Source organism: Neltuma alba, unplaced genomic scaffold, assembly GCF_004799145.2.
Source record: "Neltuma alba isolate B1F8T4 unplaced genomic scaffold, ASM479914v2 tig00003988_pilon, whole genome shotgun sequence".
Classification (NCBI taxonomy): Eukaryota; Viridiplantae; Streptophyta; class Magnoliopsida; order Fabales; family Fabaceae; genus Neltuma; species Neltuma alba.
The window spans coordinates 24,755-84,272 of NW_021633509.1; the positions used below are offsets into that span (position 1 = coordinate 24,755).

General features: G+C 35.5%; 2 protein-coding genes and 1 long non-coding RNA gene across 7 annotated transcripts; 1 reads left to right on the plus strand and 2 right to left on the minus strand.

The window, feature by feature from the left end:
• Window positions 1–825: 825 nt before the first annotated feature.
• On the plus strand, window positions 826–3,713 carry LOC114743265 (uncharacterized). 2 transcript variants are annotated; one of them, XR_003739991.1, is made up of 3 exons: window positions 826–919; window positions 2,992–3,072; window positions 3,429–3,713. It is a non-coding gene; the product is annotated as an uncharacterized LOC114743265 (long non-coding RNA). The 2 variants fall into 2 exon arrangements; XR_003739992.1 differs by lacking the exon at window positions 2,992–3,072.
• A 7,400-nt stretch (window positions 3,714–11,113) lies between these two features.
• Window positions 11,114–36,338, minus strand: LOC114743258 (uncharacterized). Of its 4 annotated transcripts, none has more exons than XM_028931460.1 (22): window positions 35,908–36,338; window positions 35,179–35,386; window positions 34,068–34,309; window positions 33,446–33,526; window positions 33,215–33,292; window positions 33,081–33,140; window positions 32,900–33,004; window positions 29,544–29,654; window positions 27,684–27,754; window positions 27,323–27,364; window positions 26,663–26,768; window positions 26,469–26,539; window positions 24,465–24,595; window positions 24,292–24,398; window positions 24,156–24,198; window positions 23,972–24,063; window positions 16,854–16,902; window positions 15,282–15,352; window positions 14,249–14,368; window positions 12,798–12,883; window positions 12,255–12,300; window positions 11,114–11,551 (listed from the first exon to the last, which is right to left on the minus strand). In XM_028931460.1, exons 4-22 carry the CDS (start codon window positions 33,446–33,448, stop codon window positions 11,504–11,506), a joined length of 1,440 nt encoding a protein of 479 aa, XP_028787293.1. In that variant the 5' UTR covers window positions 33,449–33,526; window positions 34,068–34,309; window positions 35,179–35,386; window positions 35,908–36,338; the 3' UTR covers window positions 11,114–11,503. The 4 variants fall into 4 exon arrangements, with proteins under 4 accessions (XP_028787293.1, XP_028787292.1, XP_028787291.1 ...); XM_028931459.1 differs by having other exon boundaries at window positions 34,068–34,314; XM_028931458.1 differs by lacking the exon at window positions 34,068–34,309.
• A 6,022-nt stretch (window positions 36,339–42,360) lies between these two features.
• On the minus strand, window positions 42,361–44,038 carry LOC114743257 (pentatricopeptide repeat-containing protein At3g18970). The gene has a single exon (XM_028931457.1). The coding sequence runs from the start codon at window positions 43,833–43,835 to the stop codon at window positions 42,381–42,383; it is 1,455 nt and encodes a 484-aa protein (XP_028787290.1). The 5' UTR covers window positions 43,836–44,038; the 3' UTR covers window positions 42,361–42,380.
• Window positions 44,039–59,518: the final 15,480 nt, after the last annotated feature.

Here is a 59,518-nt window from a genome sequence, read left to right on the forward strand (position 1 = left end):
TCTGTTTTTTCTTTTTTCAATCAATAAGGGCATAACAGACTTTTTACAATTGCAATTTATTACACAGAAGTCCCTGGGAACTTATGAAGAATTTGGAGATTTCCAGGGACTTTGTCTGAATTAATTCTCCTCTGTGGGACCTGTGTGTAATTTTCCCAATAAAATACAAGGTAGTAGAAAAGAAGAATGATTGTAACACTCCAAATTTTCTAATTTAGGAAAGGCGGAAAAGAGAAAATTTATTTAAAATTTTTTTAGAGCCTAAATAAATTGGGAAAATATATGGAATATTAATTTTGAAGACTTAGAAATATTTTGGAAAATTATTTCCCAAAAAGTGGCCTAAATAATTTTAAAGCTATTTTTAGATAAAAATGGGTTAATTTCTTAAAAAATTCTAAAAAAAATACTTAGAGGTTCCTGATTAATTTGGAAATTTCAGAGAAATTATTTTAAGTGATAAATAAGTTATTTGAGGAATAAAATCCTTAAAATGAGATAAGGATTAATTTATGGAGTTAAGTGCTATTTTTTTGAGAAAATTCAAGGAAAATAGTTGGGAATTGATTTTTGACCTGAAATTGTTATGGAAATTACTTTAGGGGTCAAGGGAGTTGTTGGATAAGGAAAATCCATATAAAATGTTATGGATTTATTTCTGGATTTATCTCACAATTTCAGGAAAAAAAAATGAAAGATTGGAATTGGAATAAAGGAAGGAAATGAAGGGCATAGTGGTCATTTAGCTTCACCACTTCTCTCTCACGTGCCACTCCCTTTTAATCTTCAGAAACCGCATTTCTCATCTGCAACGAAGAGAGAAACAGAGAGAAAGAGCAAGAGAGGACGGAGAAGGAGCTATCGGCGAGAGGGTGATCGGAGGAGTTTTTGTCACATGCAATCTTGGTTTCTGGCATAGGTGAGTTTCCTAATCCTCCTTCTACCCTCTATTTTGTCATTTGTCTAAGGTTCTGGAAGTCGTGGATTGCTGAAAATTGATGGGAAGTGAAGAAATTAATGATCAAGCTAAGAATATGGCAGCTATAGGTAGATTAAAGCTTGTGTAAGTGAAGTATGGGCTTGCATGTATGGTTGTTGCTCTTTTTTTGGGTTTGCCGAACAGGAGTTGCAGTAAAATTTAATTGCGGAATAATTGCGGATTGTTGGCTTCGGGTCCTTGTTTCTGTAGTTGAAGGAATCAGTTTTGGAAGAGTGAAGAACAATGAAGCTTAAACTTAGAATATCTATACACACGCACACACACACAGATATATGGTTGCATGTTGATTACTTTAGGTTGTTGATGGAATTTTGTTACTGGTTAATGGTTATGGAGTGAGTTATTGAGCTCTCTGTTCTGATGTGAGAGTCCTATATCTGAACACAAGTAATTATATATAAGTTAAGCAATTGTGTGTGTGATCGACAGGGCAGATATAATCAGTTGATGTAAGGAAGCTAAGGGAATCATCAGAGATATGGAGATGCTTAAATCCTATTGTGTGAATGTAAATAAACACACACACACACACACACACACATCTATAATGAGTGCTTGGTAGGTCTTTGGGTAGGGAAAACAAATGATGTGTGTGTGTGTGTGTGTGTGTGTGTGTAGGTCGGGTTGGATGGATGATAGGATTGAAGAATTATGGAATCAAGCTTGTAATGCTTGGGTTAGTCTAGGCATGTTAGATTGTTTTGCTGTTCAAAAATTTTAAAGAGATAGAAAGTTAGATGTTAGTAAAATTGTGTTGAGTGTGGTTAAATGTGAAGTTTTCATGGAGGGAGATGGTTTTCAAAGATCTGGAAAATATCTAGACTTAGAGAGAAGGCCGTATGATGTGTACATGAGTTAAAATGGTTAAATGGAATGGTGAGCAATTAAATAAGCTTGGTTGAGAAGCATTGAATTAATAAACTTAACATTGTTTAAAAAATGGGAAATTCCAGATTTAATGTGTATAGAGCTGTTTGGGAAATTTTTTTTAGAGGCTAAGAGGCATGTATGATGTTCAAATGATGTAGGATACACACACACACACACACACACGTTGCTATTGGATAGGTAATGGAACTCCTCTTAGTTGAATGAGAGGTCAAGGAATTCAAGAGGAGGGTGTAGTTAGGGATAATAAAATTAAGAGTTTAGAACAATGGTTTCAAATTGGAGGGTTGAACATGAAGTTTAGTTGAGGATAAAATTTATGGAAGGTCAAGTGAGAAGTTTTCAAACTTATAGCTAAATGTCTTAATTGAGTTAGCTTGGTATTTCAAAGTTAAGTTTCAAAGGTATTTTGGAGGTATTGTAAAAAGGCTTTAAGAAAGGTTGCTTGAGGAATGTTAAATTAAGTTTGAAGGGATTAGATGGGTAGATGTTTGAAGGTAGAGATGAATTAATACAATGTGAAGTGATTTCCATGAACTTAAAGAGATGGAGATATAAGGAAAAAGAGTAGTAGTTATAGAAGGAATATAATGGGAAGTTTAAGATTAAAGTTAATGGTTGTTTGGTGGCCAAAGAAGCTAAGCTGGGTATTTGTTTAAGGAAAGTTAAGATTAAAGATATTAAGAATAATGTTCAGTTAGTTGTGAGAAATATATATATATATATATATATATATATAAGTATATGTATTTTGTGTGTGTCTCGATGAAGTTGGTAAAAGAAGTAGATTTGAGTTTTATTTGATTTAATTTCAATAAGATTAGAATGAGTAGTTTGTGGGGAACTGATTATTTATCCTCAAATATAATGGATAAAAGTAATATTTTTGACCAAAATGACCAATTACTAAGTAAGGTAACTGTTTGGAGTTACAAAAGAAAATAAAGCCTTTTGAAAGTTATAGTATGAATATGAAAAGTTGTCTAGAATGACCAACTATTAAGTAAAGGTAGAAATTAAAGAAATCTGGGATTTACATAAAGTTATTTAACTTGTAAACTATAATCGGATTAAGTGGTAATCTACCCTTACGTATATGATAGGTTTTGATATTTGTATAAGTCCACTGAGGAGACAGCTCAAGAATAAGAAGGTCAGGTTTGATTTAGAGGGAAGTCGACAAGGTAGTAGTTCTTTCCTGCCTTGCACTCGTGTATGATTATTGCATAGTTGTTTGCGCCATATTGTTGTTTTAAAGTATAAAAACATGTAATCTTTAATTCCTTGTATGGATTATTTAGCCATAATCATGTGTAGCTGATAGACATGGGATAATATCTGCTAATTATTTGCGTATTGTTTATTCAACTTGTCTATCTATCATTGTGCATAAATACTTAATTGCATTAGCTTGCAACTTTGCAAGGTTATGTTCCACTTGGCTTATTTTGCATGGTTTGTGTAATCTGCATATTTGTTTGATGGATATTATAACTATAGGAATTCTTTATAATCTTATCCTCCCTTCCATGATATACAGTAAAGGTGAGAAGCTCTAAGGGAAAGAAAGCTGTATAAGAAGAAAATAGGCTGGTTCAAGAGTAGGGATGCCTACTATATTCTGTCTATATGTAGTAGAATATTTTAACAAGTTAATATTTATACTTTTATATACGATATGTGGCAAGTAACTATTACTTGCTTTATATAAATATTATTTGTATCCTCCATGAGGAGGAGTGCACTGCCAGGCACAGGTAAGTGCCAACAACTGAAATGGCTGTATATTATAACATAATATTAGTGATTTCATGGTTTGGAATTATTTTAGATAATTTTGAGATATCTGGTAAAAAAAGAAGAAGATAATTTTGAGATAAGTTGGAAGCAAAGTTTGCTGTGAATCATTTGTCAGAAAATCTGAAAGTTTACGTTATTTGATTAATGAGTTCCAATGTATTTTCAAGTTCAAATCTTGCACTGGGATTCTATTTGTTATCCCATTTTATCCTAATCAGAAACCTAGCATTAGTGATTCACAGGTATTAAAATGACTCTATTAGTATATAGAAAGTTAGATGTTGCAATGATCCTTCAACATTAGAAACATATCCCTATATTTTGTGTTTTTTTTATTGGATTGCTTTTGTTGTAAAATAACTTTAAAAAGTATACTGAAGTTTTTTAGCCAACAGAAAAAGAGCAAAATACTCTGGCATCGCATTTTAGCTTAACTACAAGATACTCCCTTCTAGTTTGTATGCTTAAAGTAAAGAGTTAACTCTATTAAGAATATTTTAAAAATTTATTTTTAATTAAATTTTTCATTAAAATAAACTTTATTTATTAATTTACCCTTTATCATACTAAATTTTTATTTTGTCTAAAAATATCTGGAAGAATTTAAAATTTTTTCATTAATTTTATTTTTTCTTCTTGCAAGCAGTTATTTGTTTAACGTTTTAATCATATTAAAACAGAATATTAAAATAAATATAAAAAAATGAATTAAAATTTTGATTAATTTTTTAATCAATATATACCTGACTAAATGAATTTATAAATATTTATGTCACAAAATACAATTAAAATTTCAAAGTTTAAATTTAAATGATTTATATAATCTCTTGATCATCAAATTAAAAGTATTGTTTGAAAATATGTTTTAGGCTAATCACCTTATAACTTAGTGGTATGGAATTTTGTTTTTAATAAGTAAGAGATGCATTAGTTTAAATGAAATTAGTAAAATTAAAATTAAAAGTAAAATAATTATTTCTGTTAGTTCAATCACAACCATTATTCACCCCAAGCAAGTGGATTTCAATATCGCATTAAGAATTTATATAACTGATATAAGAGTGATTTTGGTTTATATTTTTGTAAATTCATGCTTTACATTTGGTACTTGGTATGGTAATGCTTGCAGTGTTTTTTTTTTTCCTTTTCGTTTTTAGTATATTTTTTAATCATTTCATAACATTTAGAGCATGATTGAAGGTCGGTCTTCCAAAGGCAAAAAGACTAGTTTTACTAATAAGGAACTTAAAAAGCCACGTGGAGGCTAGGAACTAGAAAGAAAGACTTGCCCTTTCATTGCTTTCTGGTAACAAAATTTTAGAAAAAGGGTTGGGTTCAATTCAAATCCAGAGTAAGGTGCTCAATCTAGCTCCTCCTAGATGATACCAAGTTGGGCAGGGTGAACCTATAAAACACCCTCGGACATTTATATAAGTAGGCCCACATCTAGGATGCCTTTCCAAATGCCATAATGAGGAATCAAACCTTCCTTCTTTTTTGGTGAGACTGCTAAACTCACAATTAATGGATTATTGCCCTTTCAATGTTGCGCGCGTGTTAAAAGGCTTAGCAAAGGAGGCATGCAAGTTTTGTAAAAAATGATGGGCCTGGTTTTTTTGTTTTTGTTTTTATAATCCACTTATGTGATATCTAGCAGGAAAAATTCTAAAAAAATATTTCTAAAATTTCAGAATTTCAAATCATGAATGACTATAAAAATGTGTTCCCAACTTTTCAAATGTTATCAATTGTTATTAAAATGTAGTGAATAAGACTAATTTGAATTTGAAATTTAATAGTATTTTTTGAGAATTCTCCCTATACAGTATTACCAAATAAATTTAAGTGTTGTCCTTTCTAATTGAAAATAATTCTCTCATTGTACCCAAAAATAGAAAATAACTCTCAAAGATATAAGCTCAAATCTAGAGCTTCATGTTTAACTGATTATAGTCCTTTACATTAATTAAGACCAACTCCTATTATTTAGACAACGGACTTTTTTCCTCCTTAGAATGTTGGGAAGATTCGTTCATTCATTGAATCTTCAATTAACAAAAATGATAAGCAACATATGTAAGTTCGTACAAAAAAAAAAGACTCATGGCAACAAAAAAAAAAAGGGTATTTCTTTTCAAATGTTAAGCACTGACACAAATTGCCATGATAAATCAGCTGACGCCTGACATTTACCTAGGGACTTTTTTTTTTTGGGTATTCCAAATGGTTTCACTGCCTTTGGTTTTATTTATAAAAACCTATGTATCAATTATTAATACAAGACTCCTTATAAAATTAAATGAAACATTAATTATGTATATATATATATATATATATATATATATATAAGCTATGGACTCAGGCCCAATTAGGCCCATTAACAATTTTTTGGTAAGTAGAGGTATTTTCTATTGGATGGCAATCTTGTTCGAGATATTATCAGACACTAAATATAAACACCTTTCCCAATAAAGATTTGAACTTTAATTTACCACCTTGTGATGAGCACCATTAGCAATTAGTGAAAAACCCTTGATTATTTTCTAAATATCCCATATATCTAAGATAATCAGATAAGATAAATTTAGATACTAGGTTTAGGTTTATTTTTCGGTTGTTGCCTACGTTTCTTGCCTCTATATTTTGACTCAATGCTAATTCCTTATTCAAGCGATAATATTCAAAGGTGTACTTATCTCTATTTTTACATGGTATCAGAGCTATGTTCAATAATATCTGCCTTTGTCTGCGACCCCTCTCCCTTGTCCAATCATCTTCAATGTTCGATGTCCCAGGGTGTGGTCATCTCTCCATTCGTGACTTGGTCCCTCTACACTCATGTCTTCCTTATTTGACACCCAGAGTGCAGTCGGGCCATCCTCTGGGCTCAACGACTTCTGCAACACCACCAATCCCATTGTCATATGCGATTACGCTGTTCTTCGAGCTTCAGTTTCCCAAGTGTCCTCAATGTCGTTCCTCCATCGCAACACTGCCTTGTGCGCTGCAAATTTGTGTGCTTTGCCTTTGGGCTTTGATTCTGTGTGTTGCCCCGTCCGTGGTTGAGTGCTCTTCCTCGGTTTCTCAAAACCAAGCCCATTGAAGTTATCCAAGTAAGTCTTCTTCACTTTCCTTTGTTCGTGAATGACTAGTTCAATGTCCGAGATGACCGTTGGGACATATCATGCACTTTACCAGTAACTCCAACAATGATGAATCCTCATACACCCCTCCTGTGTTGCCTTCTACTAGTATGATTTTTGAGTCACAAATTCTATCTATTTATACACATCGGTTCAATGGTCTCAAGGGGTTCTCGTGTATGTTGTTGGCAAAGGAAAAGAAGGGTATCTTGCTAGTGTAGTAGCTGAACCAATCGACTCTGAAGATAAACATAAGATCTTGTATGCTGAACCAATCGACTCTGAAGATAAACATAAGATCTTGTATGCTGAAACTAATATGGTGAAGTCCTAACTTATCAATTCCATGATTCCAAAAATTAGCCAGAACTATTCACTCTTTCTTAAGGCTAAAGGCATTTGGGATGCCGTTACAAAGTGCTAGTCAACCCGTGAAAACACTGCTGTGATTTTTTAGATTAAGGGGTTCATTCATGAACAGCAACAAGGTGATTTAGATATGACTAGATATTTCAATAGTTTGGTCATGTATTGGCAACAATTTGATCTCTATGATACACATATATGGCAATGCAGTAAAGACGCTGAAACCTATCGCAATATTATAGAAAAAGATTGTATTTCCACTCTCCTACTTGGCGTTAATCCTATTTATGATGAAGTAAGGAGGAGAATTATGTCTACTTGTCCTCTCCCTTTCTTAGATAAGGTCTTTGCTAAACTAAAATGGGAGGAAAGCTGCAAGCAATTGGTCTCCAAATACATTTCGACTCCACCATTGCTACCATCTCTTGAAGCTACTAACATGGCTGTGAAAGGTCTTCATAATCCTAATCCTAGAGGTTAAAAGGGTGAAAGGTCTGTTTGTGAACATTGGTTATGTGAAAGATAAGTGTTGGAAGTTGCACGGAAAGCTAGCTGACTTTAAACAAAAACAACGTGGATCCAAAGCTTTAACTATCACAACAGATGCTGAGTCACCTCCTAACAGTACTCTAAACCTTACTAATGCTGACTTGCTAAATATCATTCAATGACTCCTTGGTTCCTAGAACACCAACTCTTAAGATGGCCGACTGTGGCTCCTGTAGTTCTGCTCGCCAAGGTAACAATCCTAATTCTTGAATTGCTAACTCTGGTGCTATGCATCACATGACAAGTAATCTATCTCTACTCTCGGATTTTATATATAGCTCCTTTTGCTTCTTTGTCAATGTCGCAGAGGGCTCTAAGGTCACCATACTTGGCATTGGCATAGTTAAAACTTAATGATGACTTGATTCTCAATAATGTTTTTTATATTCCTGCTTTGGATTGTAGCTTAATTTCAGTTAATACTCTCACAAGAGACTCTTAAGTGCTTTGCTTACTTTGATGAATTTGGTATATTTCAAACTTTGGAGACATGGAGGAGAATTGGCATAGCTAAAGAGTGTGGCAATCTCTACTGGTTTATAGCTCTGCTATTTCTTCTCTCCAAAATAATGATGCCGTTTTATGGCATTTTTTACTAGACCATCCTAGTTTCTTTTATCTTAAAACATCATCTCCTCATTTGAATAATAAAATTTCAGATTCGTTTTCTTGTGATACTTGCCAATTTTCAATACACACTAAAGCTTCTTATCCATCTCACCCTTATAAACCTTCCAAACCCTTTGTCCTAATTTATAATGACGTATGGGGATCTTCTAGCATGAAAAATATTAATGGAGGATGATCACACTCGTGTCACATGATTTTATCTTTGAAAAGAAAAATTTAAAGTACCACATATTTTTGAAAAAATCCATGCTCTCATCCGCACTCAGTTTCTATCACATACAAATCCTACGAACTGATAATAGCAAAGAATTTGTTAACAATACCATGAATCACTTTCTTTCTCACCATGGCATTATGCATCAATCCTCTTGTGTTAATATTCCCCAATCCTCTTGTGTTACAAGCAGCCCAATCTTTATTATTTGCCTACGATGTACCTACTTATTACTGGGGAGAAGCTATCCTTACTGCCACCTAACTCATAAATCAAATGCCGTACCAAGTTCTCAATTTCGCTATTCCCTTGAACCAACTCAGTGCGTCCTATCCCACCTCCAAACTCATGGTTTCCTTACCTCTCAAAATCTTTGACTTCACAACTTTTGTTCACAATGAACACTCTGAAAAGTTAGAACATCAATCCGTTAAATGTATCTTCATTGGATATTTCAGTTTCCAAAAAAGACACTAACGCTACTTGCCCAACCACAAAGAAGCTTTATATCTCCTTCAATATTACTTTTCATGAGCACTTACCATTTTATCCCCAAGCACCCATTCAAAGAGAGTGTACATCACAAGAATGGCTGCCTCCGCTCCTTGAACCAGTCCTAACCAATCTTAATGTCCTACCTATTGTACCAGCCATACCTATTGAAGAGCATAAGTTATCAACTACACCAATAACAAATCCCGAACAACTTGAACCACATGAAGGGTCAAACCACGAAATCCCTCACTTAGAATTTGAAAACTCAGGACCTAATACTGTATCACCTGTGAACAATTCATTCCTCCTCATAATGTCATAAAACAGCACGATTCACTTACAGCAGAGGAGTCAGACTCAACCTGAGAATCTACAAACCATTAGAGATGCTCACTCGAGGTAAGGTCTATCTGATTCCTTACTCTAAATGCTGAAGTAGAAAATCAAGATGATGAGTTACCTATAGCCCTCAGAAAGAGAGCAAGGATGTATACAATCTTATGATAGGTTGTCTCCCAAACTAAAGGCATTCGTACATAATGTGTCATTAGAAAAACTTTCACAAAACATTCATGAAGCATATAAGGAAGTTGAATGGAGAAAGGCAGTAAAGAAGGAATTAGATGCATTAAAGAAAAATGACACTTGGGAAATTGTTAATCTTCCTCTCAAATTTGTTGTTGGATATGAATATTCACTAAGAAGTACAATTCTGATGACAGCATCAATTGCTATAAAGTAAGTTGTTAACAACAGTTTTATGCAGATTAATATCGATTAGCAATTAACTAAAAAGCAATTTGGAAAAGAAATTACAAGTAAAGGAGGATGAGCCTCTTCCTCCACCTATTGATGCACGAAGGTACACAGCAGATTTGTAGGGAAGTTGATCAACTTGTCACACACTAGGCCAAATATTTCTTTTCCTGTAAATATGGCTAGTCAATACATGAGTGCTCCTAATGAGGAACATATGAATCTTGTAATGAGGATTCTACACTATTTCAAGATGACTCCTGGAAATGGCCTATTTTTCAACAAGGAAAACACGGGAGGTATTGAAATCTTCACAGATGCTGATTATGGAGGTTCTTCTAGATACGCCACCTATGTTTGGGGTAATCTGGTGACATGGAGAAGTGAGAAGCAAGAAATTGTTTCTGGAAGCCTTGTAGAATCTGAACTTAGAACGTTAGCACAAGGAATGTGCAAAGGTATATGGCTACTAATGTTACTCAAGGGACTCAAGAAAGATGTGACCTTGCCAATACAAATGTTTTGTAATAAAAAATCAGCTGTTAAAATGGCCAAAAATCCTATTCAACACGATTGGACAAAACATGTAGAGATTGATCGACACTTTATTTGAAAAAAAAAAAAAGATAGTCAAAGATCCTCGCAATATCTCACGTCCGGTCATGTTCCCAAGTGGTAGACCTACTTATAAAGGCTTTTTTAATAAGACCCAGATTTGAAGAACTCATGTCCAAGCTGGAAATGATCAATGTCTACTCTCCAGCTTGAGGGGGAGTGTTGAGTTATAAACTCAGGCCCAATTAGGCCTATTAGCAATTAATGAAAAACTCTTGATTATTTTGTAAATATCCCATATATCTAAGATAACTAGATTAGATATGATAGGATAGATTTAGATACTATGTTTAGGTTTATTTTTCACTTGTTGCCTACATTTCTTGCCCCCATATTTGACTCAATGTAAGTTCTTCATTCAAGCAATAATATTCAAAGGTGTACCATTTTTGTTTCTACAATATATTTTAAAGGATATTTTTCTAAAGTTCTAAAAATCTCCAACATCTAATTTTTGCCTCAGGATTTATTTATAAGAAATAACTTACAACTAAATTAAATTTTAAATACAACGTGTTTTTTTATTAATAGGTTTATAGGTAGTATTAAATCAGACAAGTAAAAAGTAGAGCACATAATGCAATTCTCTAAATAGTACACCGAATCCATATTCAAATATGTTATAACATATTAAGCTGGGTCACATGGGGAGAAAGATAACGAACATAACAAAAGCTGTTTGGATTTTTTGCTTACAACGGTTTTTATGCACATTAACATCAATTAGCAATTAACTAAAAAGAAATTAAATCGTGATGATATAAGATTGAGAGAAAGAAAACACCAGGCTCAATCATCAGAACTTTGAATAACCTTGTTAAAGTGAGGTAAACAATATGCATACAGGGAAGGCCACGAGGCAGCCATCAGTTGTATCGGTAAAAAAATTGCATACTGTAATTCTTACTCACATCGTAACATTTATAAATTAATAGCAATAATAATAATAATAATTGAATGAAAATAATTGTAAAATATCTCCTGGTGAAGTATTAATTCACTATAATACCTTTCTTTTCTATATGGAAGTGTTGAGCCTGGACACGGTTATGAGAGATCATGCTTCTCCTTTCCTTTCCTTTTGTCATCCAATGCCTGTAAACCCAGAAGAATGAAAGTTCCAAAAAGAAGAAATGTCAGACAAACCCAGTACCTAATTATTTCACAGCAACTCGTTTACAAGATTGCTGTCAACTATGGATACAATATAGCTTCAGACATGATGAAAGAAACCAATATTTGATTAATATAAAAAAAAATATAGACTTCATAGTATGCTGCACTATTCACCATGAATATTGAGACTCGTTTATGAAATTCTGCGTAGTGCATGAGAGGCCATCTAGCTATTGAGCAAAACTAAGAATGGTGTTACATCTACCACTTACGAACCAGGAAGAAGCAAAAAGCTGATGAAAGATTTAAGGAAAGACGGCAGGTTTTAGCTCTGGCAAGAGTAATTCAAGTTGTATAAAAATTTGGGAAAACTTGTTTCCAATGGAAAATCAAATTAAAGTCACCACGGTAATGCTTGGTTTTCAAATCTACAAGGGTAAAAACAGATGAGCTTGCCTCCCCATTCCTTGTTTGAAAAGAAATATATGAAGGTTATGCAACGGATACATAAAATTACCCCACCAAGGGTAACAAGTATCACAGTTTCTGTGTTTCATAAGTCATGGCATCTTTTGATAAGCAATAAAGTCCATTAAATATGTCATACTATCACAATGCTACATTTACTTGTCAATGGCTTTGCCAGCGATATACACTCATTTCTCAAAACGCAAAGCCATACCTTACTCTGATACATACGCATGGTCAACACAAGAGTGTCACGCATTCTACAAAATGAAGGGCAATGAACACTGTTAATAATCCAAATATCAAATGTATGCATGCTATGCACGATTTATCGATACTAGATTCTTTCCAATAGAAACCACGTGTAGCAATGTCCAAGGAAAATCCTAGGGAAAATTTTACTTGATCTAAATTGTTTAAAAGGAAGTTCACAAGAACCATAAATTAAACCAGGATTAAGGATGAGGGGAACAGAACAATGAATATAACTTCGGTTACTTATTGTCAGGAAGCTTAACCCCAAGTATTATGAACGATAGGAGACTACAGTAGAAACAAGAGTTAATAGGAGATTTTGTCTATCAACTCTTGTCTCTAGAAACAAGGCTATGCTCAGGCATTTGAAAGTGTATATTTGGAGCACATGGCACCCATCATAATTTACCAAAGCTAGAGTACTCGATTCAAAGAAAATGTTTGGAAACTAGTGAAACTTTACAGGACTTAGTTTTCAACAGGAACAGAGTACAAGCATTACCGGACATCATGTGTGCATAAAGGACGGGAAGATCCATTTGAGCATGTTAATACAAACTGTGTTGTGAGACCACAAGGAACTTTAATCTGCAGAAAAAACAATAAAATAAAGTGTGATTTTAACTCCTTAAACAAGATACAGTTATCAGCAAAATAATTCTGATTCAAGAAGAAATTGGAGTCATATGCCAAACAGAAAGGGCAGAAAGTTGTCCCCGAACATGTATATGGTCCAACTCTCACAATATTGAGAGATTATTCTTACAACTATAGATCAACTATTTTAATATATTTTCTGCAGTCATTTCTGTAATCATGGAACCGGGCACTATAACAATCACGTCTCTCCTATAGATAAATAATATAAGAAACAAAGACCTTGGTGCAAGTATTGTCATGAAACAGGCGACATCAAGGTTAACTGCTGGAAACTTCAAGGGAAACCAGTGAACTGGAAAGCAAAAGTAGAGGGATATTCACGGTATAATTGTGATCAATGAAGAGAGTAGAACAGGTTAATCCGTACCATTCTAATTAGTAAAGAAATTAAAGAAGTGTACACTGTTAATCCCCTCACCTGCTTAACTCCTAGGTGATGTCAACATTCAACAAGCATAAACTGAAGTAATTCCCCATTGACCCCTTCCTTTCATGTCTATGAACAACAAAACATAAAAGGAGCCATGAATCAACCTTTGTTGCCATCGTTGTGTCCTACACAATCACCACAGCCCTCAAGCCCCAGGGAAACATTTTCAATCCTCATGTCCAGAATCTAACAAATTTATAGAGTGACTTATTTAATTCCCACCCTTTATGAACATTGTACTTAATTTGGGAGCCAAGTGAATACTTCCATATACACACCATCCTTTAAATAACCCCCTTAGAAAGCATTCTACATATCAAGTTGGTGAGGCGGCCAATCAAGACCAGATGTCATGGAGAGTACTTTAATAGTGTTGAATTTTGCTGTTGGTACAAAAGCTTCTTGAATATCAATCTTGTATTTGAGTTAGCACTTCAACCAGCAGCCTTACTCTATGTTGACTGATGATTCCAATAGGGTCATACTTGATAATAAGCATCTTCTGGGGTAAATCAGCATTCCAACATTCCATTTCTGTCAAGGGTTATTTTTCCAACCAGGTGTTTCCATAGCCATAAAGATGAACAAAATAGATGTAAGAGAAAATAAAATATTGCTTATGTACAGTAAATTCACAAAATCACAGAGCATAATTTGTGAGATTCAATGTATATACTGCACATTGACAATGCTTGGCTAAATAATTTTAACCATGAGTTCTTCTAAGAGCCATATGTTCTATTAGTTGTCAACTTGCAGTTGATATACCATGCAACCAAATATGTGAGAAATGTAATTTCTTGATTTACATTGAAACCACTGCAATTAAACTATTATAAGGACTGTGATATCATAGGACATACCGATAACTCTGAGGAGAATTTCTCTTCTACTACCACTTCTTCTGACCTATTAATCTTAATTTGGTACCCTGATCGTCTTAAGAATAGAGTTGCTGGCTCCCAATTTTCGGAAGAATCCATCTATGAGAAATGAGCAGGAAAAATTAGATATGCAAGTTAAATTCACTAATCTGGCACAAATAATATTTCATCTAAAATAAAATACAGATTATATCCAAAAGAATTAGATGCAAAATGCTGAAAGCCTACAAATTAGTTTAGCACAGCAGATTGCCTATTGTAAATGTTTAAACTTCAAATAAGAACAAATAATCCAATTCACTATGTTGAAAACTGTGGAAGTACTAAGTTATTTTTAAATTACTGTATATGTAAATAGACTAACTCCTTGGTATTCTTTTAGGTCTAGGGCCGTTGTTGTAAACTTCACTTTGTCTTAGGCCTATAAATAGGGGCCTCCTCCCAAACTTGTAAACTGTCAGTCCCCATTGAGCACATGATGCAACTGGTTTATGGTCCAACAATCCGTTGCTGGCACCAAAACATGCAACAGGAGACATAATGTAGCAACGGAAGGTGAAAATGGTGGGGCTACTGCTCCAACAAAGGACCCAAAGTTTATATACAAAAAGAAAGAAAAGTGAAGGACCAAAAGAAGGGATGATGATGAAGAGGTAGGAGGGAGCAGTTAAAGAAATTTTTAGTGGGATATATAGAGATGATAGTCGAGAATGAAAGGGGGAAGAATAAGGATTGCATCTAAGTGTTGTGGAGAGATACAACCTCTCAAAAGTTGGCAAACCTCTTATATTCTTGAGGTTCTAGTTCTGCATTGTTGTGCTTGTACCATGTAGTTACTTTTTAACAAAATAATAAAAAATTCATAGAACATCTCTGCAGGTTTATTGATTTACAAATAGACATACAGGGCATGTGGCTAAGTAATTAAGTCAATGATCTCATTTAGAGTATTCTCCTCTGACAAATATTATCAGATGGCATAAAGATCTGGGAAGCAAAAAACCAGACTTACTAGAAGTTGAACATGGAATGTTGCTTTTCCTTTAGACAGGTTAGTGTCAATCTCTCGCTGCATTTCGGGATCTATAAATTCATCAGAAGAATGTGTTTAGAACAAATCAGGAGAGGATGAAGTAATGAAAGCCAATGGATATACGGCCACAAGTATGCATGAATCAGTCAAAGATAAAAATGTGCATTGCCTAAGTTGTACAGTTACTAATGCCTATAGCACTATTTTTATTTCATGACAATGCATGAGTGCTCTCACTAGTTTTATATGAAAGATATATCTGATCCACTATTACTCATACTTTATTCCCTATTTCTTTCACTTCAATTTTCATAAAGGAAGAACCAACTACACTAAACCTTTGGCTAGTGAAGCAAAATTGGAATGACCCTCATCTCTACCACTAAGATAGAAGACAAACTATCTCTTTCAAACCAAAAAAAAAAAAAGTAAAAACTTTTCATACGCATTTGTACATTTTGCATTATTTACTTATCTCCCAATTTTATCTCCTGCCATGTTTCATACCCAAACCCCATCTTCTGACATGTTTTATAATGTTTTTTGAACCAAATTTGTCTATTTTTCATGACGAATTGATGCATGATGTGAAAAGACGTTTTTGGAGTACAAATAGAGGGATTTAGCATATCTACAAGCCATGGATGTCTAGTCATGCATTCCCCCTTAGATTTGGCGTTTGGATGGATTTGTTTGCTGATTTATGATTGTATAAAGACCTAGTGTAGTTGATTTCTGTCATAATTAATCTATCATTCTATTTTAATTAACCACAAATTATAAGCCACCGTTTATGCATTAAATCTATTGCGTTACGCATTGAGAGGGGAATTGCAATAGGAGATCCCCAGAGAAATAGGCTTAGATCGAGTCAGGGAAATATATAAGCGCTAATGAGGGAAATTAAAGGTTGTATGCATGCGAAGCCATTATTCTAAATTCTATTGAGCCTAAGGGATTAAGTTAGGATATATGAACATGAAAATAGCTATAATCCTAATATCAGATACACATTTTCTATATCAAAAGGGAAGTTCATAACCATGAGGGAATCAGTTGTTAATCAAAATAAAAGTCGGACATGAGTTTATCTTTGTTCATTCGTAGGAAGTATATCATGAAAGCCACATTCTAGAATAAGATACACATTTTCTATCTCAAAAGGGAATTTCACAAGCCTGAGGGAATTAGCTGTTAATCAAAATAAATGTCAGACATGAGTTTATGTTCATTCGTAGGAAGCATATAATGAAATCCCAATTCGACAGTTCTTTTATAATTAATTTAGTTTTTGTAAATTTGCAATATAGGTGTTAATTCACACTAGAAGCGCTCCCCCCCCCCCCCCCGCCCCCACCCCAAAAAAAGAAAAAGAAAAAAAGAAGAAGAAGAAGAAGAGAAAACTTAGAGACCTAATGCAGCTCGAATTTGTTTTGACACCTTTTATATTAACAAAATAACTTTTAGCACGTTAGGTTATCTTCACTTTGTTAAGAAAAATAAATTCCAATTGAAGTAGATGCTTTAAAAGCCAGCAGCAAACAAACTTACCGCATCTAATTTTGTTTTGATCATTAGCAAAAAGATTCACTAGCTCCCCCTGATTAAGACAACAAGATTGACGAAAGAAATAATCAGGAATACATTTTCATAGAAGAGATATATCTACCATTCCTACTATATATTATTTCTAAAAAACACAGCTACAATAACTCATTAAATCTCGAATGATAGGATTCATCTGGAAGCAGGGAAAAGATCAAGGGAACCTAAATCCTTAACAAATTTTAATGCTGATACACCAAGATTCCTCAATGTCTGTTATTGCATCTTACCTTCGCATCAACACAATCCATTATATTGAAATAGACTTCATAGTCTAATAGAAATTTTTTTGTGTGTTCCAGACAAAATGTCTAATTTCTCATGATGTTGAAGAGTCAAAGTACATGGGTATTTGTGGAGAAAAACTACTCTATGAGATGAAGTAAACGTTAAACAACCACACTATCCATTAACGACTGATTGATTTCCTAAGCAGTTTCTTAATTCCTAGGGTCAGCTATGGACATTAATCATCATAACTACAATGATTTCAAATGCACCACCTCAAAGCCAGCAGTGGATATCATCAATTTTAAGATTGATGATTAGATGACACAATAATTTATAGTAAGTGCATCTACAAGATGGGTTCAATAAGAAACCAAAGGAGTACCAATTAGACAGCCACCCAGTTTTCACTTTGATAAAGTGTTTCTTACATAATATGTTTAACATAGTCATGTTGAACCAATTGTGAGTAATACTAGTAGTGGATTCATTTGTCACAATAAAATTTTACTGGGCCTTTCATTTTGTCTTAATATCTTCCAAGTTATCTTAAGCAATAATAATTTAGATATTCTATTGAAGTGCTTTGTCCATGGGTCACATATTCATATTGGGGTGACCAAGCTGATTCTGTTTTCAATAGATTTTTTATTTGTTTTCCATTCTTGTTATTCTCGTTGGTTCTACAATCAAGTCGCTTACTTATATTCAAGCTTTCTTATTTTTATGCCATTTTATTTTGGATTTGACTTGAAAGGTGGTTGCTACCAATTCTATTATTCAATAAGACCAGACTGACCGGTTTAACCAGCAAACTAGTGAATTGATGCATAGTCCAGTCCGGAATGGGGAGAAGAATTGACAAACAGCCTAGAATCAATCAAACCAGCTAAAGTCACTAAAACCAGTAAGCGGTTGAACTGGAAGAATTTTTTTTTTTTTTTTTTTTAAGATTTTCTTAAAACCTGTAGAGATATTATAGGAGATATTATAAGATATGTAAATATCCTGTAATTAGCATATAGGATACGATATGATATGATTTCCTAGTAATAAGCCATTAATACTTAGGCTCCTCTATTTTGTATATATACCCAATCAGAGTATCAACAAAATACACAATTTTTATTCTCTAAATTACATGGCATCAGAGCCAGTTTAATAGGGTTAAAAGAAACGTTTTTTCTTGCCTCCAACGTCTGTGCACTGTTCACCAGCATCCCTGCACTGTTCACACGGCTACCACAAAGCTCCATTTTCCTGCCCTCTACAGTGCACATGCGCTGGTCAAAGGAGGTCGCAGGTTCCGATCGGCCAACAACCGGAGTCTCGTCGTCATCCAAGCAGCGCGTGGCCTTCACGCTCCGTCACCCTAAGCCTGCACTGTTCACACGCCGTCCCGTTTTCCGGCGTTGTCTCTCGGTTTCCGGCGTCATCTGTTGTTTTCCGACCCATCCCTGCTGCTTCTACTTCCCGGGTCCCGTTGTTTGTTGTGCTTCAGAGCACTTTGGCTTCCTGAGAGAGCGTTGGTACTCTAGTTTGTGGAATTCTGATATGTCTTTTTCTGGTTTGTGGAATTCTGATTTGTTTTTGTGGTCCCTCGTGTGATCCATTTGGCTAAATAGTGTTGCTGTGATAATTATTGTCCTAATGGGTGATAACAAGTCTGTTGTTCCTGAGGTGGTTCCAGTAGTCACTAAGATTACTGAACACAAACTAACTTGGAAAAATTGTCTAGACTAGAGTAAGACTATTCGTATTTATTTTCGGAGTATTGAGAAGGAAGATCACTTGACTGACAATCCTCCTGACGATAAGGATGCTTCTCGCAAGTCATGGTTAAGAGATGATGCACGGCTTCTGTTACAACTTCGTGACTCTATTGACAATGAGATCATGCCTTCTATTACTCATTGTGAATTTGTTAAAGAACTAATGGATTATTTGGCACTTTTATACTCAGGAAAGAACATCTCTCGTATTTACGAGATCTGCAGATCGTTCTATTGGTCTGAGATGCCAGTTGATCGTTCCCTCACAAACTTCTTTATGGAGTTTAAAAGCACCTATGAAGAGCTCAATGTTCTTATGCCTATTTCTGATGATAGGAAAGTTAATGTGTCTCACCGCGAGCAGATGGCCACCATGAGTTTTCTGATTGCACTGCCATCTCAGTATGCGGCTGCTCGATCGCAAATTTTATTTGGAGTTGAAATCCCCTCTTGAAGAAGCTTTCTCTCGTGTACTGAGAACTGAACAAAACCCTTCCTCAGCTCCCATTACACCCACTAGTGCATTACTCAGTCGAGGCCAGAATGACAATCGAGGGCTCCCTAATCATAGTGGTCCGAAACCAGGAGGTGTTAATCAAGAACCCAAAGAAGTGATATGTTACTACTGTAAGGAACCGGGACATACTAAACGCACATGTCGTAAGCTGCAAAACAAACAACAACAACAAAGCTCTGCCCATGTGGCCACAACAGCCAATGACACGGTTACTATCTCAGCTACCGAGTATGCTCAATTAAAGTTTGCAAATCCCCCCGTGAATGCTGCTAGTGCAACAGGTAATGAGGCTACTGCCATTGTCTCTTCTTCCTCCAAATGGATCATAGACTCTGGTGCTACTGACCACATGACAGGTAACCGTCATCTCTTCTCTAGCTATAATTCTTATGCCAACCCTTCTGCTATCACCATTGCGGATGGTTCCCACTCTCGTGTCCTTGGATCTGGCACTGTTAAACCTACTCCTTCTATTCACTTAAAATCTGTACTCAATGTCCCTAATCTTGCTTTTAACCTTTTGTCCCCTAGCAAGCTTACTCGCCAATTAAATTGTTGGGTCTCACTTTTCCCTGACCATTGCTTGATACAGGATCTTTTGACGAAGAAGATTATTGGTAAGGGCTACGAATTTGGCAGACATTACTTCCTTGATGATCAGGGGTCTCGTGCGGTGGCTTGTATTGGTGGTGTCACTCCGTTTGAAGCACATTGTTATTTGGGTCATTTATCTTTATCTTCTTTAAAAAGGGTTTATCCTCAGTTTCAGCATTTGTCGTCTTTAGATTGTGAGTCGTGTCAGTTTGTTAAACATCATCGTCTGCCGTTAGTGTCTAGAGTCAATAAACAGGCTTCGTCCCCTTTTGAGTTAGTGCACTTCGATATTTGGGGTCCATGTCCAGTTGAGTCCAAAGGTGGTTTTAAATATTTTGTCACATTTGTTGATGATTATTCCTGTACCACTTGGTTATATTTAATGAAAAATCGTTCTGAGCTTTTCTCTCACTTTTGTGCTTTTGTTGCTGAAATTAAAACTCAATTCAATACTCTTGTCCACACCTTACGCAGTGATAATGCTAAAGAATATTTTTCTGAATCCTTTCACTCTTTTATGCTTCAACACGGCATTCTTCATCAATCTTCTTGTGTGGATACACCGGCTCAGAATGGTGTTGCCGAAAGAAAAAATCGTCACTTATTAGAAGTGGCCTGTGCACTTTTATTTCAAATGTAGGTTCCAAAAACATTTTGGGCAAATGCTGTCTCCACAGCTTGCTTTCTTATTAATCGCATGCCCTCCTCTGTCATTGATGGTAACATTCCCTACACCACCCTCTTTCCTTCCAAAGCCTTGTTCCCACTTGATCATAAGATCTTTGGCTGTGTTTGTTTTGTTCGGGATGTGTGTCCCACAGTCTCCAAATTGGACCCCGTCTCTTAAATGTCTTTCTTGGCTACTCTCGAGTTCAAAAGGGTTATCGGTGTTTCTCTCCTACTCTGAATCGTTATCTGGTTTCAGCCGATGTCACTTTTCAGGAATCTGTTGCCTACTTTGCATCTAACGCTTCTGCTTCACCTTCCCCACCAGCGGAGGAGGATACCTTTCTGGTATATTCAGTCAGTCCAACCCCACCACCAGCACCAGCTCCCGTATTGGCACCTGGTCAACCACCTCTGTCTCGGGTTTACACCAGACGTTTGAAGGAAACTATTCCTACTGTTGCGCCACATTCTGCTCCACCATTATCTGCTTCGTCATCCGATCCTGCAGCACGCATCCCGCACCCTGAGCCTGACCCTGTTCCAGGTCTAGATGCTGATCCCTTACTTGACTCTAAGACACCTCCTGTTCCAGATCCAGATCCCTCCCTTGATTTGCCCATTGCCCTTCGCAAAGGTAAACATACTTGTGCCCATCCTATTTCTTCCTTTGTTTCATATAACCACCTCCCCTCTGTTTCTCGTGCCTTTGTTGCCTCTTTAGATACTATTTCAGTACCTAAGTCCCTTCATGAAGCCTTGTCCCACCTGGGTTGGCGTATTGCTATGGAAGAAGAGATGGCGACCCTTCATTGTGCTGGCACGTGGACCTTAGTGGATTTACCAGCAGGAAAGAAAGCTATTGGGTGTAAATGGGTGTTGACCCCTGAAGTTAAGGCAGATGGTACACTTGAACACCTCAAGGCTCGCCTCGTTGCAAAAGGCTATGCCCAAAAGTATGGTATTGACTACTCTGAGACTTTCTCCCCCGTGGCCAAGCTCTCCTCTATTCGTCTGTTCATCTCCATGGCCACTACCTATAGTTGGGATCTCCATCAGTTAGATGTCAAAAATGCCTTCTTAAACGGTGATCTCCTTGAAGAAGTGTACATGGAGCAACCACCGGGTTTTGTTGCTCAAGGGGAGTGTGGAAAGGTGTGTCGCCTTAAGAAATCCCTTTATGGCTTAAAGCAAAGTCCTCGGGCATGGTTTGACAGATTTAGTACTGTTGTGAAGAACTTTGGCCTGCACCAGAGTAAGTGTGATCATTCTGTGTTCTATCAGCAAACAAGTGCCGGCATGATCCTACTGGTTGTGTATGTCGATGACATTGTGATTACAGGAAATAATGCCTCGGGGATCTCATCACTCAAGTCATTCCTTAACTCACATTTTCAAACGAAGGATCTGGGTTCATTGAAGTACTTTCTAGGAATTGAAGTCATGAGGAGCAAGAAAGGCATCTTATTGACTCAGAAAAAGTATGTTCTTGATCTGCTGAAAGAAACTGGGAAACTAGGGGCTGCCCCGACCAGCTTCCCTATGGTCTATAATCCTCTGCTTGATGCTGATGGTAGCATACCATGTGAAAATCCTGATGAGGCGGCTAAGAGCAAGCCGTTTGAAAATCCAGAGAGGTATAGGAGACTGATTGGGAAGTTGAATTACCTTACAGTGACTCATCCTGATATCACCTATCCAGTGAGTGTCCTTAGCCAATTTATGGTTGCGCCAACTGTCCGACAGTGGGAAGCCTTAGAGCATGTGTTATACTACTTGAAGGGATCCCCGAGTCGTGGGATATTGTACAAAAATCATGGTCACACAGACATTGAGTGCTTTTGTGATGCTGATCATGGTGGGTCAAAAGCCACGAGACGATCCACTACAGGATACTGTGTTTTTGTAGGAGGCAATTTGGTGTCTTGGAAAAGCAAGAAACAGAATGTGGTGTCAAGATCAAGTGCAGAAGCAGAATACAGAACCATGGCACAATCTGTATGTGAGATAGTTTGGATATACCAGCTACTAAAAGAGGTTGGTCTTAAAACCTCGTTACCAGCAAAACTATGGTGTGATAATAAAGCAGCCTTACACATAGCGTCGAATTCGGTCTTCCATGAACGAACGAAACATATTGAGATTGACTGTCATTTCGTCCGAGACAAGCTCAAGGAAAACTTCATCTCTACAGGACATGTCAGATCCAGCGATCAATTGGGTGATCTCCTCACCAAAGCTCTTAATGGGGTTCAAGTTGAATATCTTTGTAACAAGTTGGGCATGATTGATATCTATGCTCCAACTTGAGGGGGAGTGTAGAGATATTATAGGAGATATTATAAGATATGTAAATATCCTGTAATTAGTATATAGGATACGATATGATATGATTTTCTAATAATGAGCCATTAATACCTAGGCTCCTCTATTTTGTATATATACCCAATCACAGCATCAATAAAATACACAATTTTCATTCTCTAAATTACAAAACCTAAGCCATATTTTATGCATAATTATACACTACAAGCATTGGAAAAGAAATACTAGTAGGAAAATATGCAGGAAATATGTGTTTGTGTATATCACAATTATTAAGTCATAAAATAAGTATATACATGATAGGAGTATTACATCTCATCGTTATTTTATTTTTGACGATAAAATAATGATTAACTTTTAAAAATTATATACATACTTATTATCTATAGTCGCTTTCTATTTTTTATTGATTTTATTATTTTTATTTGAAATCAATTTTTCATATATTTTTGTGATTACCTTTTGTCTTCCTTGCTTAAAATAGTTAGCACATATTTCAAATATATTAATTTAATCATGACCAGGTCAATCATGGTCCAACCATTACATTCTGAACTAGTACTTTGCCTAATTTAATGGCCAATTCGGTTCTTTATCCTGGGCTTAAGCAGTAACTCTTTCAAGCTGACCACCATGACTGGCTAACAGCTATCCAATTATGGTTCTGCTCCTCATGTGGCTGTCAAAAACCTCCTCAAATTTATATAGGTGGAAAGAGAAGGAGAATCTTATTAACGTAATTGCATAGCCACGTGAAGCAGATCCTAAGTGCTAACCTTGGCTTGCAGAAAACAATATGTGATGTGACCGCGGATGAAAATAGATCAGGAAGGAAAATATTAATTTTTTGTTAATAACGAATTTAATAAACATAATCTTGATATCTCGCATTTATTGGGCATGCAGCGTAATGTTCATAACGCCCTATACTATTGAAACTCGCAAAGAAAGTTTTGTCAAACCTGACGGCCTTCATCATCCATTGGAATGCACTCAACAGATATCACTTTATCAACATCATCAGCTGTAACTACATACTCAGGATTAGTGGCACCTGATCCAAGAAACAACAAAACGATAAAATATTATGCTCAACTTCTATCAGGGCCATCAACTCAGTGCAAAAAGAAATGGAGGTCATTTCACCTTCAATGTATTGCCTAGTACCATCCTGAAGATGCCGGACCCACTAATGCAAAACCAGCAGTCAAGATGATATCAGTAATAAGAGAGAGAAATTGGATGCAATTTCAATACAAGAATGATTGGCAAGAATTTTAACCTGAAACATACAAAGAGAAGTCCCCCGTACTTGATATCCACATCCAAGAAGTTTCTCTCCAGGAACAGCCTCACCAATAATTTGAAAATTCTCTATGCCCGGGCCATCTAAATTGATGCAACAGGTTAGGATAAAGGTATGCGGTCCATCTTTAATTCTAAATCATAAAATATCTTCATAAACGGAAGATATTGCACCTTGATCATATTGCGGTGAAGGTTGAGACCAGTTGCCATTAAACATTCTTTCTCTGGCTCTATCATGAATTACATTATTATCATGTATTTGAGAGAACGATATACCCCTGGACAAGTCATTTCATGAGTAAGAAGATATATCCAAAACAAAATAAGCCAAATCAATATTAGTAAGCAACAAAGAGTTTTAAAGTCTCACATTTCCTTATTGAGAATGAGGCAATTACATGCTTTTTTTTTTTCCCCTTCTTTTATGCAAAGGGGGCTTACTCAAGGGACAAATTTCAAAACATTAGGGAATAATGGAATAATTAAAACAAAATTAGCTAAAAAAATAACATTAATTACAATTCTAATATTCCACGTCAAGCTGGGGAATGCATGCCTTCCATGGCTACGTTGATGATTAAGTTTGAAAAATATCACTAGATAACTCTGGTAAGTGGATATGCAAGTTGGTCACTTAAAAAAACACAGCAATGAAGGACCTAAATGCAAAAAGTTGCCTCAGGGTACAGAATGAGAGAAAAAAAATTATCATGACAAAGAAAGTCAATGCTTAGAAAGGAAAAAGAATGACAATTAAGGCCATAAATGGGGAAAGGTAGCATCTCAATAGCAATGAAAGCTACAAATTAAAAGAAAAGGTCTCGTGGCAATGAAAGCCACATGAAAAAAATGGCAATGGAAAACCGTGTATGGTTAACAGTAAATAATTTTTCCTCAGGAAAATGCAAAAAATGTTGAGAATATATGGTGCTCTCGTGGTTGATGTAATGACACAAGTTGATGGTTTGGTCATATTTTGATATCATCATAAAAAGATGATAATCTAGGTATTTTCATCGAAGCACCTTGGGATGGTGACTAAAGGTGACAATCAAAGGATAGCACTGATCAAGAGTGAAGAACAATAGAGGATAGCTTCAAAAAATTGAATGAGGCCCAACTAAAGAAGGTGACGAGTTACAACACAATGCAGAGCTTGTGACCACTTCTTGCCAAACAGTGGACAAAGGAAGAGCTCTCCATGCTCACACATTACTGAGCAGTGTCAGTCCCAGCAATTCTGAAGTGGCACGTAATGGCACTTGGAGTCTAGCTGTAGTTCTGTCAACATTAGTAGGCCGGTTGGCAAGTTTTGTACAGATCTCTTCAGTGCTTGGATCAAAATTGAACCCAGAAAACAGCAAAGCTTGTCTTAGCAGCTATGAAGGCCACACAAAAATGAAAGAAAGACCAGTGACGCTCAAGGTCACCTTGAGACTAATAAAAGTTTACTGGAATGAAGCCACCATGGGGAAAAGCTGATTAGAGGAGGCGGGGAGGGGCCACAACTTTGCTAAACATGTGGGCAAAGCATCCACAACTTTTCTCTCTTACCAACTCTTGACACCACGACAAAAGGTTATATACTGTCACTAATATAATGGGGCAACTACACAAGTACTTATAGACACAAAAGGGATCTATTCTAGAGTCGTATGACAGCAAGGGACAATAGGAAATGATGAAATAACTAAAATAGAAATAATTAAGAACAAAACATCATTTACAATTCCACACTATGCAAATTTCATCTTATGACCATAATTTAATTGCTAAACCCTTAGGTAATTCTTATATGTAAATGGAGAGGGCAGATGTGTAACGGCTCATAGCATAGAAGCATGCATGTCCTATCACATTATATTGGATGATTAGAAAATTATCACTGTCTTTTCACTTGCTAAAATCAAAACTCAGCTAGCATTCAGGTTGATAGCAGCCCATGCTAGAGTTTAGGCTGTGGTTAAAGATACCTTCCAACACATTTTGCTTTTCAAATTATATGTAAGGGACATCAAATTGAAAAGCCAAACTGCATATAAAACGAACCTATCAGCTTAAGATGTGATGATTGACCCTATTAATTGCAAAGTTTACATTCGCGTTAGGAACTAGGCTTCTAGCATCCAAAAAACATCATAGTGGACATACCGTGCCATGTTGCTCGTCAAATGTGCATGCTGTTCATTCCTAACATTGTGCTGTGGAAAATCATGTTGAATCTGCAAAGAAAACCTAGATTTCAATAAAATCAGAAAGAAAATACTTTAAATCAAAAATTAAAGAAGCACAGATAAAGTAAGCACAACACATGCAATGAGACTATATGACAATAGTATTGCTACCATGGATGGATTATACAAATGATTTGTCCAATTTCCAGATCCTGGACTTTCAACACGAACACCATTTTCACCGTAACTTTGTAGCACAGAACTTAAATCTCTAATTCTGTCCTGGAAAAAAAAAAAAACAGAAAAGAAAATGGTCATTTAGCGATAACTAAAAATCTATGGCCTTTGTAAATGACCCATTAAATCAAATATAGATTTTACTAGTGACAGAGCTATATTTCAACATTCAACAATGAACACCACCTAGAATGAGTGGCAAGATATATGAAACAAATACTGTTGACAGCTCAAATTACGGAATCTTTTTTATGCAGAACAAATCATAGACCAGAAAAGAGAATAATCCAAAATAATTTAATTGCTTATGATTTCAAGAATAATTGGATTAATAATGAAGGTTAAATTCTTGGGATCTTTTCTGGAATAGTTCTAGACGGTAAATACTATTATTTTACTATGATATCATGTACACTGACAAAAGTCTCCAACTCTGTTCATATCTATGAATGGGAATACGGCTTCCTCCTCTTAACTGCAAAGAGAACGTGCAGCTACTCCAACAACAAAGCAAGAATTAAGCAAGAAAATAAGGGCCAAAAACAAAGAAAGACTGAACAAATTATACATGATAATGAAGATTCACAATCTTACATGCGAACTTCGGATCCTCCACTGTAATTGATCGTGTAAATGCTGCATAAATACATAATAATTACTTAAATCGTGGATAAAACAATTTATTAAACCATATACACAAACTTCAGAGAGAAAACAAAAGAAAATGAACAGAAATCACACCCAAAATACATATATTCACGTGCAAACAACAATGACAAAGTCAGAGATGTATTTAATGCTTTTGCTATTTATCTTTCATTTAAGATATTCATTATATAATTAAAAATATATTTATGTACTTATGACCAGTTCAAGCATAATTTGATCATCATCCGAACATTGAACAATAAATCAATTCCTCGACCAGTTCAATTGTAGATCTAGTTTTTAATACCTTGCTTTAAACATCCTTGAAGGAATAGGAGTGTTTGGTTGCAAGTTAGCGGAGACTCCTTTGCAATGAGCCTAAAAAGAAGGGCTAAAACTATTAGATACTCCAATTGACACTAGTGGATTTACAGATTAGTTGGAAAATGCATTTATCTTTCTCGTACTAGACCTAAAACTAGTTTTCCTATAAATTTGGTTTGCCAATACTTGAGTAAGCCAGCTATAAAGCACTTCCTTTGGGGGTCAAAACACGTAAATAGCGGCATAAAAGTTTATAGTAAAGCATATTGAGAAAGATCTATCAATGAAAGATGGTCCACTTCACAATATTGTACACTTGATCGTGGAAATCTTCTCACGTGTAGCAGAGGAAAACAAGTTGTCATTAGAAGCAACACGAGAGGCAAATTTATAGCTCAAGATCATCAGATTTGTGAGGTTTGGTGGCTTAGAAGAATATAGGAAGAAATGATTATCCTTATATTGTGAAAATATGGCAACAATTGGTATTGTAAAGAATATTGTGAATCATAATAGAATAAAGCATGTGGCAACTGATCTGACATTTCAATAAGGGAAACTTTCAAGTGGGTATGCTTTGATTGACTTATCCTTTAGACCTAAGTCAAATAGCATATCTTTCAACAGAGGTTTTTCCTCATCTCACGTTTGAAGCACTAACTAACAAATTAGGCACATTGGACACCTTCAACCTATCTTGCAGGGGACTGTTGCAAATCACAGGTGCTTCCCATAGGTCTTTAGCATCTTCTCCTTTAATCTCTTTAATCCGAGATAATTTGTTTTGATTCTGCCTCCTACTTATATCCCTTTATTAATTTCGTTCAAAAACTAAAGTATATTTGCATTTTGATTTTTTTTTCCCTTTTTTTTTTTTCTTTTTTCTTTTTTTTTTTTTCTTTTCCTTCTTGGTCTGCCAACATATTTGAGTTTTGCTAACTTGCTGTGATTCTGGGAAATATGTTCCCTGCCTCCTCCAGCTTGCACACCCCTTCTGATTAAGTAAAAGCAAGCATTTAAATCTGTTTTCCCTCAGAAATTGCACAAACAACCTTGATAATAATAGACCTTAGTGATCCAGAATCTGATATTTTCTTTTTCCTTTTCATAAAATAAATAAAATCAAGTATAGAACAATAGAGATAGCAACCATGCCAATCGAAGCATTCACTATTTAGCAAGCAAACCCATAATGAGCCTGAAGTACAAGAAGGAAGGCTACTTAAAGAGGTACTGATTCAGTTGGAAAGATAACTTCAGTGCAACTGATATGTTTGACCCACATAACAGTCAATGAAATTGTCACTCAAATTTCACAAAGAAAACGCTTGAGCCATTTAAGTAGGTAATGGAACCATTGAGATAGATCCTCATTGAGTACGTCCATTTGCAAATGAGGAATGGCTTAGAAAGAGCAGAGAAAGGTAGTCGGTTGCGAACGAATAATTCACAGTGAATTAATACTAATAAAGTGGAATGGCCACCGCTGGGAGAAACAGGAGGGAAAAAAAGAGGAATGGGCACCACTATAAAAAATTATGTCCCGCAGCTCCCAAGAGCATTGGAAAGCGGTATTCCCTCTATTCATTGGAGCACCATAGGCCTTACAAGTTCACATCAGCAATATATTTTCTGGTGACATGAAATCATATCAATAAACAATCATCCACATCTACTAAGTAGACATTTCAGGAACATATCAAAAAATTGCGTCTCGCTCACAAATCTCCCATAACGATCATTTTAAAGAAAAGAACTGATAAAGAGGTTCAATTCAAGATTTATGCAAATCAGTACATAGCATGTTTCACCAATCACCTTTCCAGTATTGCGCCATCCATACCTTTATGCTGTTAGATATTGAAGAAGCGTTCATAACACGAGGCCATAAGCTATATTCAGCAAGTAACCCCAGCATCGATGACATGAAGATATATCTCTCGTCTTCTGCAGCCTATAATATAGTTTATCATAAAGAACAGCAGCCAGACAACAGAACCATGTACTAAAAACAATAAGACCATCCTTATGAGATACATGTTTCAACGTAAGCAACTCTAATTTCAAGACAAGAAACCATGCCTTTTATGTTCAAGCTTTTCATTAGCAAAAATCAGTGGGCTCAGTATCACAGGGCCCAAATTGTTTACATGATTGGCATCCATGATCATTATGATAGTTGGAAGAGAATAGGGGTAGGTAGAAGAAGAAAGAGGTATAGTGTTAGGATCCTAATCGGATTTTCTAAGATGAAGGGAGAACAATGACAATGACACCCCACTGGATCTCTCAAGTAAGAATCTCAACTAATAAACCGTAGTAGCCAAGGATAAATTCTATTAAGAACGAGTAAACTAAGAATCTCACTCTACACACCCTCAACAGCCAAATCAATAGAGAATTTCCAACTAATTCAAATAATATTTTATTTCTCAACGATGATTAGCCTTAAGGCTTGCTAGCCTATTTATAAACCGAAAATACACTGAAGTAATTAACAGAAAAATATAAAATACTTCCTAATATCTAGGAACTACTTGTAAACAGAAAAGAACGTTGGTGGACTTGTTCAACAGCCAAGAGCCCACTTATTTAGCTAACTCTAAAATAATCAAAATAAAACAATTTAAAACTTATTCAAACTAATACAAATTTCAGCCTAAGGATTTGACCCAGCTATTCTCCTTTTCTTCCGCCACTGTTGCTGATTAGGATTAGGATTCATATCATATAGTGTATAGGAATTCTCACCAACTGACTTAGCAACTCCTCAAGTCAGGTTACAAATTATTTACCTAAGTTAGATGACTGACTAAATAACTACCATAACAGCATGTGATTGAATTCAGCAAGAAGTTTTACAGCCTCCCTTTTGCCACACACCATGGCTGCTTTTACTGCCAAATCATAATTCCCAGTAACCCCTGAACTCACGTACATTTAGATGACATGATTTCCTGCCACATAAGCCTTAACAGCTTATTCTGTTTTTTAAGTCGTTATTATTCCTTTAATTTATTTATTTTTCTTTCATTTTCTTTCCTTTTTTCTTCATTTCAATAGCTCCTTTGACCTATATCTTGTAAATGGGATGGAATAAAGATGGAATGAGAGGCTACCCTATAGTGTCTCTTCCTATACACATTTATTTGGCACCTTCAAAAAAAAATTACAGAGAAATTATTTCTCTCATCATCTCAGCCTCTCTCCTTTTCCTATTTCATGAGCTAGCTCTTGACATGTCAGAGTGCTGAAATTCAGCCTTCAGACAATCAGAAGGGAAAAAGTTACCCCCTTCAGATATGCCCCCTCATACTATTGTGCAACGTTGAATGCCCCAGCCTACAAGATTTAAAGACCCTCAACCTACTTCCAACATCATCCACATGCTGAATGGACTAGACTACCTTCAGTGCAGTAAATCTGTGCTCATGTTTGCGAGTGAAGGGTTAAGAGTACTTGACTGTTGAGATTGTTCAACCTGCAAAAGATAATCCAAAGTACAAGGTGTGGAATGCTAAGAAAATCTTTTTTACGTCTTATTTTGTTAATTCTATGTCTATGAAGATTGGAGAAAACTACCTATTCTACAAGAAGGCTAGTGATATCTAAGTGAGCATTCATAAGTCAAACTATGCGGGAGAATTTTCACAAAATCTTCATTCAAAAACTAGAGCAAGGTGAGATGGTGGTCAACCAATGATATCCTCACCAAATATTGGTAGCAACTAGCTGAAAGTGACAAAAGAAAGAATGTAGCTTCAATCTTTAACTTCTCTCATATTCCACGCCATGGTAAAAACTAAAGATTGAAGCTACAGAATTTCTTGTCACCTCTGAAGGTATAATATTCTGGGGGGGGGCGGGGGACTATTTTGTTTCATTCCTCGATAAATCATCTTCTCATGTCTCATAATATGAAATATGAATAAAAGAAAGCATTATAACATTAGCAAAAGTCAAAAAGGGAATGTCTTTTTTATATTATATTATGCCTCATTCATTACCAGTAAAATAAAATTGGTATTGAAGATTCAGATAAGAAACCGGAGGATTCTACAAGAAAAAGAAAATTAAATATCAACTATCTGACTTCTACTATGCAAAAAGTCATGGCCATGGCACTATACAAGCATTAAGAACAAAATGCCAGCAACAAAATGGTGAGATTGTTATGGAGATGGATACCCAGTTTCAATTCACATTCTTAAGCTTATGCTGTAGCTCTTTTGCTTGAGAACATAAGTGGAGTGCTTTTATAGATGGTAACTCAGAAGACCAATTCCTTTAAGATTCACAAGGCACACCCTTAATACACCCTTAGTTCTGTGACCCACTAAGAGGCCATAAAAACAATCCCTTTCTGAAAAAGAAGTGATAGAAGCAACTTTGGATTACAAACTCTTGCTTCGATTTTAACCAATGACAAAATAATTGTGTTGAGCCTAAGTATACGTACGTGAGAAAGAAAGCCCAAATGTAGCCTAGTTTATAAGGGTGTGTGCGTGAGTGGCATGAGCCCGGTTTATAAGGGTGTGTGTGTGAATTGCATGAGAAGGGTAATTGTGGTTTTTAGTAAACAGACGGTTAGGCAGTGGAACGGATATAAGTATCTGTTAGTTGCATGTAAGGGGCACGGAAAATAGTGAGTGAACAGTGAGGAGAGTGGTGTTCTCGAATGCACCGGTCTATCCGATTTCCCCTTGGCTGTATTCTTCCACTGGGTTATGCTGGTGGATCGTTTCTGGTTATATCTAATAATACAGTAATTCTGGAGTAGTTTCCATCAAATTGTCACAAGGCAACATGGACAGTCATGGATGACCTTCAAAGTCAACCCTGCTTCTGTTAAGAGGTCAATCAGTTAGGTCCACAAGTCAGGTAATTAAGAGTAACAACCAGAATGGTGTCAGTCACTTCGCCTAGTTATAACGGAAATGTGGGTCTGTTTCAGTTTGTTGAATGAATCGAATGTTCTTCTCTGTATTACTATTCACGCTTCTGTTTTCCTATTCTATGGTGCACTTTGCGCTAATAATCCTGCAAAAGCTGAACACTGACAAGGAACACTACGCTCCTTACTTGCCCTAAACCATAAAGTGAATAGTTCAGGGAAGGAAAAAACATAGATCATCTGGTCAAAGATGGCACCTATTGATGTAAGCAAAACACTAACACAACCATGAAAAATTAACTTACCTTCAAATCATGAACCAATTTTAAATTTTGTTCAAGATCACCCTTTCTACGAGCCAACTCATTGGATGCAGAAGTAATGGCTTCATTTTGCTTTTCATCAATTGCCTAAGCAAACAAATTTTCAAAATCATCTTTGTCAAAGTAAGAAGCTAGAAGATAACTTTTCAAGGAAATCACATACCATTCTTAGTTCAGAGAATTTTCTCTCTAATTTGTATTTTTCATTCAACAGCTGCAATTCCTGCTGCGATAAATTAATTAATTTCTTCAAATATCAATGATGAACGAATAATATTTCTGGTTTAAATTTCATACTTTCACACAAGCAACAGCAATCTGTTCACGAAGGGATAGGATCTCTGCCTCCTGTGCCCTGGCTCTTGAATAAAGCTCCTACACCATTAACATATAATTTGATATGTCATGTCAAGCTTCTTGTATGATCAAGAGAGATCACATACAAAAACTCAATGCAGTGTTGCTCTTGTAACCATTCTTTGATGTGTTAGAACAAACTAACTCAAAAGTCGTGTTGAACTTTATTACCATAGCCTCTAGGTCCTCGATGTGATTGAGGTCATCACTGCTTTTGAAATTCTGTTTGCTAGTGGAGCATCAAAATTACGCCTACATTGCGACACAGTACAACAGAAGTTGAAATACTGCTCAATCAAAATATAAACTAATGAAAAAGAATGAACACAGATAGGGATAAGAAGTTCATATTCTAGAATTTAGCGAAAGAATTCAGAAATATTGAAGAATGTCAATTAGATTGGCTGCATCTTCTGTTGTGTAACTTTTTATTTAGACATTATTTAGCAGAGAATAAATATGGGAAAATGACAAAAAAAGACAGTGAAAATTGTAAAATCGCAAATTGGAACCTATTACAACACTTTGAATTGCAAATGACAACACATTTTTGACAAAATACCTCATTTGCAATTTCACAATTTTCTTAGTCTTTTTTGTGATTTTCTCAAGAAATATTATAGAGAAGCGGGGAAACCTCCACAAAAAAGATATCCCTAATCTTTATCTCCAGCCAAAATCTAATATGATGAGTGGTAAGTACCGAAAATGGAGTCCCATCAATGACCATGCCTAATCTGAAAAATATAGTGATGGAGAGTATCGTATGGGAAATGAATTTCTAAGCACTCACATGGGATAGATTTAACACTTGGTTGTCGTCCATTAATTTGATGTAAAACATGCCTTGGATCACTTTGGGCAACAAGGAGATAATCCGTGGCAGTCTAGAAAAAAACACCATAGCTAGGCACCAACTTAGGCAATGTTCTAGACAGCAAGTTTTCAAGACTAAAACTCCCCTCCTTATTTGGCAAACATCAAATCCCAATAAACAAGATGGTCAGACCAGAGACAGTAAGTCCATCCACAAGCCTAGACTGGACAAGCAAGTCTTAATTAGGTGATGCACCCACTCAAAAAATAAAAAAGAAATCTCCCATCCAATTATTCAGATATATAGATTTCAGACAAACCACCAGGACAAGAATCCTAGCAAGTCAAAATATTCTCCAAAAGGAGAATAATGTCATTTGAAATCCACTGTCAGACAAGAACCTATTTCAAGCCTGCAAAAAATGCCCTTAACAACAACTTTCCACATTTTCATAATCTCATGGTTAAGTATATCAAACCCTAAAATAAACAAGGAGAAAGAGGTTCCAACTCCTGTTTATCCTCAAAACCATGATTTTGTCGCACCAACGACAATGATAACAGAAGTACCAACAAAGGAACAAGCAAAAGACCACTGTCTTCATTTGACAACACGGCCATATCTCACTGAAACCAGGTCTATGGATCCCTACAACCTTACCAAACAAAAAGATATTGCTAATAGTACTTGGAAGGGAAATAATGAAATGATGATGAAATTTTTTTCAGAATGTAATGATTAGAATCAAGAAGAAAGAACCACGGATAATATTAGGAGAATGTAGTGTGTGCGTGCGCGTGTGTGCGCATGTGGGTGATTTAAACACATGAAGTCTATGTAAACGTATATTTCTTTCCTTTAGCATTTTCATTTTGATTAGCTAAGAATTCTTAGTCTCCTAAGAGTGCAAAATATACTTTTGACATGAATTAGTCTCTGTTCTATAAATTTTTCATGTGAAAGGCTCCTGACCAAAAGCAATTATCAATCGAGGCTTGAACATAAGTAGTTAAGAAGATCTTTGACAACCAAAAGAAAATATAAAATAAGTAAAAGGAAATTAAACTGAACCATTTCCATCTACTACCTGTCCAGAAGAATTCCGGAGACTTGACTCTGGATCCCATTATTTTTAAGTCCATACAAAGAACTTTCAATTGACGACATGGAGTTACTAGAATAGGGCTGTCTTGGGCATGACATGTAGTTGTACCATAGCTGATTGCTTTCATTATCACCTACGGATTACTGCATATTTTCTCTCATTATATCCCCTTAGCTCATAAACAAAGTTCCTGTAAGAAATATCTCAAACAAACACATGAAGCATTTAGTGTCTTATTAGAGACCCCAAAGCAAAAGTATCAACGGATATTTTAATACCCAACATCCTTTTTACAGATATGCTAATACCAGAAAACCGAAGCATCCATACAATCACATATCATCTTATTTCAATGAGAAAATGTTAATCCTTCGATAAGAATAATTTATTATATGATCATACAATAACATAACAGATACAATCCCCACACGGTGACAAGTGCTTCACATTACAAGATACTGTACAACCTTACATTGACCAACTACCGAACTCGTAAGTGCGTCTAAAATTAACATGTTCAACAACATCGACAATCCAAAACAATCAAACTCTAACGTATAGTCCTTAATGTACCAGAGGAACAAAAAAGCAAACTTCGAGCATCCTACTAAGACTCCAGAAGATATCAAATGCGGGCAAGCAACTATGACTTGTTATTGCTCAATGTCAAACACAAGAAAAAGCCAAATCGACGTAGAGTACAATACGTACCAATAACAGCATATCACAACGACCCAGAATTTAAAGCAAAGCCCGCCGAAAGCAATAAATGTATCAGTTGCCTTCGGTTCTGGCGAACCCTCCAGAATTAGAGATCTCACAGCTCTGAAATGAATACTATAATATTCCAATTAAGAAATGCAGACGAGAATAGGAGGAATAATTTAAAGCCAGAGAGAGATCATGGGTCTCGGTGCACAAGTCACGGCGCGTGGATCGTTAGAAGAAAAATCCGTTTGGCTCAATTATGAAGCTGTAAATTTCAACAACGCCATGAAACAGAGAGGACAAACGGAGAAAATTGTGACTGGAAAAGCGACATGAAATGCCAGTTAATTAACAAAACCAATAATTGTTTTTGCGTGTGTATAGGTATATTTATTTATATGCACACATATATATACACACACGGGAGCAGACGAAGAAGGAGCCGTTCGGAAGAAAAATTCTAGAGGTCAATGGCAAATCCTGTTTTCAGCGAACTGATCGTTTCAGAGAATTGCCACGTGGCTGATTTGGGGACAGAAAATGCGATCTTTGACACGGCCAGAACTACTATAGAGAAAATCAATCAGAGCAAAGGAAACATCAAATTGTTCTTTTCTTTGTGAATGTTGAAAACTAATTAATTTTGTTTTGACTTTTACTCATAAAGGCGAAGAAATCATCTAACAACAAATGAAAAATTCTGTTTACATCATAAAAAATCACATATTTTTCATTATGGTTCATCATCATCATCATCATCATTCTTGCTTCAATGTCAAACATCACTCATGCATGCTTCTACCAGATCTGTTTTCTATGGTTTGTACATAAGATTGTTCCAAAAGTACCAGACAACATATGAACTAGGAAAGTAGAAAGTATGGGGTGTGCTTGTGTTTCTATCTTTACCTTATTGTGACGCTCCGGCTCCATGGGATGTTGAATCCAACATGAAATATCCCTGTTATGAATTCTCAACCCATATAACCAAATATCTGAATGAGACTGTCGCTGCGAAATGGCAATGTAAGAATAGATGTTGATATCCTCAAGACGACAACAAGGTCATTGTTCTTAAGTCAGCACCGTCATGCTATTTTCCTGATACATATTTTCCTAACACATCTAGTACTTTAATATTACTAGCTCCGTTTCTTAATATTTTTCTGGTCCTTAATATAAAACACATTTAACTAATTTGATTAGATTAAGGAAGTTAGATAAATTAGTTAATTATAAAAAATGTGACACGTTTTTCCTAAAACACCATAATCATCTTTTTTAATATCCCCTCTCCCTCTTTTACTTGATTATGGTTGAGAAAGTATCCATAGGAGGTAATTTAGAAAAAATTGATAAATATGAGTAATGAGTCTTATATTTAGGACTAAAATTAACTCAATAATTAGGTCCTATATTAAGGACCGGAGGAGTATAGGATCTTGTTTGACTTTTATTTTGATCATAAATATAAGACCCTAATTCACTTTGTCTTTTATATTTATCCATTTTTTCCCAAAATAGTTTTTATAATAATGATAGTTCTAGCCAATAAACTTGATTAGTAAGGATATTTTAAAAAAGACAACACATATTTATTATAAATAACTAATTTAACTACTTAAATTAGTACTACCATTATTACAAAAACTACATTAGAAAAAAAATGAATAAATATGAGAGACAAAGTAGATTTGGGTATTATATTTAAAACCAAAATAAAAATTAAATGAACTCTTATATTAAGGATAGATGGTAGTACATTATAAATAAGATTTAAAAATAACATCACAGAGTATTGGATATACTATAAAGAATATCTCAAGATCATGATATTGGAAGCACGTGTAAAATAAGATTAATTATGAGTGCTATTCTATCCTTCTAAGAACTGTCTTGTACAGAATCATTTGACGAATTAATTAATTTCCAAAAGTACAGATAATTTTTGGGAAAATGGCAAATAAAGACCTTTGAAAATATAAAATGGCAATTTGGGTACCTCAATTCACAAAATAGCTATCAGAGACCGGATCCTAAATTGCAATTATGAAATGCAGGAGAAAAGTCAAAAATGCCATTTCCTTTCTCTTCCTTCCGTCTCATCCCCTCCCTCTTTTTCTTTCTTCTCTTGCTCTCTCTCTCTCTTCGTCCTTCTCTTTGCTGCTACTAAATCAAAATCAAAGCATTGCACTCTAGTCCTCACCTCAGCCACGTCTCTCACTTCAGAATTTAGAGGGAGAGAAAGGCGCTGCTATGTTCTGATTCTTCCACCATAGCTCAAAACCCTATCTCCATTTCCACCTTCCATAGCCACAAACCTGGTGCAGCGAAGAAGGATCTCTACCTTAGAATATTTGGTGAAGTTTCAGCTTGTACTATTATCTCTCTTGTAACAAAATAATATTGCGATGGTTTGTTGGATTTTGAATAGAAAATCTACTTTGAAATTATTATTCCTTGTCTCGGAGAGAGAAGGAACAGTGTAGCAAAGCATGTTGGAGCATTGTTTTATGCTTGTTTAAGATTATATGTAATGCTTACAGAGTGTGATATTATGCCCCTGCTTGAACTAAGTACCAAATCTGCAACATTATTTGATTCATCTTTTATCACCTTGGATATATCAGAACATTATCAATTCATTATGTTTTTCTACTGTCTAAAACAGGGCTTTATGCATATCTAATAATTATCTTACCATAACTTATGAAAACTATACCAAAAACTTGAAGATACTTACGCCTTATCCTTGCTTACACTCATTTTGAATTCCTCCTTCTTTCTTTACTTTGTCTTTGGTATTGTCTTTGTGAGTCAGGTAGTTATGGAGGAAATCAAGAAATGAAAATTCATGATTAACTTTCATTAGTCAATTTATCAGTTTCATGGAGAAAGTCAAAGGCTATTTTAATGTGTATGTGTCTTTTTATATATAGTTTGAACTTTTTTGTGTGTACATACCCAGAAAACATACCAAGATCATATTGGATTTTGTCTTGCGTACAGGACAATTCTTCCAAATGGAACAAGGTGTCAAGAAATTCTTTGAGGACTATGGTTAGATTAGGAAATACATTTCAATTTGATGGTGACAAGTTCATAATCTACTCCTCCTTAAAGAATGAAAGCTTGGATGATTCATTGCATGTGAATGAGGAAGGGAAGTCAACTTTATGATGGAATGTAAGACTCAAGATTGCATGAGGTGCAGCTCGTAATTAGTTTCCTTGTACAAGGGGTTCAACTCACTGAACTTGTCGTTAATCTTACTAAACTTGTCATTTACTGCTTATCAGAAGTAGTTGCTGTCAGAAATCTGCAAATTTTAATTTCAACAGAGAAATTTGAAATTGTATGAAACCTTATGGGAACTTGTTATTTGCTATACTCAATTTGTCATTTGTCATAGTAAACTTGTTACTTCGTAAATCAATGTGAAAATTTAGTCATTTTGACAGAGAAATTTGAAATTGTGTGAAAACCTGATGGGAACTTGTCATTTGCCAAACTCAACTTATCATTTGTCATAGTAGACTTGTCACTTCATAAGTCAATATGAAAATTCAGTCATTTTAACGAAAAAATTTGAAATTGTATGAAAATCTCATGGGAACTTGTCATTTGCCATACTCAACTTGTTATTTGCCATAGTAAACTTGTTACTTCATAAATCAATGTGAAAATTCATTCATTTTTTTAAAATTATATGAAAACCTTATGGGAACTTGTCATTTGCCAAACTCAACTTGTTATTTGCCATAGTAAACTTGTTACTTCGTAAATCAATGTAGAAATTCAGTCATTTTAATGGAGAAATTTGACATTGTATGAAAACCTTATGGGAATTGTCATTTGCCAAACTCAATTTGTTATTTGCCATAGTAAATTTGTCACTTCGTAAATCAACGTGAAAATTCTGTCATTTTGATAGAGAAATTTGAAATTGCATAAAAACCTTATGGAAACTTGTCATTTGCCAAATTCAACTTGTCATTTGTCATAGTTAACTTGTCACTTTGTAAATCAATATGGAAATTCAGTCATTTCAACAGAGAAATTTAAAATTGTATGAAATTCTTATGGGAACTTATCATTTGTCATATTCAACTTGTTATTTGTCATAGTAAACTTTTCACTTCGTAAATCAATATGAAAATTCAGTCATTTTAACAGAGAAATTTGAAATTGTATGAAAATCTTATGGGAACTTGTCATTTGTCAAACTCAACTTATCATCTGCCATAGTAAACTTGTCATTTCATAAATCAATATGAAAATTCAGTCATTTTAACAGAGAAATTTGAAATTGTATGAAAATCTTATGAGAACTTGTCATTTATCATACTCAGCTTATCATTTGTCATAGTGAACTTATCACTTCTGATAAGGTTTTTATACAAGTTTACATTTCTCTTCGTAAATGATAATTTCCAGAATTCTTTGACAACAACCAGTTTTTTACAATGAAAGGAGGTAACAGTTGTTAATACGAGTATATCAGTAGGAGATGAGATTGTAGAATAAAGAGAGATTATGGAGAATGAGAGCTTTTATATGAAGAGTACTATATTAGGCTATTAGCATTACATGTTTTGCAGAAAATTAAATATGGAAGCTACACGGTTAACATGTTTTCATTTTTCCCATTGCAAATCAATGGGTTGGGAAAAACATAGAAGAACGTCACGGTTCTGGAGAAGAAGAATGAAGTCGAAGGAGAGTAGAAGAAGGAAAGAGAATAAAGAGAGGAGAGAGAGAGAGAAAGGAGTCAGAAATTTACATTTCTAGAGAGGGAGAGTAGGACAAAGAGAGAGAGGAATAGAAGAAGGAAAGAGAAAGAAATGGGGTGCTGGAAGAAAGAGAAAAGGAAGGGCATTTTAGTCATTTGGGCTTCATTTCATAATTGCAATCTAGGACCCGGTCTCTAATAGCAATTTTATGAATTGAAGTACCCAAATTGCCATTTTATATTTTCAAGGGTCTTTATTTGCCATTTCCCCATAATTTTTTCTATAATTTTTATATTAAAAAAATAAAATACTAATTCTAATTGACTTGAAATAACTTCCAAATACCAAGACGGCAAGACCTTTTACCTATGGATGAGGATCCTCCCAAAATTCTCTTATTCCTTGTTTCTCAAAATCCCTTTTCCACCTTTTGATTAAAAAAATTGATGGTTGAGATTAATCTTTTATAAAACTATTATTAAAATATTTTATAAATTAATTTTTTTATATTACATGCGTAAACTGTACAGATTAATTTTTTTTAAGTTTAAATTTATTTATTTATTTATACATACTATTTTTTGTCCTAAATATAAGACCTAACTGAAGATTCAAGTTAGTTTTAAATATAACACTCGATCCACTTGGTTTTTTATAATTATTCATTTTTTTAAAGTAGTCATCATAGTAATTGTACATGTTAAAAGATCTTCATTCCAATACACATGATTAATAAGTGTATTTTAGTGATGACAATATATATTTATTACAAATAATTAATTTAACTGATTTTCTTAATATTCACAAATTAGTCATCTAGTTCTTATATTAAAAATTAGAGATGTTATTTTAATAATATTACAATAATATTTTTATAAGATATTATATCTAAATCATCCCTTTTCTGATCCAATTAACGGTGAAGAAGGAATTATGACCCCGGGGGGGACGAAGAAGATTATGCGTGGTTGTGAATTCTATGTCCATGTAGAATTAAATTGTCTAAATAAATTGAAAAAGGAAAAACTTCCAAATGAACAGAACATTCTCTCTCTTTTTTTTTACACATTCTTTTTTCTTCTTTTTGTGTTTTCTGACGTCACTTGGCAATTATTCTTCCGGTTATTAGTATAGGACCCAATTGTTAAGTTGGTTTTGATTCTAAATATAAGACTCATTTCTCATATTTATTAATTTTCTCGAAATTACCCTTGTAAATACTCCATCAACCATAATCAAATAGAAAAGGAAGATGGGATATTAAGAAAGATGATTATAGTATTTTAGGAAAAACGTGTCACATTTCTTATAATTAACTAACTTATCTAACTTTCTTAATTTAATCAAATTAGTTAAATAGGTCTTACATTAAGAATCAGAAGAATAACATATTATAAGCATAGTAGCAGGCTCATTTAATGAGCTCGAAACACAGGTCATCTGTTCTCTTATAAGCTGCCTTCTCTCTTACACTATCCCCGGGTAGGCTTCTTTCCAATTGAGTCAATCTCTATTTTCTGACCCAATTTTGTACCTTAGGTCGCTCAATTAAAAGTATAATGCAAATCAATTTGATCTGCTCAGTCAACTTGTAAAGTATGCCCCAATCCTCTTCAGTTGCAACCCACCGAAGGCTAAATCAATTAGTTATCTCGATGGCTATATCTTAGCTTGGCATATTTAAGCAAAATAAACAGTAAAATGATTCTCACAACTCCAAAAATGGGACAAATGTTATGTTCATTATGATGAGTATTCAAAATCTTCTACAAATGTATTACTAACAGTTTGGACTTTACTACAACCAGCTTGATTCAAAATCCCCTTGACCCTCATCTCTTTTCTTACTGTTTCGACTTCATTCCACCTTTCTGCAGAAGCATAAACATTGGACAGAGCTACATAGTCCTGACTCCTAGGAGTCAAGTCGTCACGACAACGTTGTTCTTGAAGTTGCAGGAGAAGTTTCCCTACCTTCTCGCCCATTGCTGTTTCCCCATGAATCTTGCACGCGCCAAGCAAACTCCTCCATAGCACAGCATCTGCACGAATTGGCATCCCCATGATAAAATCATAAGCTTCTTTTAATCGTCCAGCTCGACCAAGAAGGTCGACAATGCAACCATAATGTTGCATATTTGGCGTCACCCCAAGCTTTTTGTTCATTCCACGGAACAAACCAAGGCCTTCTTGAACAAGCCCAGCATGACAACAAGCAGAAAACAAGCTCGTAAAGGTTGCTGCATTTGGCTTCATTCCGTTAGCTCCCATTTCATGTAACAGTGCCAAGGCTTGTTCCCCTTTCCCGTGGATAGCTTGGCCAGTAATCATCGCCGTCCAAGTCAAGACATTCTTCTTGTTCATCCGTCTGAAAACTAACAAAGCGCTTTCAAGACATCCACATTTGGAGTACATGTCAACAAGCGCAGTGCCAATATACACATCATCTTCGGGCACACGCACCGTCTTCTCTGCAAACCCGTGTAGGGAAGCCCCTGTTTCTAGCATGCCCAGTTGAGAAGCTGCCGAGATGACACAGAGCATGGTGGTATCCGTGGGTGTAACCCCCGTCTTATCCACTAACATGTCCTGAAACAAAAGCAATGCACGGCGAGCATGTTGTTTGCTTCCTTCCTTTTGGGAACAATAACCAGTTATCATTGCATTCCAAGTGACAATGCTTCTTTCTGACATTTCATCGAACACCTTTCGTGCTGATGCGATGTCTTTGTTGTTAGCGTAAAAATGTATCCCTGTAGTGGGAACCATAATATTTGACGTCACTCCATGTTTAACGATGCGGGCATGAAGTTGCGTACCTAGCATTAACGTTGAAGCTGAAGGAAAGCGAGCACAAGCTCCGAGGATAAAAATATAAGTGTAATCGTCGAAAACTATGTCTCCTCCTGCAAACCCACTTCGGAAAACAAGGATGGAGTCCTTGGGTTGACAACATCTTACCAAGGTATTGAAGAGAAACACGTCTCGCTTATCCGCGTACTGGAATACCGAACGCGCATTATTGACGATGCGTTGGTTCGATGAGCCACAATAATGCTCAATTAATTTGGCCACGAGAGGGGGAGATTTGAGGCCATTGATGATCAGCCGGGCATGTATTTGTTGAATGTGGCTGCTTGGTTTGGGTGAAGAATATAACATAGAGATACAGTTTGGCCTTCTAAGGGTGGAGGCCATTCGATTCGAAGTTCTTGACTTGGCATTTTGAGGCTTTGCTATTCAGTCATGTGCTTCGGGTCTCCAACATTTCCCTTTCGCAATGGCTAACACTGCCCTGGATTTCTCTGTGGTCTCCTGAAGCAGTAGAGATGACAGCGACAATCGACTGCGGCGAAGCAGGCGGCGGCGGCGGCGGCTGGAGGAGGAGACAGACCAAGCAGAGGCAACCCGTGAACACGAGCGGCTGCAAAATTTGTTTTTTACATACTTATCTCGTACTACCACCATTTTTAATATAATATCCTATTTGATTTTTATTTTGATCCTAAATATAAAACCCCAATTCATTTTGTCTCTCATATTTATATTTTTTTTCAAAATAACCTTTCTAACAATGATAGTTCTAGTCAATATAGTTGATTAATTAGCTATGATATTTTAGGAAAGGCAACACTTATTTAGGACAAATAACTAACTCAACTTACTTTCTTAATCTCCTCAAATTAGTCAACTGGCTCTTATAATTAGGATCGGAGATAGTATCTCAAATTTTATGTGTTACGATTAAAAATTTATTTATAATTCTAAACAAGCCCTTGATAGGATTTTGAAAAAAATGGATGACTTTAAAGCCCGTCTTTTTTAGCCTAAATTAAAAATACTACTCTTTATACTAATTATAAAATCTTATTTATAATTTATATAAAATCTTATAATTAAGATAGAAAGTAATAAATAAAAATCAAGATTAATGTGCAAACACTACAAAAAAAATATGTCAATTGTAGCGATTAAAATGACACATTTCTAGCGGTTTTAACCGCAATAAATAACATTTGTAGCGGTTAACAAAACCGCTAGAAAACCAGGCGAAAGAAAAAATTTCTAGCGGTTATGGCAACCGCTACATAGCATGGTCAAAACACTAGAGACTTTCTAGCGATTCTTAACCGCTACAAAATGCTTAAAGGAAAAAAATTTCTAGCGGTTATATAACCGCTAAAAACATTCTAAGCCAAATCTCATTTTGCCGGGAATTAAATAATTTCATTAGCGCGCCAAAATTTCTAGCGGTTATAGAACCGCTAGAAATTTCTGGGAAATTAAATTTTCCCGCCAATTAAATTTTTAGAATGGCGCCAAAAAAATTTTCTAGCGGTTTAAACCGCTAGAAATTTTGGCGCAAAATTTAAATTTCACGAAATATTTGTAGCGGTTTTGAACCGGTAGAAATTTTTACCGTGCCAGAAAAAAATTTGTGGTTTTTCATATATAATTTTAAAAACCATTAAATAAATTATGTTGAAGAATTTTTGTTAATTTGTATAATTAGTTATATGTTACATTTTATATATTTAAATTTTGTAATAAACAATATGTAATTAAATTATGAGTGTGAATTTAATTTAATAAGATAATTGAATTGAATATTTAATAAGATAGTTGAATTGAAAATGAGATAGTTTGTAATATTGAACCTATAGTGTTAGGTTGAGGAGTATTTGAATCAGTTGAGGAGGGCATGACAAGTGTGTAGAAGAAAAATCTGAAAGAAAAGGAAAAATAAATATGTTAGTAAATTTTAAGTAAAAACAAATAAAAGATACAATGAATTATAAAATAAAATTCACTTACCATACAATAAAGAGAAAGAAACCACCATATGAGAGTAAGAAAAAAAGAGAGAATTATGAGGAAGAATAGGAGAGGAAAGAAAAGAGATGGAGCAAATGAATGTAAAGAAGATATGATATTTATAGATATCAGCGACACATTTGTAGCAGTGTTTTTGTAGCGTTTTATTGCATTTTGTAGCTGTTAGTCATTTTCTAGCGTACCTAACCGCTAGTATTTTGTAGCGGTTAATAATCGCTACAAATTATAATTTTGTATAATAAATGTGTAGCCGTTATGTAACTGCTACAAATTTATTTTTTTTATTTTTTAAAAATCTGTACGAATTTTAATTTATACATATGTATTTGTAGCGGTTAATAACAGCTACAAATTAGAATTCTTTATAATAAATTTGTAGCGGTTATGTAACCGCTACAAATTTATTTTTTTTATTTTTTAAAAATCTGTATGAATTTTAATTTATACATATGTATTTATGGACGGAAAATTTTTTTAATAATAAAAATTTTTATTCTCCATCATCATCCGGCCTAAAAGGACACATTTTAAAAAAATTTGTTAAATTTATAATGTATTTGGAAAAAATTAGTAATTAGTAGTTAATTATTTAAATAATTTAAAAAAAGACGTGTACCTGATAATTGACAAATTATCATCTCCTTGAGGAAAGAAGTCTTCGAAATTCGAGGGTTGGAAGGGTTCACTGTCGTAAATAATGTCACCATCACCCATATCATAGAGATCCCGTGGCTTGAGGTGAACGACCATATTCCAGTCTTTATGTTTCTCGTCCTCGACATAGTAAATTTGGTGTGCCTCAGAAGCAAGGATATATGGCTCATCATCTTCAGATGCCCCTGTATGAATAAGTCTAGAGAAATTAACTGAGGTGATGCCCAAATGGTCAGTAGCGAGTCCCCGTGAAGTTGTCGTATTTGCCCAGGAGCACTTGAACAGTGTCACGGTGAAAAGCTGGTAACTCAACTCAATAATGTCAATTAGCTTTCCATAGTAAGTGACGCCTCCAAAGCGCATATCGCCATCACTACTGCTAACATAACATCTCGTTCCGAATGTCCCGCAAACTCCAGAGTTTTGTGTGAGCAATCCCTGATCACGTCCAACGTACAGAACTTGAAGCCGTTGACATTGTACGCGGTAAACCTTCGTGCATGGTCTAACGGACCGAGAGAAAGAGCTTTGAATTCATCTGTGTATGGGCTGTTGTCATTACGTATTCGACGTGTAAACCAACTGGGAAACTCTTTGTGGACTCTTTTATCAATGTCAACAGAACGCACGCCCCCGTAGCTGACACCTGAGGTAACTCCTAAACTCACTACAGTAAAGTGTAATTTGTTAGAAGAGTCAGTAAGAAACAAATATAAAGTGTAAAGCTAGTGAGCTTATATGATATATATACTTACTGCATGAAGGGTTTCAACTTGGCTGCAATTTATCAAAACGTGTCTGTGTGCCTGGAGTTTCTCTGTAGGAGTGAGTCTGAAGAATTCATATCCTCCAACTGGTTTCCCAACAGGAGGAAATAAAGTTGACGTGGAAGGACCAGGAGGAGAATCATCTACACAACGCGGGCGGTTAAAAGATGTCTCCATGTCATCAAAGTACCTTGAACAGAAAGTTAGGACCTCATCTCCGGAATAACCTTCTGCTATTGACCCCTCAGGCCATGCCTTATTCCTAACATATGATTTTAATTTTCCCAAGTACCTGTAAGTTAAAATTGCATTAATAATTACGAGTAAATGAAAGAACAATATGAAATTTAAAGAGGCGGGAATAAAAGATAATCTAGTACCTCTCTATAGGGTACATCCATCGATAGTGAACTGGGCCAGCAACCTTTGCTTCTCGAACAAGGTAGACAGTCAAGTGAACCATAACAGTAAAAAATGATGGAGGAAATATCATCTCCAAGTGACAAAGTGTAAGAATAATTTTATTTTGTAGCTGATCAAGCTCTTCCGCTATCAAGACCTTCGCACACAACTTCTTGAAAAATGAACATAATTCTACTAAAACCACTGATACATCAAAAGGAAGTGTGTTTTTCAAGGCCAATAGAAGTAACTGTTGCATAAGAACATGAGAGTCATGACTTTTCAACCCAGTAACCTTTCGAGCCTGCAGATCGATACACCTTGGGATGTTGCTAGAATATCCATCTGGTAATTTTATGTTCTTCAACGTCGAGAGGAAGATATCCTTGTTCTGCTTTGTCAAGGTGAATTTAGCTGGTTGAAACTTGTCGTTTTCATCAGGCCAAGCCTCTTCACGAATTCCCCAGGCCCGTAAATCTTTTCTAGCTGCGAGATGGTCTTTGGACTTTCCAGCTTCATTGAGCAACTTATATAGCACATTATCGCACACATTTTTTTCAATGTGCATAACATTCAAACTATGTCGTAGCAAATTAGATTCCTAATAAGGAAGAGTGAAAAATATGCTTCTCTTCTGCCATTGCATAGGTTGCGTATCAGATGTCCCACGAGATCGTCGTCCCAATCGTTCGGGATCCACACTCTTACCAAACTCGACATTAACATCTTCTAACTGCCGCAAAATATCCATACCAGACAAAGTAACAGGAGGATCTCTCTTCTCCTGTTTCCCATCAAAGCGAATCCGTTACAATCTAAGTTTGTGCTTGGAATCAAGGAACCGTCGATGCCCTATGAAGCACCACTTGCGACTGTGTGGAAGGCGACATGGCACAGAATCAAAATTGCACTTAGGACAGGCCAACCTAGTATGCACATTCCAACCAGACAAAGTTCCCAAACCAGGAAAATCACTTATTGTCCACATCAAGGCTGCACGGAGATTGAATAGTTGCTTGTCATGTGAGTCATATGCCTCAACACCATTCGTCCATAGGTCGATCAATTCATGTATCAATAGTTGCAGGTATACGTCAATATCATTTCCTGGTGCTTTCTTGCCAGGAATGATCATGGAAAGCAAAAAGGAGCTCTGCTTCATGCACATCCAAGGTGGTAGATTGTATGGAATTAACACTACCGGCCAGATACTGTAACTTGTGCTCATATTTCCGAAGGGATTGAAACCATCGGTTGCCAATGCAAGACGTACATTTCTAGGATCATTGGCAAAATCTGGAAATTTCACATCAAATGCTTTCCATGCCTCCGAGTCTCGTGGGTGCCTTAACCTACCATCTAGATTTTCCTTAGTCGCGTGCCACCTCATGTGCTGAGCCATTTTTGATGACATATACATTCTTTGCAACCGTGGTTTCAAAGGAAAGTATCTAAGAAAATAATATATTAAAAATTTAAAATACCGAATATTTAAATACTAAATATCGACTCAATTTAAAAAAATTGATGACATAATCAATTGTTTTAAGAATTTCAAATATCGAATATTTAGAGATGGAACAAGTAACACACTGTAATAATTTGTACCTGAGAATTTTGGCCGGTTTCTTCTTTTGCTTCTTGCCCTTCCGTACCGACTTATAGCGTGACGTCTTGCATCTCGTACAAATCTCTTTGTTGGCATCATCTCCCAGTATAGCATACAGTCGTTTGGGCATACATCTATCTTCTATAGTTCAAGCCAAGCTTGTTAATAATCTTTTTGCTTCGTAAAAAGATGGAGGGAATTCAGCTTGGGGAAAGCATCTCCAGTAATTCCAGCAACATGGACATCGCCTTGTCAGTCATACCGCACAAGCATTTGATGTGATACAGCCTCACCAGAATAACAACTTCGAATACTTTGTGCACCCAGAATAAAGAGGCTTGTCAGCTTCGGTCATGAGGTCAAAAAATTCCCGAGCAGTTTCGTTTCTTAGAAACTCCGGTTGAGGTCCCTCTACTTCATCTTCGTTGGGATTCGGGCTTTCGTGAACACCAAAAGCATCACGCACAGCATCATTCACGGCATCGGCTTCATCCACTTGAACTCCCATTCGTGAAATGACTGGAACTGACTCAACACCCATATCTAGCCGTTCCCCATGTAGTTGCCAAAATACATACTCTCGCGAAAGGGCTTAAAGATTAAATGTTCTACTAACATAATCTTGGAGGGCCACTTTTTGAAATTACATTTGGATAGGGACACTGAATCTTACCATTACGCTCATTAGTTGAAAGCAAAATCCAAGAAATAGGTTAGACCAGCCAAGTATTGCGGAGTCGACCGGTTGCAAGTTGATCCACGACCTATCCATCACTAATATTGCTCAAATTTCGTGAAAATATGACACAGGAAGCTCAAAGAGAAGTTAAAATGGAATTCAGTTGGAGTGCTTCAGCTTATAAAGGAGGCTGCCAACGGAGTGTGAACGGTCATTTTTTTGTAGCGGTTACAAAACCGCTACAAATTTGTAGCGGTTTTAACAGAAATTTTCATTTTCCAGCGGTTATTAACCGCTAGAAATTCAAAATATCGGTTACAAACCGATAGAAATTTCTAGCGATTTTTAACGGGAATTTTATTTCCAACGGTTTTGACATTTCTAGCGGTTAAAACCGCTAGAAAATTATGAATTTCTAGCGGTTTTGTAACCGCTAGAAAAGATTTGCGTTGTTTCAAAACGGATGAGATTAGGTTGAATTTTCTAGCGGTTTTAGAACCGCTAGAAATATTTCGCCTTGATTTTCTTGCGGTTTATTAACCGCTAGAAATGATATTATTTTTAAAATATTAAATATAAATACGGGCAATAAATTAATAACATTACAAAAATAAATATTTATTAAATAATATTAATATAGAATTATTTGGTAATTAACCTGTTGTTTAACGTGTTTAATAAATTGTAATGTTCATGTTGTAATAAATAAATAAATATTTCATATTAATAATACTTGATATAAATAAAATTATAGAAATAAATAATAAAGAAACAAATAAATATAAAATTAAATAAATCTAAAATCTGAGTAAAATCATAAAATCAAAATTCTAATAAATCCTATTACAATGAAAGCAAGATAAATCATGGGTGAGGGGTAGATGAGGCGGTGGGATCCAAGGCAGACCCCTGAGACTCACGCAACTCGGTATCGACCTGAGTCATCCGTGCCTACCAAAATTAATATAAAGAAGTTAATTATAATATAATGATATTTACACTGTGATATTATATTAATATTTAATTTATTACTTACCGCTATCTCCTCAACCTCATCCGACGCACGCCCGTCTCGAGGTCTATACACCATCGGCCACATCTCGCCATAAGTGGCCGTGTATCCCCGCTCCTGCCGTATCTTTTCCCTCTGTAAATGAAATCAAAGAAATAATTAGTTACAAATTAAATACATATACATATTTAATAAATTTATTTCAAGTACTCACAATCTCGTCATAAGTGATCGCAAAGCTCCTGGATCCAGCCCTATGACGTATCGTCTGATGCCTGACGCTCCCAGCATTTCTCCTAGAAAGAGCCTGAAGCAAAATGTAAAAAAATTAAATTAAATGAGTCAAGTCGGATAAAAAATAAAGAAATTATAATTAATACAATATTATCATACCATCTGGTCAGCCGTCATCCTAAAATAGACGTAACTGGACCAGTCTTGCTCCGGGACTCCACCAGGTACATCTGCCAGTATCTCCTGGAGGGGCCTCGTCCCGTCACCTTTCTTCTCCCTCCATAGGTCGGCCCTCCTGTTCTTCCATGCCATCCCAAGCCTCTTGATCGTGTTCAGCCCTCAACTCCTCCCCCAGAATAAATTTACTCTATGATTAAAATAATAAATTAACTAAATAACAAATTATAAACAAACAATTAAGCAATTTAATAAAAATATTTAGTTTTAACTAATTTAAAAATATTATAAATAAAATATAAATTATATCAAAAACAAATAATAATTAAACAATTAAGTAATTTAAATGAAAAAATATTTTTACTCAACTAAATTTAAAATTATATAAGTAATAAATTAATGAAATCAATAACAAATTATTTTCATTTAACTACTTTTAAATAATTTAAATAAAAAATATTATATTCATTTAACTACTTTTAAAAATATATAAATAACAAACAAATTAAATAAATAAAAAATTATAATCAAACAATTAAATTATTTGAAAACAAAATATATAATCATTTATTTAAATAAAAAAAATTATAAATAACAATTTTATATTACCTTCATCATTTCCCAACCTTGCTGCTTCTTCTCTGAGGTGATCTTCTTCCAGTCCTGCACGTAGATGGGGAACAGCGTCCACTGCTGACCAAGGAGGCGCACGTACTTGTTGTACAACTGGCCACCTTTCTTCGTCGGTTGGCCCAACTCATTGAGCGGCACAACCACTCGTCCGCTCATCATCATCGACAGCTCTCTGGCTGTCAGCCTCCTATAGGACCTGTTCCCCTCAGTGTCTGCAAAATTTAATTAAGAAATAAATTATATATCAATGAATTAATTCAATTTCTATATAAATTAAATACTTATCAAAATTTAAAAAAGTTAAATAAATACTTACCGACAAATTCCACCTCAAAACTAGCCTGACGTCTGGGAGCAGGACGCTGCGCAGCCTGGGGATTCTCATTCCCCTGATCCTGTTCCTCCTCCTCCTCTTCGTCAGCAGCATCAGCATCAGCATGGGTTGCTCATCCCCAGTAAAATGAGCCTCCTCAGTCCGCTCAATATCATCCTGCTCCATAAAACTGAGGATATCCTCCTCGCTGAGATCGTAGTCATGAATGCTGGGGAATGGCTCACCAGCATCATGATGATCCTCACTGGGTCCAGCTCTCTCAGGATCAACTGGCTCCTTCCCTGGCCGACAACTCATCCTAATAACAACAGATAGTAATTATTTATAAATAAAATAAAAAGAAAATTATTTATAAGCCACAACATAATAAATTAAATAAAATAAAACATAAAAATAAAAATATCTATCAATAAATTACTATTTCTACCTGAAAATAAGGATCTGCAACTGAACCAGAACTCGGATATATTTTGTGGAGAAAATTCAGCAGAGCTTCGCTTCCTGAACGATTGAAGAAGTGAAAGTGAAGGGGGGTATATATAGGCCGAGCATTTCTAGCGGTTTATGTAAAAACCGCTAGAAATTTCTAGCGGTTCTGGAAAAAACCGCCCAAAAGCCTAACGGTCATCGACCCATTTACAGCACCTCGGGAATTTACAGAAATTTCTAGCGGTTTTTCATGAACCGCTAGAAATTTTCTCGGTTTTGGTTTTTGTGCACATAAAACTCCTCGGGAAATTAAAACGTTTCTATCGGTTCATGTGTTAACCGCTAGAAATGTTCCTAATCTAGCGGTTTATTGGCCTGAACCGCTAGAAAATAAACGCTACAATTTTGGCGCCAAGTTCCCGCCAAACCCCGGGAAATTTTTAGCTCTGAATTTCTAGCGGTTAGGTTATAACCGCTAGAAATATGCGGGCAATGGTCAAAGCGTCGCTAATTTGCAGCGGTTTTTCTTAAAACCGCTAGAAATGTTGGAATTTCTAGCGGTTTTTGGTTGAACCGCTAGAAATGTTCCGCTGCTAACTCACCATTTTCTTGTAGTGAAATCTAAAATTTTTACTTTTGCTAGGAAGTATTTAGATGGAATCAAAATCTAATTTAAAAATAATTTTATAGTATAAAATATAAAATATAAAAAATTTATTTCAATATATAAAAAATATTTTAAAAAACACTCCCTTAGAAACCAAACACCCCTAAATGTGCAATCAAACCTGCAGTGCAAAAGTACTTGTGAATATCACAAAAGAGTACAAAAATGCGCCGCAGTTGCTAACTACTCTAAACCTCCGTTGTCTTTTTTCATGCAGGTCCCAGCCGGTGTCCAGATGCCCTCCTCATCCTCATCTTTACATGTACAGCCTTCTCTCTCTTTACTCTTTAGCACCATCATCCAATCAACCATCCCCCCTCCCGCCTCACCGCTAACGTCGTCCATGGAGGTACTGTCTGAAACAAGGTAAGCCTCTTGATCTCTCAGCCATTAAATCTTGCCCCTTGCTCCTGCCTGGGGTCGAAAAGGCTTCACGTAAAAGAGAGCGATGACTATGAGAAAGATGGGAAGAGCGATGCATATAAAGAAATAGCTGTTTAGGTTTGTGCAGTATTCATTGCAAGTTTTGATTTCGGGGAAGTAGCTCTTGTAAAGCTTGTCGTCGGCTCTGGTGGTGTAGCTGATAACATTTTTTACGGCCGTGGAGAATGAGAAGAAATCGTACATTGTCTGCGTCTTTTGCAGTAGGTTATTGACCACAGTGGGAGTCCAGAATCCGAAGACAAAGATCCTGAGGGATCACAGTCATGTTTTTTTGTCAAGATCATTACCCATCATGTGGTCGAGATCAGTGGAATAGCGATCAAGAAAACAGTTACAGCGACTGCTAGTTCACCAACAATGATGAAAGGTGCCAGCTTAATATTTCACTTAGACTTGAATGGTTCCTTCCTTTGTTCTCGATACTTCTCCTTCAAGTTCCCAGAGGTTGATGTCGTCGTGGTTGAGGAAGTGAAGCTGAAGTTGTCACCATGGGAGTGAGGAGAAAGGGGGAGAGAGGAGGAGGGAAGGGAAAAGGCAAGGGCAGACTGAATGGAAGTAAGGATAGGAAAGTGAGTGGAAATTGGAAAGGGAGAGGAACTTTGGATCCGAAAAAACTTCAACAAGTGAAAATTGTGTGAGATCCACGAAAAAAGAAGATAACGGACGTTTAGAGTAGTTAATGACAGTGTTATTTTGGGACTCTTTTATGATGTTCATAGCTAGGCATTTTTGCTTTTGAGGTTTGATTATGCCGCCATGCGTACATTTAGTAAAAATCAATGGGTAGACTTACATTTTTATTCCATAAAAACTAGGCTTTTTTACCAAAATGCTATAAACAGTGAAATAAGATACCAAAATGCTACAGCGTGGGAAGATATTAATGAAATGCTACACTTGAAATTCATCACCAGGAGATGAATTTATAAACTTCATCTTGCCCTAATCGACTTCTTCAATAAACTGAGACATTTACAAATTCATTTGGTGGAGATAAATTTTAGAAGTTCATCTGGTAGAGGTGAATTTTAGAAGTTCATCTTTGACAGATGAATTTTAGAGCCCCTAGGCCACTTTTGTCCTCTTCTGCCTCCATTCCATACGAATATCTGGATATTTTTTTTAAATTAAAAAGAAATTTTCAAAATGATACATTCTTCCCAAGACTGATAACACATTTTAAAAAAAACATTTTCTGCCTTACCCATACATCTCAATCATCCTTCCCAAGAATGCAAGCTTTTTTACTGTTGACCTATAAACAGTAAAAATTTTTTTATCAAAACGCTATACTTTAAAAAGATTTACTAAAATGTTATATTCGAAATTCATCTTCAAGTGAAAAATTTCCAAAATTCATCCACAAAAGAATAATTTGTTCGATATCTTTCATCATACTTGCAGTGGAAGTTCATCTTCTAGAAATCAATATCAAAAATTCATCTTTTAAGGAACAATTTCAAATTTCACTATAATGAGTAAACAATCATTGGAATGAAAAATCATAATTATTAATTAGAGGATATTATATAATATTAATAATACTAATAATGATTATGAAATTAGGATGAGCTAATAAGATGTATCAATTTAAAATAAAAAAGTAATGAATAGATTTTGTAAAAAATAATTAATAACAAATAATAGTTAAGTTTACATGAATGAAAAAATAATAATAATCTACCTTACAAAAGGTGACTTCCGGTACCACACCTTGTTCTCCTTTGCATACATTGTGGCCGTTATTGTTGCTGCATGTTAGCTTCTTGAGATTGAAGTGTCTCATTTGTTTGTGTAGTTTGGTGTTCAAATCAAACCAAGACGACTCATTCAAATGTATGGACTATCAAGGGGTGATAAATGCTTCATTTGATGGTCCACCGTGCTCAAAAGTAGAAGCATTATATTCAGCAGAAAATACTGATGGATTATCTAATAAGGTCATGAACAATTGAAATTGAGAAGGATTGGCTGAGTCAGAAGGGGACGGTGATGAGGGTGTCATGTAATGAGGCTCAAATTGTGTATGACTGAGAGAGATTAAAGGGGATGATGGTGAAGCTAGCATGTGATCAGCTTGACTAAAAATCGGAGGCTCCTGTTCCCTGATGTTTTTATCTTCAATTATAGGTTGTGTTGACAAGTAACCCCCACGTCGCTTGCTCGGTCTATCTCAAGGAATTTGTGGGCGAGACACTCAATTGTTGGTGGAGCAGGTTGGGGATTCATATTAAAACGTTGTTATCTAAGAGCAAGCAAATGTTGTGTTGGTCTTGAGCACCCTATCTCGATAATCAACACAATTAGGGCATGTTGAATGAGAATTTATGGATAGCCTATATAACTCCTCTGCTATGTCAGACTGAAATAAAGAATAAGATATCGGGTTATAACACTTTTAGTATGAGGAAAAAATGGTATTGGTGAAAAGAAGAAGAAAAACATACCGCGTAACCTTTATCACCACTAATACATTGGATCTATCGCCTCGTATGTCTCCAATACCATTGCATATATTGAGATGTTCGATCAAGTTCATCAAGTGCCATAGGAGCATTAATAACTGCATGTGGCCATCCATCCCATGCTCGAATAAAGTCTGAGTATTTGTCAATCCAATTTGTAGTTGTTCTGCCTCGTAATTGCATTGTGTGGTAGTTTCCCAAATGAATAGGCGTGGCAGGAATGGTTGTTGCTGACGACCGAATTGCCTTAATACACGATCAGAGTGATGCCATTCTATAATATTAAAACATATCAGAGGAATTGAGGCACGCCAAATTTCGGGTGTAGTCAAACAATACTCTGGAATTAATTGGCACACTTCAGTAGATTCATATGGCTGCCAAATTATCTCGTCGTCAACCATTTTATCCAGGAAACTCCTATATCAGAGCAAAGAGACGGTAAGTGGACGAGCATTCTGTCTCACATTCTTCCACCTGTTATTACAAAAAGTAATGTTAAAAATCATATAATTTAAATAATATAAGTGCATATAAAATAGTTGTTAAGTGAATTTTACATACCTAAAACCCAATGGAGGTAAGAAAGGATAGATATTAGAGTACGGATCTAGATACACAAGTCATTGTGGTGCTAGCATGGGGAAGCGATCCCATGCCCATAAATCGCAAGCAGTGATAAGCATCCTCCAATCCCATTCTCAGTTAGATTAGTAGTATCACATAATTCTCTATAAAGGTGAGCTAAAACTGCCAATCCCCAACTATACTTTCCAACTTCTTGCAGATCATAGAGTAGTGGGAGGTACATTAAATATACTCTTTGACCCGATCTATTTGGTAAGAGGTAGCCGCCAATTAACCTAAGGATATATGCACGAGTAAATTGTTGAATTGTAAATCATCTGCATCATCGAGTAAGTCATTAAATTTCTCTTCCAACCAACTTATAAGTAGTCGTTGTCCATGTAGTCTATCTAACGCTTAGAAGCCATTCACAAATGTCTAGCCAGTTATAGTTGGTACGCCCAATGACAACTATTCATGTGCATGGTAGGCCTAATTGTATAGCTACATCCTCTAATGTTATGGTACACTCTCCATGTGTAGTGTGAAATGTATGAGTTTCAGGACGCCACTTCTCAACAAGTGCTGAGACCAAACCTCGATCGTATTCAAATTGTCCTACTCTAGTAGCACCATAAAATCTGATTAATATAAGATATTCAATAATTTGATTAGGTGGGTCAATCATTCTATTAGTGTGCATCACTCGTCTAGTATGTAGGATTCTATTAACCTACCATAGAAAGAAAAGGAAAAAGGTTAGTATCGAAGCATAGAATTTATAATCTATAGTAAATAGATTTTACTTACATTATCATTCCACACACGTTCTGAAATATTGATTGAAGTCAAAATTTCTCTTCCAACCAACTTATAATAGTCTTCTGAGATTGCATTTAACGCCTGAAATTAAAATTTACCAGTTATAGTTACGCCAAACAACTATTTATGGCAACAAGTAACTACATCCTTATGTTTGGTACACTTTGTGTAGTGTGAAATGTATGAGTTTCAGGACGCCACTTCTCAACAAGTGCTGAGACCAAACCTCGATCGTATTCAAATTGTCCTACTCTAGTAGCACCATAAAATTTGATTAATATAAGATATTCAATAATTTGATTAGGTGGGTCAATCATTCTATTAGTGTGCATCACTCGTCTAGTATGTAGGATTCTATTAACCTACCATAGAAAGAAAAGGAAAAAGGTTAGTATCGAAGCATAGAATTTATAATCTATAGTAAATAGATTTTACTTACATTATCATTCCACACACGTTCTGAAATAGGTTGAGGTTGCAAGTACAAAAGAGAGTTATCCTCTGGGCCAGAGTTGATAATCTCTTCTAGAGATTGTGCCATTTTAAAACGTCTCTGTATAAATTAAAGAAAAATTTACAAATAACATAACAGATAATCAAAGTAATTATAGTCTAATCTTCACAAAACATAATAATTTATTACAACAAGTGAACTACATAATTTATTGTTTGGATGCTACACTTTGTGGACACGTAGAACAGTTATGACCAACTTGTTGGCACAATGCACACTTGTTAGGTTGGTTGGGAGTGATCCAATCCATTTCATTACGTATGTGAATTGAACGAGGATGTCCTTTTTCTCGAATCATTGATGGGTCTAGTATTAGGTAGGACAATCAATTTATGGCCAGTAAATCTCATCACCCATTGGTTGGAACTCATTATTATAAGCCATTTGCATGGTGTCTAATCTGAAAACAGGATCCACGTATTGCAAATAGTCTATGCCTACTCGCGCACATGTAGCAATGCTGTGCATGCATGGATACTTTTCTGCTTGAAACTCTTCACAATCGCATTTTTTGTCAATCAAGTTAACCTTGCAACAACGACGAAATTGACGACATTGAACATTGTAGGGCTCCACAACCTCAAATGATGTTGATATTCTGTCAAATTCTCGAACAACACATGCAGAAGCATTTTGTGTTGCTATGTCTAACTTCTTTGTCATTGTCTCAGAGAATACTTTACCAACTGCAATTTGTGCATAAATTTGTTGGGCACGTTTGACAAAATAGTTGTTGACTCTATACATGGTTGCCTTAACTAAACCAGTTATCGGCAAGCTTCGAACACCTTTAATACACTATTCATGCACTCTGCAAGGTTAATTATCATGTGTCCAAAGCAACGGCCTTCAAGGTCATATGCACATGACCATTTCTCTTTTGGGATGGCTCTAATCCATCTTGCTGCAGGTGCATGGTACAATGCTATCTCTGCTAATTGTTGATCAACAACATGACATTCGTAGGCATACCCTACAGAAAAATATTAGCTTGTTAGAATGTTTATAGAATCATATAGTCATAAAATCATAAAAAGCACAAGGAATCTCACCAATATTTATAAACTTCTCTTTCAACCAATTTATTCATGTGCTTTGTGAAGATTTGAAGCCACGTGCCGTAAACAAAAAACATGATATGCATATGGTGGTTGCTATCCTACTTGGGGATTAGCAACAGCAGCCAAAATTGAACGATGCCTATCTGAAATTAAACAAATTCTCATTCTTTCTTTTACGACACATTAGCGCACAAGGTATAAAAACCATACCCAAGCAGATCTTGTCTCCCCTACAACTATAGCAAATGCAAGTGGTACAACATTTTGGTCACCATCTTGTGATACTGCCATAAGCAACGTGCCCTTGTATTTTCCATATAAGAATGTTCCATCAACTTGTACAATAGGCTTGAGATGAGGAAATGCATCTATGCATGGCTTGAATGCGCAAAAAACATGATGAAACATTTCAACTGGTTGATCATTTGTACTAACTTCAGGGCATTGTTTATTTGAAAAATGTATGCATGATCCAGGCATGAAGTGTTGAACTGTAGCTAACCATCTTGGGAGTAAGGAATATGAGATCTCCCAATTCCTAAAAGCAATCGCAACTGCTAACTGTTTTGCTTTCC

Bases quoted from the DNA above. Each gene is read 5' to 3' on its own strand.
- LOC114743257 (XM_028931457.1), bottom strand. From the start codon at position 43,835: ATGGCCTCCACCCTTAGAAGGCCAAACTGTATCTCTATGTTATATTCT.
- LOC114743258 (XM_028931458.1), bottom strand. The intron at 27,755-29,543 runs GTATGGATGGCG...CCTTCTTTTTAG, and splicing joins CAATATCTAACAGCATAAAG to GCTCATTGCAAAGGAGTCTC. The intron at 24,399-24,464 runs ATATTTTATGAT...GCATCAATTTAG, and splicing joins AATATCTTCCGTTTATGAAG to ATGGCCCGGGCATAGAGAAT.